The 71,609-nt window shown below is 39.8% G+C and overlaps 2 protein-coding genes across 2 annotated transcripts; both read right to left on the bottom strand.

Annotated features, from left to right (window-relative positions):
* Window positions 1-16,754: 16,754 nt before the first annotated feature.
* Window positions 16,755-26,346, bottom strand: LOC141368914 (trace amine-associated receptor 13c-like). The gene is made up of 4 exons (XM_073873740.1): window positions 26,139-26,346; window positions 25,059-25,407; window positions 24,652-24,839; window positions 16,755-16,846 (listed from the first exon to the last, which is right to left on the bottom strand). The coding sequence occupies exons 1-4, from the start codon at window positions 26,344-26,346 to the stop codon at window positions 16,755-16,757; spliced, it is 837 nt and encodes a 278-aa protein (XP_073729841.1).
* Window positions 26,347-40,549: 14,203 nt separating this feature from the next.
* Window positions 40,550-68,318, bottom strand: LOC141368913 (uncharacterized). The gene is made up of 11 exons (XM_073873739.1): window positions 68,083-68,318; window positions 67,254-67,416; window positions 66,869-67,058; window positions 50,817-50,907; window positions 49,553-49,614; window positions 44,522-44,630; window positions 44,372-44,433; window positions 43,987-44,101; window positions 43,697-43,758; window positions 41,551-41,656; window positions 40,550-41,462 (listed from the first exon to the last, which is right to left on the bottom strand). Exons 1-11 carry the CDS (start codon window positions 68,183-68,185, stop codon window positions 40,627-40,629), a joined length of 1,899 nt encoding a protein of 632 aa, XP_073729840.1. The 5' UTR covers window positions 68,186-68,318; the 3' UTR covers window positions 40,550-40,626.
* Between the last annotated feature and the right edge of the window lie 3,291 nt (window positions 68,319-71,609).

The raw sequence follows: 71,609 nt of genomic DNA, 5'->3' as shown, positions 1-71,609 counted from the left end.
AAATATTTAAACATTTAAAAAGTGCTTTAAAAACTGTAGCAGAGACTTTGCATGGGTAATTAAACCAACAAATATTCTGATATTTCAATATGGATAAAGCTTTGAGTTAAAAACTTTACTTTTCATAATAAGGTTGACATTGGCATGGAAGTGACCAAACATGACCTTATACATTAATGCAATGCTCTACCACTGAACTATACATTTAATAATAATATGGCAAACCACTCTTTTAAGCCGTACCAAATGTAAGCCTAATATTTTTTGTTGAACCCCATTGACCGATTTGAACAATGCTAGTAAATCCTGAAGCTTCATTATTATTATAATGAACAAGAATAATAGCAGTTATGCTGGCTTAAATATTTTGGATAGATTTAGGATGTGTTTAACTGACGTTCTAAACCAGGGGTAAAATATAGCATAGATGAGAGGATTCAGACCTGAATTAATATACACCATCCAATATATTAAATAGGCTATATAAGAAGCTATTCCTGGTATTGGTATTAGAGATGAGATAAAATAAGGAATCCAGCAAAACAGATAAACCGTCACAATGAGTCCTAATGTCAGAGCGGCTTTGCTCTCAGATTTCCTCCTCACTGAACCTTCTGTTAGATGTTTTCCACTCCTCATCAGAGAGTTTATAACTTTCACTTGATGATATGCGACATAGAAGATTCTCAAATATAAAGTTATAATGAAGGTACAAGGAAACATGAAAGACAGGAACACGTCAATGATTGTCAGGGCAAAAGTAGCCATAATTCCACATTCTCCATAGCATCTGTATGTTGTTTGTGAGGTAGTTACAACAATTAAAATGTTATAAGCTGAAAAGCAGAACCAGGAAACACAGATAATAATTATTGTTCTAGTCGTTGTTATTTTCTGTGGGTACAGCAGACGGTGACACACAGCCACATAACGGTCAACAGCTATTAAAACTAAGTTACACAGTGATGTAGAGGTGAGCAATCCCGTGATTATTATAAACAGTCTACAGAAAATGTCTCCAAAGTACCAACATGTTTCAATAAAGATAATTGCCTCCAAAGGCATGACAATAAGTCCTACGAACAGGTCGGTCACAGCTAGAGAGAGAATGAGCATGTTGGTTGGAGTGTGAAGCTTCTTGAAGTGATAGATGGAGATGATCACCAGCAGATTCAGAAACACAGTCCATACTGACAGCAATGAAAAAAAAACATACATGATATTGAATTCATGTGTGGAGCGTTTTGTCTTGATGCATGATGAGTTAATGGCAGGAAAGCAGTATTGAGTCTCATGATCTTCTGTATCATAGGCCATGAGTAAAGTCTCCTTACTGTTCTTTCATTTATACATTGTCAGGATCAGACTCACCAAGCAATTCACCACCCACTCTGATGCAACATTGTGGATAATTATTTTTTCATTTTTTTTTGGTCTACATTTTCCTATTTAGATGTAAATTTAGTAAATGATGACCTCAGATGCAAAACCCCCTAAGTGTGTTTTTCTGTAAATGAGCATTTTTTATTAGACTCTTAATTTATTCGGCCTACAAATGGGTATTTCTGAATGGTCTGAGGCCGGGATTAATTGAATTTGAAACAAAAGTATTTGATAAACATATTTTACGTGCCGAGAACATTTGATTAACTCTAATGCTGCGTTTACACCAGACGCGGTGGAGACGGCAAGTGTGAGTGATTTCAATGTTAAGTCAATGTGAAGACGCGTTGACACATGTCTGGAGGTCCCGCGATACGGATGAGGCGTTTAGCGCGGCACGGTAGACGCAGTACCGCCTCATTCGCACGTGTAGTTCACGTGAATGGCGGGAATTGTGCATATGGCGCGAATGGTGCTTTTTGTGCATTTTGCGTTTGATGCGAATTTGCGGCTGGTGCCCGAGTTCAAAAATTTTAACTTTGGCGGATTTTCGCGCCGTGTTAACCAATTAGGAGCCTGCTTGCTGCTGCTGTGGCCCCGATTGGAGTCACTCATTCAGCATGAAGGCTTGATATTGTTCGTGAGCAGTCATCCGGAGCTATACGACACAAGTTCTTATTTCTATAGAGACAGGAATAAAAAGGACCTCGCTTGAAAGATTGTCATTGAGGACATTGGGCAACCTGGTAAGTTGTAAATACACATTTCATTTTTGAGTCACGTGACGTTTATCGACCCGCGCCGTTTATTTTCCCCCTATAGTCAGGTGACTAAATACAAACCGATAACTCTCTCGATAAATGCACAATCAACATCAGCCATCCTGCAAACAGACAACCGCATAGCACTTGCCCCCTCCCACAAGATGCGGATTTTGCTTCTGATGCGCGTCAAATGCTTGCTTTTTCCGCGCGTCTACTTCGCTCTAGACGTGCAAATGCATTCAAACTGTTTAAGCGGCAAACTAGGCGCGGTACACGTGACTTTGACGCCTGAAACGTGGTTGGTGTAAACGCAGCATAAGGGGTTGACCGCAGCGCGGGCGCCACAAACTCTTTATTTTTCAATCACTCCGCAAAGAGACTTAGATTACTCTGCTGATTTTGGACATACAGATATTAGTTATACATCATTTAAAACGTTAAAGTGTGTCGTTTTTTGTGTCCACTCCCAATTAAAGTGTTGTATTTTTCGCAAAATTAAGAAAATAAACATGCTAAGCGTTTTGTTCTCTCTCCCTCAAAGTCCTTTCAGAAACCCGTCACAAAATTAACTGTAACCTAACGAATACTTGTCATACAAACAAAGATATAAATGTCTACATAATGCTTGGAATGTCTTTTAAATGATGTAAGTGAAATCGAAAACAAATGTTCTCATTTGGTGTAAACTGTATGAGAAGGAGGGGAGGTACCGTCTTTTTCCTGTTACCTCATTACCGTATTTTCCAGACTATAAGTCACTCCGGAGTATAAGTCGCATCATTCAAATAAGAGTAATTAAAACGAAATAACATATATAAGTCGCAGTGGACTAGACGTTGCATTTATTCAAAAAATTATTTCACAAAATCCAAGTCGAAGAATAGACATTTAATCTGAAAAGGCAATTTATTCAACTGAACAATAGCACACAGAACAGCAGGCTGAATAGGTGTCTGTACGTTGAAGTAATATTATCAGTTATTTACACGATAAACAATAGCATACAGAACATACCTGGAACCATGCGCGTAATTTGCACGAGGGTTACGGGGGTCATGAACCCCGCAAAAATCAAATCCAGATAATATAACCCCCCCAATATCATCACATCATTCAGATTAAAATAAATATGAAATTCTGAATGAACACTTGTTCGTTTTCTTCATTAATTTCATTTGGCAGCAATAAAGATAGAATTATATTTCAAATTATCTGTAATGTACCCCCCCGCCCATCGCACCGGCTACTTGGTATTACCCAATCCGCTTTCTCTACCAAGTTTATTCACTATTTTGCGTGTGCGCAGTGGCTGGGATGAATGGTTGGAGAAAGCTGACGGGGCATGATGAAAAGGACACTGAAAGGCAGCCAGTCGAACCAGACAATGAAAAATCCTGACCAAACGGAGGTACACACGCGCGAACACACGTTGAACAGTGCTATTTTTAGCATTTCATTGATAACACTAAAGCTGATCACCGTAGTTTCATCTTGAAAGCGTCTGAAAGTTGTGCAATCCTATTTCATCAATTGAGCTGAAAATTCAGAGAAAGCTCTAACATATACACATAAAAAACACTGTGCAGCATGTTTACTTGCTATACAAGCAGTGGACTCCGACATAATATTAGTTCGCGTCCATATAAACTCATAATTACTCCCGCTCGCATTTGAATGACAGCAGAGAGACTCGCCCACCATCTCGACAGACCACCCTCACAGTATTCAGGACAGAAGCGGTCAAAAGTGCAGAAAGGAGACGGATTTAAATACCAGGTGTAAATGTTATGTGTTTCTCTCGTCCACATGTGATCTGATCGATGAAAGCACATCTTAATACCAAGTGTAAACAGCCCTCAGGTTACGCACAACTATGACACAGCAGAGGCTGAACCATGTTGCAGTTTGTCACATCCATCAGGACAAATTGGACCTCTTAACTAAAGTCAGTGTGTGCCCAGTTCATTTCTTTTACACTGAGACGTAAACAGGTGTTTGGTGTTTTTATCTGAATGGTATGTGTGTTAAGTTGCAGCCTAATATGTTGTAACATACCTTAAATGTGATTTACAGATAGGCCTTTTACATGCTTTTGTTTAGATTTTGTAAGTGGATGGTGAGTTTTGGTGATGCCCAACAATATGTGAAATCTGTTCTGAATAAAGGTGCAAGCTGCACTTCAGTGTGCCACCCTGTATTGTGTAATGTATTGAGAGTTGAATTGTTCATAATACATTTGCTGCATGTAGGTATTAATACAGTGATTCAATTGATTAATCTTTAAGTTCTTGTTTCTTTTTTGATAAAATATTGAACAAACAAAAAATGTGGAAACTGCCACCGCTGGCTAGTGCTTAAACACCTAATTTAACTACTGTGTCATTATGGCATAAATAGTCAAGTGAACAGCTGCATTTACGTTAAGTAGTCTAAATCAGTAAAAGTATCACAATGTATTTCTACTACAGGAACAGCAAATTACCATGTTACCCACAAGAAAATGATTCAATGAATAAATAAATATGCCGCAAGTTTAACCCCCCCAATGGTAGACCCAAAGTCACGCCCTTGCCTGGAACACACTAAAAATCTGAGTACTTATGTTGTTTTTATTAGTATGCACATTAACTGATTAAATCTATAATATATTTGGACTGCAGTTTCCATAAACATGTACACAGTTAGCGGACGCTTGTATCCAAAGCGACTTACAGTGCAGTACAAGGTATATTATACACTGTTACCAGTATGTGTGTTCCACCAGTTCGAACCGAGCAATACCAGCATTATGGATGTGACATTTGTAGTCAAAACTTGAAATATAAATTAACAGAGAATGTCTTTATTACCAATATATTGAACCAACTTAATGTTTTCTTAAACCCCTGATGAGAGACCAGACAGCAGAAAATTATCAGTCTATATTTCTTTTTTAGATGAGGCAAATATGCATGCATTCTGAATGTGACAAAAAACAGACACAAGCTTTTGGAGACATAATTCATAATTATCTTTCGGTGAAATTATGTGTAAAAGGAACAAACCAGATCCAATTATACCCAGCAAATGAAGAAAGGATGGATCTTCAAAGAACATTTCATGTTTATTTTATTTAAATTTTTGTATGTGCATTAATGAGCATGAAGCAACATTATGGATGTGACAATTCTGAAATTTACACTTAATTAACAAGAAAATATATTTTTTAAAAAGCTTTAAAAAACTGTAGCAGGAACTTTGCATGAGTAATTAAATCAACAAATATTCTGAGATTTCAGTATGGTTAAAAGCTTTGAGTTAAAAACTTTACTTTTCATAATAAGGTTGACATTGGCATGGAAGTGCCCAAACATGACCTTATACATTAATGCAATGCTCTACCACTGAACTATACATTTAATAATAATATGGCAAACCACACTTTTAAGCCGTGCCAAATGTAAGCGTAATATTCTTTGTTAAACCACATTGACCGATTTGAACAATGCTAGTAAATCCAGAAGCTTCATTATTATTATAATGAACAAGAACAATAGCAGTTATGCTGGCTTTAATATTTTGGACAGATTTAGGATGTGTTTAACTGATGTTCTAAACCAGGGGTAAAATATAGCATAGATGACAGGATTCAGACCTGAATTAATATACACCATCCAATATATTAAATAGGCTATATAAGAAGCTATTCCTGGGATTGGTATTAGAGATAAAATAAAATAGGGAATCCAGCAAAACAGATAAACCGTCATAATGATTCCTAATGTCAGAGCAGCTTTACTCTCAGATTTCCTCCTCACTGAACCTTCTGTTAGATGTTTTCCACTCCTCATCAGAGAGTTTATAGCTTTCACTTGCTGATATGCGACATAGAAGATTCTCAAATATAAAGTTATAATGAAGGTACAAGGAAATAGGAAAGACAGGAACACGTCAATAATTGTCAGGACAAAAGAAACAAAAATTCCACATTCTCCATAGCATCTGTATGTTGTTTGTAAGCAAGTTAAAACACCTAAAATGGTATAAGCTGAAGAGCAGAACCAGGAAACACAGATAATAATTATTGTTCTGGTCATTGTGATTTTTTTTGGGTACAGCAGAGGGTGACACACAGCCACATAACGGTCAACAGCTATTAAAACTAAATTATTCAGAGATGTAGAGGTGAGCAATCCCGTGATTAATAAAAACAGTTTACAGATAGTGTCTCCAAAGTACCAACATGTTTCAATAAACATAATTGCCTCCAAGGGCATGGCAATAAGTCCTACGAGCAGGTCCGTCACAGCCAGAGAGAGAATGAGCATGTTGGTTGGAGTGTGAAGCTTCTTAAAGTAACAGATGGAGATGATCACCAGCAGATTCAGAAACACAGTCCATAATGACATCAATGAAAAAAACACATACATGATATTGAATTCATGTGTGGAGCGTTTTGTCTTGATGCACGATGTGTTTATAGCTGGAAAGCAGTATTGAGTCTCATGATCTTCTGTCTCATAGGCCATGAGTAAAGTCTCATCTTGTTAGGAGTTTGATCTCCTTACTGTTCTTTCATTTATACATTGTCAGGATCAGACTCACCAACCCATTCACCACCCACTCTGATGCAACATTGTGGATTATTATTGTTACTCTTTTTTTTCTCTTACATTTTCCTATTTAGATGTAAATTTAGTGAATGATGAACTCAGATGCAAAACCCTCTAAGTGTGTTTTCCTGTAAATGAACATTTTTATATTAGACTTTTAATTGATTCGGCCTACAAATGGGTATTTCTGAATGGTCTGAGGCCGGAATAAAGGGAATTTGAAACAAAACTATTTGATAATGCGTCTGGAGGTCCCGCGGCACGGATGAGGCGTTAAGCGTGGCGCGGTAGACGCATTTCCACATCATTCGCGTGTCTAGTTCATGCGAATGGTGCGAATTCCGCGTATGGCAGGGTACGCGCGAATGGTGCTTTTGTGCATTTTGCTTTGACGCGATTCATCTGACGGCAGAGTTAAAAATTTTTTACTTTGGCGGATTTTCGCGCCTCTACCTGTACCTTTCTTCCCGAGCTGACTCGGTCATGGGGAACCCCGTTCTCCTCCCGGAACCGGTCGTTTCAGCCCTCACCCCTCACCTCCCTTGATGGCAGGGCCGCTAAAAGGTACGTCGGTATCCCGACAGTGGAGCGTTCCATGGCGATGCAACTGTGTCCCACTAGTGCGCCATACTGAAAGGACCGGCCGACTCTTCCTTCACAGGCTTGCAGGCATTCGTCACTCTTGACGGGGTCTGCGTACCGGGCCTGTGGGGAGGTGACCTCTGCCAGGCATGCCATGGCTTTGCTGCAGCTCCATCAGGCTAAGGCACTGAAGGACTTGCACGAGGGAGGTCACGACCCGGCAGTCTTTAAAGAGCTCCTGATCTGGCGCTTCGTGCGATCACGACCACCGCACTGGACGTCGTGTGTGCTATGTCCACCTTCGTGGTCCAGGAGCGCCACCTCTGGCTGTGCCTGGCGGACATGCGGGATGCTGATAAAACCCGGCTCCTGAATGCTCCGGTGTCCCAGGCTGGCCTGTTCGGCGAGGCCATGGAGAACTTTGCACAGCAATTCTCAGCCACCCAGAAGCAGACTGAGGCACTTGCTAAGATCATGTCGCGTCGACGTCGGCACCTCAGCCTGCTCCTCGCCGAGGGCATCGTTCAAGCCTGGTGGAAAGAAGAAGTCCAAGCGGCCCTGAGAGGGGCGACCTGGAGGTGGAGAGGTTCGCTCTTCGGGAGATTGTGAAAGCACCACTCCACCCCCCGGAGGAGGGCCGGGTGGGGAATCTTTCGTTTCCTTTTATTTCCGTTCCGCCGACTATTCAGTCGGCACCCACAGAACCACAAAAGCGCGAATTCCTCTTCCTTCTCCAGGTCTCCAGAGGCATGTAGGAGTGTCGGATGAGCTCATAACCCTACGACCTCCTCTTCCTCCTTCGTTCAAAATGTTGACGCAGAGGAGCATATTTCCGTGCATCCGCCCACAGGATTGGTTCACAGCCATTGACCTGAAGGACACGTACTTTCATGTCTCCATTCTCCCCTGACACAGGCCGTTTCTCCCCTTTGCTTTCGAGAGGAGGGCATATCAGTACATAGTCTTACCGTTCTGGCTTTCTCTCTCTCACCGTGTCTTCACGAAAGTTGCGGAGGGCGCACTGAAGCCCCTATGAGAGAGCGGTGTTCGCATTCTAGCGTATCTCGACGATTGGCTCATAATAGCTCAGTCCCGACAGATGCTATGCACAAACATAGATTGTGTACTTAAACACCTCGCCCCTCTCGGTCTTCAGGTCAACTGGGAAAAGAGCAAACTTTGCCTCGTGCAGAGGATCTCTTTTCTCTGTATGGAACTGGATTCTGTTGATTTAACTAGAGCCCGACCAATTTATCGTTTTGCTGATTTTATCGGCCGATATGAGCCTGTCGCAGATATATCTGTATCGCTGTATAAGCCGCAGATATGGATGTGTTACAGAACACATTAAATGCTTTTGAAAGATGTAAGTACTTGTTTGTCCAGCAGAGTGCGCCCTATTGGTTGCTAATGGCGACCCAGGTCACTCACTGTAGTGACACCAACCAATCCCCCACCCCCTTCCTTCACATCAGTCAGTGATCTTTCAGTTTACGTGGCGGCAGTCACGCAGTGTCGTCTTCACAACATTTTTACACCTGGTATTAAGACGCGCTTTGGTCGATTGTATTATAAGTGGACAAGAGAGACGTCTTCCCGTATACATTTGGTGTTTTAAATCTGTCTCTTTTGCCGACTTGCGAGTTATTAAAATGCAAGCGGGAGAAATGACGCGAGACGGAGAAATGACACGTTTAAACTGGCGTGCAGTCATGCACTTATATAATATTATATGAGATTACAGCTGCTTGTGTTGTTAGTGAACATGCTCATTTCAGATCAATTGATTTAATATTGTCTCGCAACTTTACTCCCTCGCTAAATAAAAGAGGCGGAAAGAAGACGCTTTAGTTTTATAAAAGTCTATAGTTTGTGCCAAACACTGTGGGTTCGTGTTATAAAAACGTTGTGCACTACATTAAACATTAGCCTACACCAGTATGTTGACAGTCAAGCATTGTCTTCTTAACGGTGAGTTGAAAACTAATTTGTGAAGTACACAACTTACTGTAAAGCTAATAAACAATGACTTTATAAGTTTCCCTTTTCACTATAACGTTATTCTCGTCTAGACTGCAAATGATGCAAGTTTTATATAATTTGTTCTGTTTGTGTTTTAAAGTAATTTATAATAAGACAAGTTTACTGTTTAGTGCACTGATATCAGACTCATTTTGGATAATAACGTTTATTGTTAACTTCTTGCCTATAGTACATATCTTTGTTAAGTCAATTTAAGTGTTTGATTACCACATTTGTGATTGATCATTGCATTGCATTGTATTTTTTTATATACGGTATATTCTGTTATTGTATATAGTGTATTCTATGTACAGTACTGTAGTATAATATACTTTAGTATATGTGTACTGTACTATAACATACACCTAAAGAATATCGGCCGATATATCGTTATCGGCCTTTTTTACTCCCTAATATCTGTATCGGCATCGGCTCGAAAAAACGCACATCGGTCGGGCTCTAGATTTAACATCACATCTCACAGCAGCGTGTGTTCAGTCAATTCTGGCTTGCCTCAACACTTTCAAAGGCAGGGTTGCGGCCCCGCCGAAACAGTTTCAGAGACTTATGGTGCATATGGCAGCAGCTGAGGCTGTGACACCGCTCGGGCTGCTCCATATGAGACCGCTTCAGCATTAGCTTCGCGACTGAGTCCCGAGGAGGGCGTTGGCTCAGTGGTTTTCACCGTATTATACACAGAGATGCCGTCTCACTTTTACCCCATGGTCATACCCAGCGTTTCTCAGGGCAGGTGTACCACTGAGACAGGTCTCCAGGCATTCCATTGTATGCACAGATGCCTCCACCACAGGGTGGGGAGACACGTACGGCGGGCTCGTCGCTTCGGGGGTTTGGTCGACACTCCAGCGACACTGGCACATAAACTGCCTCAAGTTGTGGGCTGTATATCTTGCACTCGCCCGTTTTACCAACGAGATTCGAGGCAAAGATGTATTAGTTCGCACCGACAATATTGCGGCTGTAGCGTATATCAATGGCCAAGGCGTTCTGCGCTCTCATCACTTGTCGCATCTCGCCCGTCATCTCCTCCTTTGGCGTCAGAAGAATCTGAGGGGTCTTCGTGCCATTCACCTCTCGGGGTCTACTACAGAAAAAGTTTCCTCTCACATTCCTGCCTGCAAGCTCATTAAGGCTCATTATGCAAGTCTTTTGTTTCCTCAAGTCTCAATCACAGATTTTTCAGGAGCTTTCATGCCTCCTCGCATACGGCTTTTCCCAGGCAATATTGTTTGATGTGAATGAGTAGGCAGAATGATTTTCACATCATTTTAAAGAAAAAATTCTAGACTACTAGATCCTGTTTTGAAAAGTCTTGGGAAAACATGTTTAATGTAGGTTTTGTGGACTTATATCAGTGACCTAAAAATTTTGCTTTTTCAAAAACCACTCATAATAATTTTTCTCTTAAAGCTACGCTGTGTAGTTTTTTGAGTAAATTCTTATCAAAAACCCATGTGTTCTTTCAAAAATATGTGCTCATTCATGTGTAATTACTTCCACCTACTAATCAAAGTATTCTCGTAAGTGTAGAATCTGCTATTTAGAATACATACAGGCGAGTTGCTCGCATGGCTGAATGTTGTGTTGTGCCTCCATCTTTGAAAAACATTCGCTGACGAGGGACATTCCAGGAAATTCAAGCTCCGACCTTTCGCGCTTATAGACTACACTCACACTGGCCGCTTCTCAATCTGAACCCTCCCGAGGTTGCATGTGTAGGCGGCATAGGTCATCAAGTCTTATTTCAGAATATTAACAATTATAAAGCTGACAATTATTCTTAGTTAACCGTAAATTTATGTAATATGCTTATGACTTGCGAAAGTAATGCTCAGTTAATTTAAATAAACCAGGCTTGATGACGTATGCATATGTGACCTGCGTAGGCTGAAAGCCGCTTCGTATTGATAAACAGCTGCACACCGTGAGGAATTGGGCTCTAATGCTTTGGTTTGAGGCAGATTTGAAAGCCTGTTGAAGACCTATTCTCTGGGACATTAAAACAAGTCGGCAAGGAAGCAAAAAAGAGATTTAAAACATCAACGCGACAGGAAAAACAAGAAGACCAAAGTCAACATTGGAGTAGTTTTCCAAGATAGAACAAGCTCATGAGGCTCAAGAGACGCAGAAGTTGCCTGCTTTCTATCTTCTCTACAGGTAATTCAGCATATTCATTTAAATCTATACAGTTTATGGTGTAATCTTAAAGTTTTATAGTTGCTTAACTACATAGTGGCTAACTATAGTATGGTTGTGCATAGCACTACTGGATACTTTTCCTCGCGTCGATGAAAAAGGAGTATGTAAGCTATGTTTATGGTTGCTTTTTGTATGTGATTTAAAGCGGACATATGAAATGAAAATCTGACTTTTTCCATGTTTAACATGAATCTGTGTGCTATGACGGATCACAGGCAAAGGACACTGTAAATTGTAGGTATTTTTTATTGCTTTTGCTTTGTACTGGAAGCCATGTTAACCTTGGCACGAAACGGCCACCATAGGAGTTAAAACGCGCTCCGAATGGGGGGCTAGAAAGTAATATTTAGTTGGTTGTCTATAGAAATTCACCGCTAGATGGGAGTAGATCCTACACAGTATAGTTTTAAAAATACAAACATGTACATACATGTTGCTCACATAATATTGTAGCCCAGTTTGTGCTGAACACAGTGTTATGAGATTATTATTTTTAAAGCTCACGTAACACAAGCTGTTTCTGCATTTCTGATGTTAATCTGGAGTACCTATAGAGTAGTATGACATCCTTTATATCTCTGAAGAGTCTTTAGTTTAATCAGATTTATAAAAGAAAGATTAGCTTTACCGAATCTTTCCGATAATGTACGAAAAAATGAAGAAGGAGGAGTTATACCGCGGGAGTTTTCCGGGGGAAGCCCATATAAAGAAGTGATACGTATCGAAAACCCCTGAAACGTCAGTTAGAACTATAATCGAAAAAAAACTTGCCGAAACTTGTACGAACCCTGGCGAAGTGCATTCGGCACAGAAATACTCCATCACACGTCCAACTGCTGTTTTGACACTTTGCCTACGTTTAGCATGAGGAAACAACTCTATAACTGTGTTAATAAGTCAGAATGCTTGAAATACCATTAACCCCCCCCCCCCCCCCCCTCCCCCTTTAAACATTATTATGTTTTTAAACAACTGAAAAAGCACAAATGTTAGTGCTGGTCAAAACTGCTCAAGAATGCAAAATCAGCCAAGACCCCAGAGGGTATAAATCAGGTTTAGCAGGTTTTGCATCTGAGCTCCTCAAATCTACCTAGAGCCGATGCTCCCTATAGGCAAGGTACGCAAGCTGCGTCGGACCTCGAACCACTAGGGAGCCTTCTTGCTCTTAAATTCATGTGACGCTGCATAGACAGAGTGGTGTGTGACATCATTGTGGCACAATAGCCATTCGAAAACATAACAAGCAGTCTGTTTATTAATTCATTGTTTATTAATACATTAAATAACAACTAAAAAACATGTCATGTTGTACTTAATGATGAATGGTGACCCTTTATTAGTTTATGATTAGAACCTTAACTCAGCATTAGTTCAGGCTAAAGTAAAAATAAGTTCATTATGATTCATGGACCCTTATTAAAAAGTGTTACCATTATATTTTTACTGTTAATTTTATTACTATTATTAGTAGTACTGAATTATCATTTATCTAATAGAGATTTACCGCTAAGTAAGTTAGCTCCTGCGGGAGAACACTTAAATTACCTCTCACCGGCTCCTCTTGCACTGGAATATTTCATCTTTAAGTGCTCCAACATGCACGTTGTGCTTCCGTGAAAGGCAAAGTTCTATCTTTTATGTATTGCACACAAAAGCATTCTTGGTTTGAAGTTTAGTGAAACTTTTGTTCTGATTCGTTTGCCATAATTCACGCTGTGTTTTCATCGATCTTCTTCTATGGCAAATTTGTAAAGGCTGCATTACACTCTAGGGCTTCAGCGTCGTAGCGGTCAAATGGCGACATTGCAGGCCCTTACATTAGGTTAAGTGAATTCAAATGACTACTTGACAACAAAGATATTTGTTGACAATTTTTTGTTGTCGACAGTGTCGACTAATCATTTCAGCTCTAATGGGGTTCAGACGGAACTCTGTCTGTAAGCGGTGGTTGTTGAGGCTGCGGAGATTTATCCTTGTCACACCTAATTGTTCATCTCGATGATGATGTGTAATCCTTTGGTCATTTAGGCCAGGTGTATGTGTGCCATTCAGGAGTGGACTTGCACACTGTGCTGATGTATGATGAATATTCTGTCATCATTTACTCACTCTCATGTTGTTACAAACCTGCAGAAATTTATTTTGTTCTGATAGCCACAGTAGTGTAAAATATTTTGAGGAATGTTTTAAACCAAACAGATCATGAGCCCCATTGATTTCCATAATAGGATAAAAGAATGCTATGAAAGTGAATGAGTTTCAAACATTTCTCAAAATATTTTCCTTTGTGGTCATCAGAACAAAGAAATGTCTACAGCAGGGGTCGGCAACAGGCGGCCCGTGGGCCAAAAGTGGCCCGCCAGGAATATTTTCTGGCCCGCCGGATTAATTTGAAGTCCGTTTTTTTATTTTTTTTTAATCAGACATTTTTTATTGTACAATACCAGTTTACAAAAATGGCCCCGTGTATCATTCCTTCATTCGTTTTTTCAAATCAAAACCAAAAAGAAAATAAAGAAAAACGACTTGTTTTCTATTAGTTATTTCCTGAACTAAAATCAAACGACTCGTTTTCTGAATGTGCGCTCAGATCAAAAATAAAAAAAAGAATGAAAACGGGTTCGGACAAATTTTTATTGAACACCTTAGCAGACATATACCAATGAAATAAATTTAAACAGATCAGGTAGCCTACTAACAGATTACATTTTAATAAGGGTTTTAATAAGGGTTTGAATAGCAACCATGCTTTCCATATGTCTCATTCGCTTACAGTCCGACTTTTGAACTTTTTTCATTATTATTTATTCGCGTATAACACACTAATAAATAATATGTATTACTTGATAAAAAATATTTGCACTAAATGGTGCACAAAACTCTTCCTCTAGCCCAGAGGTCCCCATCACCGGGTCGTGGACAAGTTGCCACCGGCTTGCAAGAATTTCCTGAAAAAAAAATGCGTATACGGGCCGCTCTTTCTCGTTCTCTTTCTCTACCAGCGGCAGCGCATCCGCGATCATAGCTGTCATTAGAGTTTGAGCATATTTCTAAAACGCAATCGATCAAATAATTGCAGAGGTATAACTTCATGAATCATTTGCAAATTTACCTCGTAAATCATGTCAATGCATCACGCGTGAAGACGTTAAACTCCGTGACATTGCAAATTACTGAAAAGTAATTGCAGGCTTTTAGAAATAAACTCTTTTACTGCAGTAATATTTTAACTAATACACTTTTAACGTAAATGTCAAAGGAATCTACCATTCTGTTCTGTTACTTGAACTTGGGGCTCGAGCCCGACCTAAGGTTCGACCTGCCTTCGAGAACAGCAAGTCAAGTTCGTTTACCGTTAATTATTAAGACTAAATGGGCAGATAAATTCGTTAAAAAATGAAAGTAATCCGCCAAAATATGCTTTTACATGTCTATTAAAATAAAGCCATTATTAATTTTTTCTAACGCATATTTCTTTGATATTTGCCTCCGTTTAAAACGTTATAAATTTGGCAAAGGAGGATTTTCAGCAATTAGTTTGAATTAACAGCAATTCCGCAACCAACTATGGTTTCGGTTTATGTTGTTTAGAAATTTGAGTGAGAGGCTTTGTCCTATTTAATGTATAATTTATATTTCATTATTTTTTCTGACATTTTTTCTCTGCTGACAATACAATGTTAAAATAATATTTATATTGGCACGAACACAATTTTTGCATAACATTTATAATTGTTAGGCTACTTCATCTGTCTCTTTTCGTTAGAGACATTTGAATGTGAGATTCTGGAAACGAGATCTAACGTTAAGTTTTGCGGACCCGTCAGGTCGGGTAATAAAGCGGGTGAACACAGAGTGTATTTTAAGCGGTTTACTGAATAGAACTTTGTCGGAGCTGGACAAAAAAAAACAGTCCAGCGGAGACCTCCTTAAACCTTAGGTGTGCAATGTGTGTGTCCCGGATAAATATTAATAAAAAAAGGAATACAGTTCAAAAGTCGGACTGTCTTTCATGAGAGCATAAATGCCTGTAATATGTTACCACTATAGTACTATTTAAAATGATTTCATTGATATATTATGCCTATAAAGGTGTTAAATAAAAAATTGTCTAATCCAGTAATAATTAAATTAAATAAATTAAATAAATTAATTTTTTGATCTGAGCACACAATCAGAAAACCATGGTGGTTAATTTTTTCATTTTTTTTTTTTAATTTGAAAAAACGATTGAACAAATGATTCACAGACTCATAACCATGCTTTTAAAAAATTTTAATGCTGTCTTTTAAATAGGAAATAAAGACAATGTTTCTTGAAAAAAGATCAGATAGCCTATACTAGGCTAATTAAAAATAAGACGTAAGTGTGCCAACAGCAGTTGGCCCGCCATCTACTGGCTAAAAAAATATTGGCCCGCGGCCAAAGTTACTTGCCGTCCCCTGGTCTACAGGTTTGTAACAACATGAGTGAGTAAATGACAAAATTGTATTTTTAGGTTGACCTATTTGTTTTAAACAACCTAAAAAGTTCATTAAATATTTCTATTTCGGTAACGCTTTATTTTACGACCCGCAAAGTACCGCGTAATTAAACCGAATTTACAGCGTACCTATTTGTAACAACAGGGTACCTCTACAGTACGTACTTGTAGGTATAAGGGAATAATATTTTAAGTTTGGGGTAATAAGGGGTTAAGAATATGAAGAATTATAAATTATTTATACTCTAAGTATTTTATAACTATATGGTACCTATTGTAATACGTGGTATGTATGACTTAGTCAAGTCTATGGGAAAATTATGTTTTATTTTTTTATGATTTTATTGTGAATTTTTCATATTGACTACTGAATGTTGTATACAGTCGATGTCTATGAGCCACATCGGCAAATAAATATAACAGCACATTAAGGTAAGTACAATAAAAATAGCAACTTATTCCCTATTTACCAGGAAACTCTAACATTTGCGGACATATTTGAAGTGGTGCTTTGCAATTTTGACTCTAAAACTTTTATTTCAAATAACACAATAATGACAACAAAGCAGCACGCTATTTGTTTATTTTTAATAGGTGTTGTCATTGGTAGAATAAAACTTTGCAACATGTGTAAACACAAGTATTTTAGCCAAATATAATTTATGCAATGGCAAACCAGAATGAAACAACAGAAGATATCAGCTCTCGCTAAAGCAAAAGACGACTACCGGTACATGTGTAGGCTACTGCGCAGGTGTAGAGCGTGCGGCCGTCTGCAGGAGGTTTGCTGGAACGCGATCCTGAGGTGAAATTTAAGAGGTTTTAAAAACGTTCTACACTGTGGAGTGATGTGAGCAGGATCCGCATGCTGGATAATGTGACTGGTTTTGTTAATACATGACTAACGCATTTCAAACAATGTTTTTTCAAGACAGTTGCCAGCTAACTGTAGCAGCAGGTTAGCTAGCACATAAGTTAGCCTAAAGTTAATAACTGGCTCAGAAAACTCAGTTTTTTGTTAAGGCACAGTGAAGAAACATTTACTGAAGGGTTTCATTTATGTTTTTTTATATGTAATGCAGAACAGCATTTGTGAGACGACATCAACTCAACATCCGAGTGGACAAGAACACCAACAGAGGAAGCCAAGCCGCAAAAACAACGAAAATTTTTCTTGACTTTATTTGAAATAAACGTTTTGTGTTAGTAAAAATTAAGTGTTGGCTTAATTATAGTGTTTTAAAGATGTTTTGAAATAAGTTGTTTTAAAATAAAAATAACAATATTCTGTATGTTTATGGTATTTACCCTATAACATTTATAACAAGAGGTGAACAAAGCAGCACTTTAGATTACAGCCCGCAAATATGAGAGTTACCTAGTAAATACACAGAACAAGGGGGTAACAAGCACCACTTTAATTTACAGCCCGCAAAGGTAAGAGTTACCTGGTACATACACAGAACAAGTGGGGAATAAGCCCCACTTTAATTTACAGCCAGCAAATATAAGAGTAATATTACAATAGGTACCCTGTAGTTATGAAATACTTAGAGAATAATTTTCCATATATTCTTACCCCCTTATTACCCCAAACTTAAAATATTGTTCCCTTATACTTACAAGTACGTACTGTAGAGGTACTCTGTTGTTACAAATAGGTACCCTGTAAATTCGGTTTAATTACGCGGTTCTTTGCGGGTCGTAAAATAAAGTGTTACCCAATTTATAATATTTGGGGAATAAAGTAGTAACAACCAGGAAAAATACAAATAATATATGCAGTAAAGTACTGTGTAAGTACAGCGAATTTACAGCGTTTGTTTCTGTAATTATAGTATACTTATAAAGTACGTACGTGTAATTATAAGAGAAAAATTTGGGGAACAAAGGGGTAACAACCAGGAAAAATACAAATAATATATGCAGTAAGTATTTTATAACTAAGGGCTGACTATTTTAATAATTTATGGTATGTATGACTTATATGCTAAAAACGTGGGAAATTACAAATTATTAATACAGTAAGTAATTAATAACTTCGGACTAACGATTCAAATATAAGGCCTAGGTGATATGGCGTTCGCTACATTCAAAACAATTTTATGTTTGAGAGTAATTTAGCGAGAACACACACATTCACTGAATTGGCTCGATCACACTCCTCTCCACATATAGCTGGTGCGTGGTGATCGCACTGGAGTCAAACCATGGCTGCTTTCACATAGATTCTGCAAACTGTGGGTCTTCATTCGATCATAGTCATACACCACATATATTTTTGGAATAATATAGGTAGGCTATTAAAATATTTAGGCAAAATTAGAACTATTTTCTGTAGTTATGTGCAAATATACCATTGTTTTGTGTTGTTACAGTCTAAGTCAAATTTTTTTACCCCCTTGTTTCACGTAGTTACAGAGTAAGTATAGCATCTGCGGGCTGTAAATTAAAGTGGCACTTGATACCCCCTTGTTTCACATAGTTACAGAGTAAATACAACATCTGCGGGCTGTAAATTAAAGTGGCACTTGTTACCCCCTTGTTTCACATAGTTAAAGAGTAAATACAACATCTGTGGGCTGTAAATTAAAGTGGCACTTGTTACCCCTTTGTTCCGAAAATATTATAAATTGTTTCCTTAAAATTACACGTATGCACCCCGTAAGTACACCACAATCACAAAAATGCATGCTGCAAATTCGCTTTACTTACACCGTACTTTACTGCATATATTTTTTGTATTTTTCCTGGTTGTTACCCCTTTATTCCCCAAACACTACAAATTGTTCCCCCATAATTACACGTACGCACCTCACAAGTAAACCACAATCACAGAAACACACGCTGTAAATTTGCTGTACTTACACAGTACTTTCCGGGCTGTAATATTTTTCTAAAGTAGCTCAGACTGCTCTTTCAGATTATCATTTTTGCCCACATGTATGACAATCCGACTGATAGACTTATGTTTCATCAGAATTTTGCAAAGTTTCTTGTTAACTCTTTTCCCGACAGCGTTTTATTGTTTTTAAAGTTGCCAGCCATCGCCAGCATTTTTGATGATTTTCACCAAAATTTGATGGACTTTAGAATATTTTCTGTAATAAACATTGAAAATTAATATACGTGCACAAACCCTGCATACTCGTTGGGTGTTGCTTTTTGGTAGTGGACGCAATTGGAAGTGCACGAACTATTTCTAGGGTCACTGTTGTAGGGTGCTCTAGGAGTGTTTTCAGTCAGAGGGTCATCGCTTTTCACCCCACCTAACAAGTCTTTAGGTTCATCTGAATCAAGAACAGCAGCATCACTGAGAGGCCTCTCATTGAAGCATGGGCGTAGATTTAGGATGGGACGCTAGGGACATGTCCTTACCAATATTCAGGGAAGACTGAATTGTCCCTAGCAATAATTTCGACCAAAATTAATCTGTATTAATATATAACCACTGATGTCCGTCTTATTCTTGTGTTTTCTATTTTTTACTTATTATATTTTTTCAGGAATCATTTAAATGAGATAAAAAATCTTTTGCAATCCCGTTCTGTAAAAATAGCGCTCTATGTGGTACACAAACGGTTAACAGCTTTCGTTCTCTGCAATGCCCGCCTCCGTAACTCACATCGCTAATATGATTGGCTTTGCATTTCTTTAGTCCCGCCTCTCTAACTCACAATGCTAATATGATTGGATTACCATTTCTTGAGTCCCGCCTCTCTAACTCACATTGCTAATATGATTGGATTAGCATTTCTTGAGTCCCGCCTCTCTAACTCTTGTCTTATGACTCGCTACTTGTGATAGGATGGTTTCACTTTGTACAACGCGCCAAAGTTCACTCAACAAGACGCGCGTGATTATTCGGGCTACAGGTAAGTGAGGAAGAAAGTATTATAATACCCACTGTAACTGTTTCATGCACAAAATACGGAACAAGTTGTGTCACAAAATGATTCAAGGACAGTGTTCGTTTCACCAATACACGACAATCCCATGTTAACCTGAGGAGTTGCAAACGCGTGTCAACCTTTTATAAATGGGGCAGCAAGGTTATTTAGGGGGTCCCTAATCCATGAAAGAAAATAACCCCAACATGGTAAAAACATGAATTCATGTCATGATTGCTGAATACTTTACATTACTGCACTGTGGTGATTACTTGCACAGATGTAGACATAATGTAAGGTCGCATTTTAAACTTAAACTATTTTTTTCACACTGATTAACTGTCTGTTAATGAAAAGAAGATTTAATGTGAACTACAGAAACATTAATAAACGTTGTTCAGGAAACAGCATGATATACATACCTACTTTAACACTGGGATTTTTTGGCAAAATTAAATTAAGAATTAAATATTAATTGCATATTCTTCAATGTTATAAAGTAAATATGGATTCATATATGTTACAAAGTGATTTTCTTTTCTTTTTTGACAAAGACTTAAACAGTTACTGTTTATTAGGCTCTAGTACATAACAAATTGTTTATTATAGTACACTACATTACATTTGGGATGGCACCGGGGGTGGCGAGTCAGATGTCACTGAGTAAAGAGCATACTGAGTTGTCTTTGTCTTGTTTTTGCAATGCGACCATTTTATTTATGTCCCCACCAATGCCAGGAGCAAACCTACGCCCTTGCATTGAAGGGAAAGTTTTTTTTCACATCTGTCTTGTTGAGGTGTTCTACCTGTACACACACACACACACACACACACACACACACATGCACGCACGCACACACACACACACAAACATGCATGCACACACACACACACACACACACACACACACACACACACACACACACGCATGCATGCATGAATGCACACAAACATCAAAGGTCTGATAATGAATGCGAAATTGCCCAGCTTGTCAGTGAACTGCGGCTTTGTGCAGTAAATGCCACTTCATCTGAAACCAGGTGATGGCGATTTACCACAATACATGCGCATGCGGTTTAGCGTGCAGCCTTAGCGTACACGCACACAAACATGTTTACTTATAAACATTAAATGCGCACAAGAAAGAAACACGTTTTAAAATTTTTCTCTTTTTGTCTTACCTTTATTCACTCTGGCAAGTGGATACGGAGAATGAGACCATGGCATTGAATCTCTCCATGAAGTATCGCTGTCTGACTCTGAACTATAAGTATCCAACATAGACACACCGGGGCACTTCGTCTTCGTTCAGATCGACGGGTTATTGCGACACAACTAGAACTTTATACACAGACGGCAAACTTTGTGTGTCTGGAAATGCATCCCCCTCACTGACTTTTTCCTGCTCCCGATCAGATTCAAAACGGTCAAAACATGAGTGATCGGAGTCCGAGTCCGTCAACATCTCCAGTGCCTGTTTATATGATATTATGATCTACATTTTCTCTGTACTTCCCCGATCGTCTTTGTCATTTTGATGATGCACCTGCATGTACCGTAACCAATTTTGGAGATGCGCAAGGGCCTTCCTTACCATAATAAACCTAAAACACGGATTGCTGGAAAAACTCGTTATTGGCGGGGGAAGCGTTTTCTCTTAATTGACGAGATAACTCGTCAATGGCGGGGAAAGAGTTAACATCAGAAACCATTGCCTGAGGAAAACAGTATGTACAGGTAGTAATGTTTCTGATAATTGTCACCCTAATTTTCACCCACACTGATTATTGCTTCAGATCTATTTTCAAGCAGCGCAGGGGGTGGTAGAGTACCAATATTGGCTACTGGAGTTGTACTCATATCTGGGGTAGATGATGCTAATGCAGCAATTTGTGTGATACTTATGACAGTCTAATGTCTTGAGCACTTTTGGGTCCCGCACCCTGTATTTGCCATGGATTTGTGTTTTCCGTTACTATAGGTTTCTCCAAGCTCACTATGAACTGTTTAAAAGAATTAGGTTCACAGGAGTTACGTCCAATGAGCAGGTCAGCCACAGTCAGAGAGAGAATGAGCATGCTGGTTGAAGTGTATAGCTTCTTGAAGTGATAGATGGAGATGATCACCATAAACACAGTACATGCTGACTGCTATGAAAAAACACATACATGATATTGTATTCATGTGTGGAGCGTTTTGTTTTGATACATAATGAGTTAATGTAAGGAAAGCAGTATTGAGTCTCATGATCTTCTGTCTCATATGCCATGAGTTCTTCAGTTTGGAATTTGCTTCTGGTTTTAGTCCTTTATTTTTAGGGTCAGGCTTTCCAGCCCACACTACTACCCACTCTTCTGATACATAATGACGTGTATTTTATTTCATATGTGATTCATTTTATGCTGAATTTTTTTTTCTAAATACTGTAAATTCTCTGCCAATTTTTTATGTCTTTCATGTTTTTAAGAGGGGCAAGGTGCTGTAAAAGAGCAAATAATAGAAATTAACATGCATGCACACTATTAAGGTCAAAATATGCACCTCAGCTGTCACTGGATATGTTACAGTATGTACCAATATGTACCTATAAGGAACTAATACAGTATCTATCTTTGATGTACTAATATGAACCCTTTAGGTCCAAATCTGTACTTTTAAAAAGGGTACAGCCCCAGTTACAGCTGGACTACATATTTTGACCATTATTTCTGACAGTGTAGTGTCAGTTTTGGTTATACAGCATTGATCGATATATAAAGGTATTGTGAATTTTATTTACTTTAGGCCAATGCAAATACAGGTTCAGTGTATTTTCTGCACATGGATGCATGTGTCATAACTGTTCACACAAAGGTTGATAACTCGTTCTAAATTTAACATTTAGACAGAAACAATATATTTTTAATCTTTTTATGCCAGGGATAAATATCTGCGGACGTACAGACTAAGTGTTTTATTTGATGTGTTTTTTTCTGCATCTGCTTTAGGCTGGCAAACCTTTCTGAGTCTGGAACATAATGGCTCATTTTCTACTTCTAATCGTAATTTTAATGCTTATTGTCTTATACATGTCAATCTAATATAAATGAATTTATTCATTTCGTGAGAGCAATGAGAATTGATCTTTAAAATTAAAATTGGCCTCCTAGAGAAAAAGGTAACGTGGGCTGATTCGTCCTAGATGCAGTAACAATATCTTTACTCATTTGACCTCTTGGTTATTTACTCCTATACAGAAATTAACCATCTGAGAAATCAATTACAGTAAACTCTGAAGGCCAATTATATTTGTTATGGTTTGCTATTCAAAATGTTTGCAGGGTCTTAAGGGTCCTGTTAACACCTTTATGTTGCATCTAATCCACCAAAGATTCATTAAAAGTGTGAAACAAACTCACATGTAAGTAGATTGACAGACTGATGCAATAGTTGCTCTTCATGCAGGTCAGTGTCATGTCTTGCCAATCATGTGAGAAATGTTCATTTAGCCAATAGTCATTTATGCACATAAAATAATTCATTAAAAATAATTAATCCGCTTTGTTACTACTATCAAGCTTAATGAGACATTTTATAGAATGGTATCATTGTGCCTGAGTAGTGAGTGTGAATGTTTGCTTGTTTCATTTATACATTCAACTGCAATGTTGATTCTGATGGATTTAAGACTAAAAATCTGAGTACTTATGTTTATTTTATTAGTATACACATTTACTGATTAAACCTATAATATATTTGGTCTGCAGTTTCCATAAACATTTACACAGTTAGCAGATGCTTTTATCCAAAGCGACTTACAGTGCAGTACAAGGTATATTATACATTATTATCAGTATGTGTGTTCCCACAGTTCGAACCGAGCAATCCCAGCATTATGGATGTGACATTTGTAGTCAAAACTTGAAATATAAATTCACAGAGAATGCCTTTATTACCAATATATTGAACCAACTTTATGGTTTCTTAAACCCCTGATGAGAGACCAGACAGCAGAAAAATATCAGTCTATATTTATTTTTTAGATGAGGCAAACATGCATGCATTCTGAATGTGACAAAAAACAGACACAAGCTTTTGGGAGTCATAATTCATAATCATAATTCTGTGAAATTATGTGTAAAAGGAAAAAAAAACAGATGAAGTTATACCCAGCAAATGAAGAAAGGATGGATCTTCAAAGAACATTTCATGTTTATTTTATTTAAATTTTTGTATGTGCATTAATGAGCATGAAGCAACATTATGGATGTGACAATTCTGAAATTTACACTTAATTAACTAGAAAATATTTTTTTTAAAAGCTTTAAAAAACTGTAGCAGGAACTTTGCATGAGTAATTAAACCAACAAATATTCTGAGATTTCAGTATGGATAAAAGCTTTGAACTTTACTTTTCATAATAAGGTTGACATTGGCATGGAAGTGCCCAAACATGACCTTATACATTAATGCAATGCGCTACCACTGAACTATACATTTAATAATAATATGACAAACCACTATTTTAGTCCGTGCCAAATGTAAGCGTAATATTTTTTGTTGAACCCTATTGACTGATTTGAACAATGCTAGTAAACCCAGAAGCTTTATTATTATTAAAATGAATAAGACATATAAAAGTTATGCAGGCTTAAATCTTTTGGATATATTTAGGATGTGTTTAACTGATGTTCTAAACCAGGGGTAAAATATAGCATAGATAATAGGATTCAGACCTGAATTAATATACACCATCCAATAAATTAAATAGGCTATAGTAGAAGCTATTCCTGTGATTTGTATTAGAGATGAAATAAAATAGGGAATCCAGCAAAACAGAAAAACCGTCACAATGATTCCTAATGTCAGAGCGGCTTTACTCTCAGATTTCCTCCTCACTGAACCTTCTGTTAGATGTTTTCCACTCCTCATCAGAGAGTTTATAACTTTCACTTGCTGATGTGCGACATAGAAGATTCTCAAATATAAAGTTATAATAAAGGTACAAGGAAATATGAAAGACAGGAACACGTCAATGATTGTCAGGACAAAAGTAACAAAAATTCCACATTCTCCATAGCATCTGTATGTTGTTTGTAAGCAAGTTAAAACACCTAAAATGGTATAAGCTGAAGAGCAGAACCAGGAAACACAGATAATAATTATTGTTCTGGTCATTGTGATTTTTTTTGGGTACAGCAGAGGGTGACACACAGCCACATAACGGTCAACAGCTATTAAAACTAAATTACACAGTGATGTAGAGGTGAGCAATCCCATGATTATTAAAAACAGTCTACAGATAGTTTCTCCAAAGTACCAACATGTTTCAATAAACAGAATTGCCTCCAAGGGCATGGCAATAAGTCCTACGAGCAGGTCGGTCACAGCCAGAGAGAGAATGAGCATGTTGGTTGGAGTGTGAAGCTTCTTGAAGTGACAGATAGAGATGATCACCAGCAGATTCAGAAACACAGTCCATACTGACAGCACTGAAAAAAACACATACATGGTATTGTATTCATGTGTGGAGCGTTTTGTCTTGATGCATGATGTGTTTATAGCTGGAAAGCAGTATTGAGTCTCATGATCTTCTGTCTCATAGGCCATGAGTAAAGTCTCATCTTGTTAGGAGTTTGATCTCCTTACTGTACTTTCATTTATACATTGTCAGGATCAGACTCACCAACCCATTCACCACCTACTCTGATGCAACATTGTGGATTATTATTGTTACTCTTTTTTTCTCTTACATTTTCCTATTTAGATGTAAATTTAGTGAATGATGACCTCAGATGCAAAACCCTCTAAGTGTGTTTTCCTGTAAATGAGCATTTTTTATTAGACTCTTAATTGATTCGGCCTACAAATGGGTATTTCTGAATGGTCTGAGGCCGGAATAAAGGGAATTTGAAACAAAACTATCTGATAATGCGTCTGGAGGTCCCGCGGCGCGGATGAGGCGTTTAGCGTGGCACGGTAGACGCATTTCCACATCATTCGCGTGTCTAGTTCATGCGAATGGTGCGAATTCCGCGTATGGCGGGGTACGCGCGAATGGTGCTTTTTGTGCATTTTGCTTTGACGCGATTCATCTGACGGCAGAGTTAAAAAAAATTTACTTTGGCGGATTTTCGCGTCTCTACCTGTACCTTTCTTCCCGAGCTGACTAGGTCATGGGGAACCCCGTTCTCCTTCCGGAACCGGTCGTTTCAGCCCTCACCCCTCACCTCCCTTGATGGCAGGGCCGCTAAAAGGTACATCGGTATCCCGACAGTGGAGCGTTCCATGGCAATGCAACTGTGTCCCACTGGTGCGCCATACTGAAAGGACCAGCCGACTCTTCCTTCACAGGCTTGCAGGCATTCGTCACTCTTGACAGGGTCTGCGTACCGGGCCTGTGGGTAGGCGGCCTCTGCCAGGCATGCCATGGCTTTGCTGCAGCTCCATCAGGCTAAGGCACTGAAGGACTTGCACGAGGGAGGTCACGACCCGGCAGTCTTTATAGAGCTCCTGATCTGGCGCTTCGTGCGATCACGACCACCGCACTGGTCGTCGTGTGTGCTATGTCCACCTTCGTGGTCCAGGAGCGCCACCTCTGGCTGTGCCTGGCGGACATGCGGGATGCTGATAAAACCCGGCTCCTGAATGCTCCGGTGTCCCAGGCTGGCCTGTTCGGCGAGGCCATGGAGAACTTTGCACAGCAATTCTCAGCCACCCAGAAGCAGACTGAGGCACTTGCTAAGATCATGTCGCGTCGACGTCGGCCCCTCAGCCTGCTCCTCGCCGAGGGCATCGTTCAAGCCTGGTGGAAAGAAGAAGTCCAAGCGGCCCTGAGAGGGGCGACCTGGAGGTGGAGAGGATCGCTCTTCGGCAGATTGTGAAAGCACCACTCCACCCCCCGGAGGAGGGCCGGGTGGGGAATCTTTCGTTTCCTTTTATTTCCGTTCCGCCGACTTTTCAGTCGGCACCCACAGAACCACAAAAGCGCGAATTCCTCTTCCTTCTCCAGGTCTCTAGAGGCATGTAGGAGTGTCGGATGAGCTCATAACCCTACGACCTCCTCTTCCTCCTTCGTTCAAAATGTTGACGCAGAGGAGCATATTTCCGTGCATACGCCCACAGGATTGGTTCACAGCCATTGACCTGAAGGACGTGTACTTTCATGTCTCCATTCTCCCCTGAAACAGGCCGTTTCTCCCCTTTGCTTTCGAGAGGAGGGCATATCAGTACATAGTCTTACCGTTCTGGCTTTCTCTCTCTCACCGTGTCTTCACGAAAGTTGCGGAGGGCGCACTGAAGCCCCTATGAGAGAGCGGTGTTCGCATTCTAGCGTATCTCGACGATTGGCTCATAATAGCTCAGTCCCGACAGATGCTATGGACAAACATAGATTGTGTACTTAAACACCTCGCCCCTCTCGGTCTTCAGGTCAACTGGGAAAAGAGCAAACTTTGCCTCGTGCAGAGGATCTCTTTTCTCTGTATGGAACTGGATTCTGTTGATTTAACTAGAGCCCGACCAATTTATCGTTTTGCTGATTTTATCGGCCGATATGAGCCTGTCGCAGATATATCTGTATCGCCGTATAAGCCGCAGATATGGAGCCGATATGAAAGTTTGTTACAGAACACATTAAATGCTTTTGAAAGATGTAAGTACTTGTTTGTCCAGCAGAGTGCGCCCTATTGGTTGCTAATGGCGACCCAGGTCACTCACTGTAGTGACACCAACCAATCCCCCACCCCCTTCCTTCACATCAGTCAGTGATCTTTCAGTTTAGGTGGCGGCAGTCACGCAGTGTCGTCTTCACAACATTTTTACACCTGGTATTAAGACGCGCTTTGGTCGATTGTATTATAAGTGGACAAGAGAGACGTCTTCCCGTATACATTTGGTGTTTTAAATCCGTCTCTTTTGCCGACTTGCGAGTTAATAAAATGCAAGCGGGAGAAATGACGCGAGACGGAGAAATGACATGTTTAAACTGGCGTGCAGTCATGCACTTATATAATATTATATGAGATTACACCTGCTTGTGTTGTTAGTGAACATGGTCATTTCAGAGCAATTGATTTAATAAACTCACGCAACTTTACACCCTCGCTAAATAAAAGAGGCGGAGAGAAGACGCTTTAGTTTTATAAAAGTCTAAAGTTTGCGCCTAACACTGTGGGTTCGTGTTATAAAAACGTTGTGCACTACATTAAACATTAGCCTACACCAGTATGTTGACAGTCAAGCATTGTCTTCTTAACGGTGAGTTGAAAACTAATTTGTGAAGTACACAACTTACTGTAAAGGTAATAAACAATGATTTCATAAGTTTCCATTTTCATTATAACGTTATTCTCGTCAAGACTGCAAATGATGCAAGTTTTATATAATTTGTTCTGTTTGTGTTTTAAAGTAATTTATAATTAGACAAGTTTACTGTTTAGTGCACTGATATCAGACTCATTTTGGATAATAACGTTTATTGTTAACTTCTTGCCTATAGTACATATCTTTGTTAAGTCAATTTAAGTGTTTGATTACCACATTTGTGAGTGATCATTGCATTGCATTGTATTTTTTTATATACAGTATATTCTGTTATTGTATATAGTGTATTCTATGTACAGTACTGTAGTATAATATACTTTAGTATATGTGTACTGTACTATAATATACACCTAAAGAATATCGGCCGATATATCGTTATCTGTCTTTTTTTACTCCCTAATATCTGTATCGGCATCGGCTCGAAAAAACGCACATCGGTCGGGCTCTAGATTTAACATCACATCTCACAGCAGCGTGTGTTCAGTCAATTCTGGCTTGCCTCAACACTTTCAAAGGCAGGGTTGCGGCCCCGCCGAAAGAGTTTCAGAGACTTATGGTGCATATGGCAGCAGCTGAGGCTGTGACACCGCTCGGGCTGCTCCATATGAGACCGCTTCAGCATTGGCTTCGCGACTGAGTCCCGAGGAGGGCGTTGGCTCAGTGATTTCACCGTATTATACACAGAGATGCCGTCTCACTTTTACCCCATGGTCATACCCAGCGTTTCTCAGGGGAGGTGTACCACTAAGACAGGTCTCCAGGCATTCCATTGTATGCACAGATGCCTCCACCACAGGGTGGGGAGCCACGTACGGCGGGCTCGTCGCTTCGGGGGTTTGGTCGACACTCCAGCGACACTGGCACATAAACTGCCTCAAGTTGTGGGCTGTATATCTTGCGCCCACCCGTTTCACCAACGAGATTCGAGGCAAAGATGTATTAGTTCGCACCGACAATATTGCGGCTGTAGCATATATCAATGGCCAAGGCGTTCTGTGCTCTCATCACTTGTCGCATCTCGCCCGTCATCTCCTCCTTTGGCGTCAGAAGAATCTGAGGGGTCTTCGTGCCATTCACCTCTCGGGGTCCCTCAACACAGCGGCAGACCCGCGAGTGCCGACTCCACCCCTAGTCGGTTCAGCTGATTTGGAAACATTTCGGCAGAGTTCAGATAGATCTGTTTGCATCTCCAGAGACAACCCATTATCGTCTGTTTTAATCACTAACTGAGGGCATACTCGGTGTGGATGCACTGGCACACAGCTGGCCGCGGGGTCTGCGCAAATACGCATTTCCCCTAGTAAGCCTTATTGCACAGACACTGTGCAAAGTCAGGAAGGACGAGGAGCGCATTCTATAAGTTGTGCCATACTGGACAACCAGGAATTGGTATCCAGAGCTCACTCTCCTCGCGATAGCCCCTCCCTGGTGGATTCCCCTGAAGAAGGACCTTCTTTTTCAAGGAGGAGGCACATTATGGTACCCGCGGCCCCGATCGGTGGAACCTCCATGTGTGGTCGCTTGAATTAGTTTCTTAAGAGGTGCACGACATCGGTGAGAAGTAGTAGTGACCGACTGAAAGGAAACGTCTCAGTTACATATGTAACCCTCGTTCTCTGAAGGAAGTGAACGGAGACATCACGTACCTTTGCCACAGTTTCTGTTCCATTGCTGAATTAGGCCATGCACTGTGCTCAGCTTTCTCAGCGCAAATAGCTGATTTGATTTCTGCACCTGCCTCTCATTAAATACCCTTAAATAGCCAAATATGTGCATGCCAAGTTCATTGGCGTGTTAGTAGTTTCTTGAAGTAGATTGGTCCCGCGAGATGCGTTCCCAATTCGTCGGTCACAACGTGACGTCTCCATTCCATTCATTCAGGAAACGAGGGTTACATATGTAACCAAGACGTTTTACTACAGAAAAAGATTCCTCTCACATTCCTGCCTGCAAGCTCATTATGCGGCTCATTATGCAATTCTTTTGTTTCCTCAAGTCTCAATCACAGATTATTCAGGAGCTTTCATGCCTCCTTGCATACGGCTTTTCCCAGGCAATATTGTTTGATGTGAATGAGTAGGCAGAATGATTTTCACATAATTTTAAAGAAAAAATTCTTAACTACTAGATTCTGTTTTGAAAACTCTTGGGAAAACATGTTTAATATAGGTTTTGTGGACTTATATCAGTGACCTAAAAATTTAGCTTTTTCAAAAACCACTCATAATATTTTTTCTCTTAAAGCGCTACGCTGTGTAGTTTTTTGAGTAAATTCTTATCAAAAACCCATGTGTTCTTTCAAAAATATGTGCTCATTCATGTGTAATTACTTCCACCTACTAATCAGAGTATTCTCGTAAGTGTAGAATCTGCTATTTAGAATACATACAGGCGAGTCGCTTGCATGGCTGAATGTTGTGTTGTGCCTCCATCTTTGAAAAACATTCGCTGACGAGGGACATTCCAGGAAATTCAAGCTCCGACCTTTCGCGCTTATAGACTACACTCACACTGGCCGCTTCTCAATCTGAACCCTCCCGAGGTTGCATGTGTAGGCGGCATAGGTCATCAAGTCTTATTTCAGAATATTAACAATTATAAAGCTGACAATTATTCTTAGTTAACCGTAAATTTATGTAATATGCTTATGACTTGCGAAAGTAATGCTCAGTTAATTTAAATAAACCAGGCTTGATGACGTATGCATATGTGACCTGCGTAGGCTGAAAGCCGCTTCGTATTGATAAACAGCTGCACACTGTGAGGAATTGGGCTCTAATGCTTTGGTTTGAGGCAGATTTGAAAGCCTGTTGAAGACCTATTCTCTGGGACATTAAAACAAGTCGGCAAGGAAGCAAAAAAGAGATTTAAAACATCAACGCGACAGGAAAAACAAGAAGACCAAAGTCAACATTGGAGTAGTTTTCCAAGATAGAACAAGCTCATGAGGCTCAAGAGACGCAGAAGTTGCCTGCTTTCTATCTTCTCTACAGGTAATTCAGCATATTCATTTAAATCTATACAGTTTATGGTGTAATCTTAAAGTTTTATAGTTGCTTAACTACATAGTGGCTAACTATAGTATGGTTGTGCATAGCACTACTGGATACTTTTCCTCGTGTTGATGAAAAGGAGTATGTAAGGTACGTTTATGGTTGCTTTTTGTATGTGATTTAAAGTGGACATATGAAATGAAAATCTGACTTTTTTCATGTTTAACATAAATCTGTGTGCTATGACGGATCACAGGCAAAGGATACTGTAAATTGTAGGTATTTTTCATTGCTTTTGCTTTGTACCGGAAGCCACATTAACCTTGGCATGAAACGGCCACCGTAGGAGTTAAAACGCGCTCCGAATGGGGGGGGGGCTAAAAAAGTAATATTTAGTTGGTTGTCATATAGAATTTCACCGCTAGATGGGAGTAGATCCTTCACAGTGTAGCTTTAAAAATACAAACATGTACATTCATGTTGCTCACATAATATTGTAGCCCAGTTTGTGCTGAACACAGTGTTATGAGATTATTATTATTTTTTTTAAACATTATTATGTTTTTAAACAACTGAAAAAGCACAAATGTTAGTGCTGGTCAAAACTGCTCAAGAATGCAAAATCAGCCAAGACCCCAGAGGGTATAAATTGAGCGTCAGTGCAGTTCTGGCAGGCCAGGTAGTCAAGACGCCTTCTTGTCAGCTGATTTGCTCCAGCTGAGCTGCATTAGGAGGGTGACTCCCCTCGCTGCCAATGGCCAAGCTCAAACAAGGCGCCCTATTTAAATCTTATTCCGTTTGCTCCTACATGCTTGCTGCTCGTTTCAGATGCCCGCCACCTCCCCAGCTCCTCCTTTCATATAACGTGGCATTTGTTTGTCATGTTGCCTGCTCTGTTCACGGGGGAATATTTAGCTCTCACAGTCCTAAACTGCGTGAGCGTTCCTTAATGCTGCTGCTGCTGTCCTCTGACTCTCTGCTATTTCATGGTGCTCATGAAAGGTCAGAGGACTCCCTGAACAGAGCCATACCGCCAAATTGAATCTGTCTTCATCTACTGAATAAACATTTCTAAATCATTTTATTGTCTTGACTTAATGGACCTGACAGAAATCAGGTTTAGCAGGTTTTGGATCTGAGCTCTTTAAATCTACCTAGAGCCTATGCTCCCTATACACAAGGTACGCAAGCTGCGTCGGACCTCAAACCACTAGGGAGCTGCCTTGCTCTTAAATTCATGTGGTGCTGCATAGACAGAGTGGGGTGTGACATCATTGTGGCGCAATAGCCATTTGAAAACATAACAAGCAATCTTTATATTAATTCATTGTTTATTAATACATTAACTAACAACTAAAAAACATGTCTCGTTGTACTTGATGATGACTTTTCATTAGTTTATGATTAGAACTCAGCATTAGTTCAGGCTGAAGTAAAAATAAGTTCATTATGATTCATGGACCCTTATTAAAAAGTGTTACCATTATCTTTTCACTGTTAATTTTATTACTATTATTAGTAGTACTGAATTATCATTTATCTAATAGAGATTTACCGCTATGTAAGTTAACTTAGCTCCTGTGGGAGAACACTTAAATTACCTGTCACCGGCTCCTTTTGCGTCGGGATATTTCATCTTTAAGTGCTCCAACATGCAAGTTGTGCTCCAGTGAAAGGCAAGTTCTATCTTTTATGTATTGCACACAAAAGCATTCTTGGTTTGAAGTTTTGTGAAACTTTTGTTCTGATTCGTTTGCCATAATTCACGCTGTGTTTTCATCGATCTTCTTCTATGGCAAATTTGTAAAGGCTGCATTACACTCTAGGGCTTCAGCGTCGTAGCGGTCAAATGATGACATTGCAGGCCCTTACATTAGGTTAAGTGAATTCAAACGACTACTCCACAACAAAGATATTTGTTGACAATTTTTTTGTTGTCGACAATGTTCGGCCCTAATGGGGTTCAGACGGAACTCTATCTGTAAACGGTGTTTGTTGTGGCTGCTGAGATTTATCCTTGTCACACCTAATTGTTCATCCCAGTGATGATGTGTAATCCTGTGGTCATTTAGGCCAGATGTATGTGTGTCATTCAGGAGTGGACTTGCACACTGTGCTGATGTATGATTAAAATTTCTGGCATCATTTACTCACTCTCATGTTGTTACAAACCTGTATAAATTTATTTTGTTCTTATGGCCACAGTAGTGTAAAATATTTTGAGGAATGTTTTAAACCAAACAGATCATGATCATCACCATTGATTTCCATAATAGGATAAAAGAATGCTATGAAAGTGAACGAGTTTCAAACATTTCTCAAAATATCTTCCCTTGTGGTCATCAGAACAAAGACATTTCTACAGGTTTGTAACAACATGAGTGAGTAAATGACAAAATTTTCTTTTTAGGGTGACCTATTTGTTTTAAGCCACCTAAAAAGTTCATTAAATATTTCTTCTGTAGTTCAGACTGCTAATTCAGATTATCATTTTTGCCCAGATGTATGACAATCCAACTGATAGACTTATGTTTCATCAGAATTTTGCAAAGTTTCTTATTAATTCTTTCCCCGACAGCGTTTTATTATTTTAAAGTTGCCAGCCATCGGCAGCATTTTTGATGATTTTCACCCAAATTTGATGGCCTTTAGAATATTTTCTGTAATAAACATTGAAAATTAATATACGTGCACAAACCCTGCATACTCGTCGGGTGTTGCTTTTTGGTAGTGGACGCAATTGGAAGTGCACAGACTATTTCTAGGGTTGCTGTTGTAGGGTGCTCTAAGAGTGTTTTCAGTTAGAGGGTCATCGCTTTTCACCCCACCTAACAAGTCTTTAGGTTCATCTGAATCAAGAGCAGCAGCATCACTGAGAGGCCTCTCATTGAAGGGAAAGGTTTTTTTCACATCTGTCTTGTTGAGGTGTTCTACCTGTACACACACACACACACACACACACACACACATACCCGTTTATCGGGCTAGAGGGACATTTTTTTTAATTTTTCATAAATCAGACTGGGCACAGGGCTGTGGGGACACCGGGATCCAGTGGTGCTAGAGCTACAAAAAACATATCAAAAATCATGAAAAAAATCTGCGAACCTATACACAACTTAAAATTAAAAGATTTTCTTTGCACAACTGAGATATAAAAAAAGTATATTTTTCAGACTTTCTGGTGGTTTGTAAAGACTTTTCTGTAACAATGTCTATAAGGACAGTGTGGTGTACAAGGTCAGTGATGACATCATACACACACACACAGAGTATAACCTGCTTTGAAAGGACACAGGGTCTGTAAGGCCGGTTCACCATACACACACACAGAGTATAACCTGCTTTGAAAGGACACAGGGTCTGTAAGGCCGGTTCACCATACACACACACACGGAGTATAACCTGCTTTGAAAGGACACAGGGTCTGTAAGGCCGGTTCACCATACACACACACACGGAGTATAACCTGCTTTGAAAGGACACAGGGTCTCTAAGGCCAGTTCACCATACACACACACGGATTATAACCTGCTTTGAAAGGACACATGGATAATAAGACCAAAGTGAGGCGCACCATTATAATAACATGGAATCGGGACATACTTTTCAGATAAGCATATCCATTAAGCATGGGCAAGAGCAGGGAGAGCAGCAATACTCCCTCCAAGGGTAAACAGAACAGGACCAACATAATGTATTGCAGATATCGTCCCTTAAACAGGCAATGTGCACCACGGGATATGCTCTTTTCAGTGTCTTGTTTGGGGCATAAAAAAGACTTTTCAATCAAATCCTTGTATCACTTATCAAACCTTGGATGAATATGTGGGTAACATTATTTGCTTCAAGTTTTTTTTATTGATTGGTCAGCCTGACCTAAATCCAACATGGCCACCGGTGGTGCAGGACAGTCAGATTTTGTGGTAAGTAAATGAATATTAATCTTACTTTTCTTCTTTAAAAAATATTAAAACTGCTAATATTAATTGTGAACATTGTCTTAAGGTGCTGAAGAAGAAATTTCGGTTATATGTTGTTTATATTGTTATTTAGCACATTTTGAAATATATGTATCCCCTTAGATACATTGCCTGATTAGGATATAAAAATGGGATTAACCACAATATTGACTTTCTTTGTATTTTGAGTTGAAAAATGTAATAAATGATCAAATTTGCAGGTTAAACTGATATTCGTATATTAAGGTGACAATCTTAGCATTTTAACTGGATATTTTATTTCGCGGCCTGAAACACACAGTTTATATTGAGGGGTAGTTCAGGTAGTATGCAAAATTAATCAATTGCTAAATAATTTACCAAACTATTATCTAATTTTTTTTATTTTTTTTTGCAGATGGGGGAGAAAAAGCACCAATGAAGACATTCAAAAACTGCTCATTCTTAGTTAGGCCTACTTACATTTAGTTGGTCATTTACATGTATTGTTACTAGTAAACCTGTTGTTTACACTGTTTAAAATGAATGAAAAAATATGTATGACATGTTTTAGAGCAAGAGAAGAAGTCAGAATCACATAATTTTTGCTGCAAATAAAAAATAAATATTGATGACTTAGTCCTTTTTTATACTTTAAAGGGAAATGTAGCCTTTTTGCTCATCGTTTTCTACTCTTGACTGTTTAAGGGTTAAATGTACAAAATAATTGAAGAATTTAGTCCGATTCAAGGGGAATAAATGAGCTCTGGAGAACTTGATAGCATGTGATAATACTAAAGAGCTACAGGTATATTATATATGTATGCTGTGATAAACATCATATTCCAAATAGGTAGATGTGATCAGCTGACATTCAGCTGATGCAAACTTGACTAACATTACCTGCCAGAACTGACACAATACACTCGATTTATATGAAATATGCTCTTTGTTTTGTGGAGATAACGAATAGGATTGCAACTTGCTGAGGTCTCAAAGTATATTTAGCGCATTAGTTGATTTCATTATGTTTGACTACTAAACTTAACTCATCTGCAATTAAGCTAAAAACGTTGGGGGGAAAAATCTAGGTTTGTCATTATTAACACACACACAACACAACATTTGTTGAATCACTGAAGTATATTTGATTTTGTCATCTCAAGAATAAATTCTTTAAAAGGAAACATTGTAAAATCACTTCTGAACACAGGACACCACATTTAAAACATGCCAGAAATGTAAAGGCTCAAGCTGTCCAAAAGTGCATTTACTTTTTAGCAGTGCCTCTTAAAGGCCAAGCCTCTGTTGCGTATAAAATTTAATAAAGGAAAATAAAAGTAAATCTTGACATTAAAGGAAGACACCACCGTTTTTCAACATTTTACCATGTTCTTCCCTCAACTAGATGAATTAATATGCATTGAAAAAAATAGGTATGCATCAATTCATCGAAGTTGAGAAAAGAACATAATAAAATACCGAAAACCGGCTGCGCTTTCCCTCAAAAGGCCAAGTCTAACCACATGGCAAAACAAAACACTGCCTGTTAGTGAAATAATTGAAGAAGTTACCTGAACTATTTCTGACAAAACATGCCTGGGAAGGGAAAGGCTCAATCTGTCCATTTAATGTTTAGCATTTGAATGCCTCTTAAAGGCCAAACCTCTGTTGCGCACAAAATCCCTAATGTTTTGAATGGATCTTGTCTCCAAGATGGGTTGTTCTTTTTCCTTGCACTTCAGGCACTGCTCATTGTTGACAGTCATGCCGTTTTCAATAAAAGGTCTCATGTGTTTCATCACAGCATGTATCTCCTCCTCAGACCATGGTCTCTTCACACACCGCCTTGAAACACGGGAACCTGAACAATTAAAAAAAAGATTAAAAAGAAAAGATCATGTGAGATGTACTTGCAGGTAGGGATGTTGCTGTTGAAAAATGCCAAACAACCTGGAACAATTTTGTGTAGAAAAAAATGTGTGTTATAATACATTGACTTTAGATCTGCTAAAAATCAAGTTTGATTGTTTTCATTAACATGAAATTTCATCACACTGCCTGTTAAAAACAAAATACATCCAGCTTCTTTATATGCTTTATATGTCTAACCAAACATAATTTTAGTGTTGACTGCACATTAGCAAGTAACACATTATGTGATTCCATGTTGATTTTGAGTTCAAATAAATTAAAGTGACAACACAAGATGTGTTTAAACAACACAAAGTGTGGTGTTCCAAAAATAACACAGAGATGTGTTAAGTTAAAGACAACACATTAGATGTGTTGTCCTTAACTAGACACAAAATGTGTTATTTTAACACATTCATTTTAAGAGTGATGGACATGGCACCGCATTTAAATAATACCTTGAGTAACTGAGTCAGGGAGATGAGGTGAACCAGAAGCTACACAGGCAGCACTCCCCTGGTCATCTAAAAAAAAAAAAAAGTATACACAGTATAAATGTATGGGCTTAAAGTGGCATTTCACCCATAGAAACATTTATCTTTATTGAAAGTGTCATATTTGTAGTCAAAATGTAACATACATTTAGAATTTGGTGCCAATTTGACTGAGAAAATTAGTGTTTGTAGTCTCACCCCCTTAACAAAGATATTGGACTTTCTTCTTTCAATGATGCAAAATGAGTATTTTTACATCATTGAAAGAAGGAATTGCAACACTGAAATCTGTATTTCTCCTGTCTCAGCTGAGACTGAGGAAATGATGCATGACCATTCAAAAACATGACTGGGGTTCTAACTATACAAAGCTTAATGCAAATGGGTGAAGTGTCCCTTTAAAGACCCTGTCTGCCTACCAGTCAAACACCATGCGCATGGAGGGGATGCATGTTAAACTGCAGAGAGCCAATTCTATTATAATAACTATACTCATGGCAAAGTTGTGAATATGAGCAACAATACCTTGAGTGATAATTGTACTAGGAAATGATGTAGATTTAACACAGGCCAAGTCTTCCCTGTTGTTTTAAAATGATCATGCAAACTACTGAACACATCAAAATACTAGCCACAAAGCATATGCATCACAATTAGAGATGGAACGATTACCGGGTTCACCATAACCATAGTAAAAGGTACTGAAGGTTAGCATCGTTTAAAATTGATCATAAAAACGGTGTATGATTATCATGGTTTTGAAAACTTGCAGTAAATCCTATCCAGCCACCATCGGTCTAATGCAGATGCATTGCGCAACATTGTTTTTTGAATGTGAAGAAATGGCAGAAGGAAGTCACAGCGCCAGGAGATTTCAGCCTTCTAAAAGGACCAAATCTGAGGTGTGGTCATATTTTGGCTGTTTGTAGGGAAAGTTGGAGTATGATCACCCTGTTTGTAAAACATGCAAGAAGAAAGTCGCTGCTATAGGGGCAAACACTTCAAATCTGCAAATGCAAGGCAAGTGGACTTTGACCTCAATACTAAAACTACATCTGGGAAATAATAACATGAATCTTCCACAAAGAAAAGTTTGCAGAAACTGGCTTTGAGCAAAAGACAAACTAACAAGTTCAGACAAGACTAGGGTGACAGTTAAAGGATAATAATGTATAGTCATTGTGCACTTATTACACAGATTTTCTTTACCACATAAATAATTACAGGGACATATTGAATTGAGATAATCTAACCTGCGTATTAATGCATTTTCTACAGTGTACAAAACAAAGGCCCAGACAAGATCATACCAAGTTATAGTAATAATTATAGTACTAATTAGTGTTGGGCGATATGCCCCATTTTGAGATTGCCTCAGCCTGTGAGATCGGCGATACACGATAGTATTGGTGGGGGGGGGGGCATTAGTTTACTCATTTTTTTATTTGTTAATTTTTTACTCATTATAACAAGTCCCTTGACTGGTGGACAAAAAAAAAACAAGAGCAACACCGTCATGACCGCAACCTTCTTAAAACTAATGTCATTAATGCAAGCGCGTCATTAAAACCCTAACAATGATTACTTAATAACTGTAAAAACATGCATCTGCGTGAGCGCACATACAAACAATTCAATGCATTTGTTTAGTGCGGTTGCAGAAGGCTACACATGTCAAGCAGTGGTGCTCTCAGATGTGCCTTTTTAAACACATTGGTCCAGCGGAACGCAATCATATTTTAAACACAATCATATTTTAAACACGAGGGACGTATTGCTACAACTTCTTGAAATGTATATCATAGTGATCTGACTTCTTACCGGACGCAGCTCTCTGCACGTACGCGAGAGTGAGAGAGGCGTCAATATGCAGCGGGTCATATTTTAAACAAAAAGTAAAGTTTGCCTCAGCTCACATGAAACGCATTAAACTGAACAAATACATAAGGATTATTAGTTTATGTTTAGACTTCGGACAGATGCGAGAGCGCGTGCACGTGAGACAGAGAGAAGCGCAGCTGCTCATGACGCTGCGCGCTGGATTTAGTGCTAGGAGGAGTCCAAGACGCGCGCATTAAGTGGAGGTACGTGCAAGAAAGAATTCTCTATTTATAAGCTCTCCGCGTAAAGTGAAGGCCACAAACCCTCATGCGAGGAAAAGCATGCAATGTGGATGTTAATATAAAACTATGATGATAATAATAACGATTCGCCAACAATCGTCATGACTATCGCCATGAAAGCCTGCCATTGGCGATATGTCCGAAGATCGTCGATACACGATACTATCGTCTATCGGCACAACCCTAGTACTAATAGTAAAGTCTGATTTCATTTTCAACACAAATCAAAAACAGAGACGCAAGTGGCATTAATGAAACGAGAGAGCGTGTCCGTTGTTATAATGGGTTATTGGGGTATTGACATTTAAAACTTGTTAAAATGTTTTTAGTGTGTGCATCTGTTCTATTGGAACATTTTCATCTCATTTTACCAACGCCGTGGTAATACTGATAACTGTGGTATTTTTGGGCACTATAACCGTGATATGAAATTTTAATACCATTCAATACCGTTACATCCCTAGTCACAATAAAGAGAGATGACAAAAAGTTAAGCCTCTAACAAAGTTTCTAACCATTGTACTACTGGACTAACTTCTGACTAAAACATTTTTTATATACTCTAAGGAACCCATAGATCCCAGCTCATTACATGTGATATGTTGGAAATTGTGATTATACCTTGAGCTGCAGTCTCAGAGAGGTGAGGCGATCCAAGAGTCACAGAAGCAAACATTTCTTCATGGTCTAAAAACAAAGAGACATGTAGCTGTTATCTAAATGTATAAAAAAGGCATATTCCACCAATACAACTGCAAAATTCACAACACAGAATACCACAATTTCAGTAGCCTTGGGAGCCTATTTTAAGAGTACCTTGCGATGTGGAAACATTAGGGAGTTGCTGTGATCCGGTATCCATATTGTCTACGTCATCTATTAATTGACATTGTAAAATGTTATCAAATGTTATTACACCAACTATATACACATACACCAAGCAGATTTAACAACATGTAAATGATGCATACCACCAATTTCATCCAGAGATTTTCCCTGAATATCCTTCACACTTCCCTTTTCCATAGCCATAAGCAGCTTTGAGATCTTAGCCAGCTGAATTGTTGATTGGGGCAGTCGATAGTACTCCCTATGCACCCTAATGTCATGGCCGAGAAAATCGGCCAGTTGGTCCAGTTCATTATCTTTCAAGTTCATGACTTGGCTTATTGTGGCGATCTGTTTGCGAAGGTTAGTTGATCTGAGGTTTTGAGGATCTTCGGCTCCACAAGCATCTGCAAATTGACCAAACTGCCCTCTGTAGTGACCATCACTACAAGGAATCGCGAAGAGGTAATTGTTGTTTTCAGTTACTCCACACTCTTTCCTCTTACTAATGAGAAGTGACAGGTTAGCAGTCATATCAGGAGTCAGAATTACAGCAACCTTTCGTCCTTTTTTCCCTTTCAGTTCCACTCTGGCGAATTGTTTGCAAAGTCTCTTTTCAACTTCTGTAAGCCCAGTGCTTATGTCATCGTTTAGCTGGGACATGTCACGATCTTGAAAATTTTTTACAGTCATCCGTGCCACTTCACCTTCCCTCCTCCTATTAAACAAAATTACTTGACAGAGTGTCACCTTTGCTAGTGCTGCATAAGTGCCTGCTGTTGGGTTATTGGCTAGTTTCTCCCTAGTCAATTCCACTTGCTGACCAAGATATAACTGTAGCTTCTGAACGTCTTTGGCCAGTGGAAGCCTGAAGCTCTTGTTGTATTTTATGTGTCTGGATGACTGACACACTGCTCTCAATTTGGTGTCTGTTGAAGAGAACACAGGACATAAAGGCACAGTGCTTTGCAAGACACCAGTATTTACAAGGAATTGCTTATTCAAGCAAGAACTCACTTCTGAATAAGTCTGTAGAGGACACATTGGTTTCCAAGTCATGGGCATGGTCACCAAGCTCTGCAATGGAGTACTGGCCAGAAGGAATGCTTGCATTTGGATTTTGCTGTGTATAAAAAGTTAAACAGATACAGTAAACAGGGTTCCTACACAATTTTCATTTCGAAATTCCATACTTTTCCAGACTCAAACTTCCAGACTTTCCTACAGAGTTTTCTGACCATTATTTAACTTAATTTTAACATTATATAAATTGTTTTAAAATTCAACTGCTAACAAGTATGTTACATTCTAAACATTTAGTATTGGCGTTTTTGGCTTTTATTAGGATAGGAAAGCTAGACAGGAAGTGAGGTGGGAGGGGGGGTGAGTCCATGAGCCAACTTGGGTCTCTAGCTAAAACAGTGCAATGTCATTTAAATAACTGTAAATACCTACAGAAACAAAAGAGATGTTCTTGTACAATTAACCAGAAAATTTGAAAATAGAGCTTAAGTCAAATGACAATGCTTAATTGGCTGTTAGGCACAGCAAATTTGTAAAGACTCTTTAAACAATAGGCCAATTATAAATAAAATATTTAGAAATTCTATATTAAAATATTGCCTCTTGTGACCTCAACAAAATGCTAAATCAGTCACAATTTTTAAAGGGTTATTAATTTACCCAAAAATGGCATTTCTATCATCATTTACTTACCCTCATGTCAATCTAAACTAAGACGACTTATGTTAACCTTGGAAACACACATGAAGATATTTAAAGGATTAGTTCACCTCAAAATGAAGATGTCCTAATCATTTACTCACCCCAATGCCATCCAAGATGGCAACTAACTCAGTTGGTTGCTCAAAAACTTAAATTTATCTTTCACTAAAGAAAGACATGGATATCTTGGATGGCATTGAGGTGAGTAATTGATTAGGACATTTTCATTTTGGGGTGAACTAGTCCTTTAATAAAGGGAATTAAATCTATTAGATTTTAAAAATATATATTAATTTGTGTTAAGGTCTTGTCTTATAGTTTTGAAAGACATGGGGGTAAATAAATGACAAATTTTCATTTTGTGTGTTCTATTCCTTTAAGAACTCCACCATTGACTTATTTTTCCCTTTAAAATTTTAAGTCTTTGGCTAACCAGGCCTTATATTTAGGATAGGTAAGCCAGCTCTCGAAAAACTTGCATTTTCACATTTTGTTTGCTGTGAAGTCCACATTCAAATGTAAAAATCAAGGAGAATGCTCCAAGAAATGTTAAGCAAGCAGTTTGAGGTAGGGGTGCTGCGATGGCAACTGCTGCCTAACAACCAATCACTGCAGACCTCCAGTAGACCAAGTGTAAAAACAATCTTTTGGCAGTGCTGGCACACTGATCCAAAACCACGAAAAAACGATTGAATATATAATAAATATTTATTATAAACATTTAGAAATTCATAATTTTATATTTAAAAAAAGGAAAAGGTGACAACAATAGTCTGGAAACGTAAATATTTTTCCATACTCAGATTTATTTTTTCCATACTTTTCCAGACTTGGAAATGACTCAAATCAAATTCCATACATTTCCATACCCCATAGGAACCCTGAGTAAAGTCTTGCAGTTGTGGTGGAAATGTCCTCTATTCAGTATGGATGGTCTTTTCTAACCATGGTGTCCTCCCAACACGCATGTTTTTCTGAGTGTGCGACACACTGGGAGTTCAACAGTGGAAGAGTCAGGGTTTGAGCATGGATGTCATTATAAGGCCGAAGGACAGTGTCCTTGCATACCTTGAGTTTGTCTGTGTCACACACACACGTACACAGTTCAATTTGTACTTGTTAACGAAATTACTTTCTTACAATTGTTTTTACATTTCTTGCTTTACTTAAATAGATATTAACCTTGGACTAAACCCTTCCCTTGCTTTTAGGAGTGGCAGTGTTGTGGCAAGGAAAAAGATGGAGAATAATCGGTATAACATTGACCAAAGTTGTAGGCTAAAGCTAACTTTACTGGGCAGGGAAATGACACTGAAATGGAGTTTCCTTCCCCTATCAGTTTGCAGATGTTTACTAAAACTGAAAACTGTGCTCCATGGAACACCACAGTACTTCTAACCATTGGTCAATTTCAAAACACAGGTCAATTCAGACTCACCTCAGAAGCAGAGTTGTTTGGTGCGGCTCTAGATCTTTGACATGCTGATCTCCATTCGGTCCCTGTACAGGAGAATACAGGGAGAATCAGTGCTTGGCTTTCCTCGAGTCATAAAACCAATATAGGCATAACATACTCAACTCACATCCCTAACAGACAAAATTCTGTCAAGACACAAAAAAATCATCTAAAAATGGCCTGATATTGCCACATGCTTTTCATGCTGCAAACCTTCAGGCATGCCATGCATTGCCAGAAGTTAACAACATTTACTCAAAACTTTTACTGACCACTGTTAAGATCTGTTGAGAACGTAGGGGGTGAGATCTCCTGGTGCTGGACAGCAATTTCTCCAAACCCCTCTTTCGCAGAAGAAGTGTTACATTGACCTCTGACACAATGCACCTAAAAATAAAAGAACAGCAAAATGCAAAGATGAACAGGCATTAACTGGTACAGTATCCATTTCACCCAAGAGGGACAACATCACTAAAACCTTTTATGACACTCAAAATGATGTAGACAAGGGAACACAATGTTAAATGATGACTACTTGTACCGAACAAAGATTTCCAGACTAAACCTGCATTAATAATTGCAATTAATTGATAAATATAACCCTTACGAAACTAAACATTCATACATTCCAAAATAAACAGCTGAATTCAAACTAACCTCATGCTCAGGGCTGTTTGGTGTGGGACTGGATGACTGACACACTGCTTTCAATTCGGTGTCTGTTGAAGAGAACACAGGACATGAAGGCACAGTGCTTTGCAAGACACCAGTATTTACAAGGAATTGCTTATTCAAGCAAGAACTCACTTCTGAATAAGTCTGTAGAGGACACATTGGGTTCCAAGTCATGGGCGTGGTCACCAAGCTCTGCAATGGAGTATTGGCCAGAAGGAATGCTTGCACCACTGAGCTGTGTCTAAACAAGTTAAACAGATATAGTAAATGTCTTGCAGTTGTGGTGGAAATGTCCTCTATGCAGTATGGATGGTCTTTTCTAACCATGGTGTCCTCCCAACACACATGTTTTTCTGAGTGTGCCACACACTGGGAGTTCAACAGTGGAAGAGTCAGGGTTTGAGCATGGATGTCATTATAAGTCCGAAGGACAGTGTCCTTGCATACCTTGAGTTTGTCTGTGTCACACACACACACGTACACAGTTCAATTTGTACTTTTTTACTAAATTACTTTCTTTTCTTACAATTGTTTTTACATTTCTTGCTTTACTTAAATAGATATTAACCCTGGACTAAACCCTTCCCTTGCTGTTAGGAGTGGCAGTGTTGTGGCAAGGAAGAAGATAGAGAACAGTGTTTCTCCTAGGTTTACAGCTTGGGGGGGTTTGGTTGGGTATGTATGTATGCATGTATGCATGTATGTATGTATGTATGTATGTATGTATGTATGTATAGTCTTGTTCAAAATAATAGCAGTACAATGTGACTAACCAGAATAATCAAGGTTTTTAGTATATTTTTTTATTGCTACGTGGCAAACAAGTTACCAGTAGGTTCAGTAGATTCTCAGAAAACAAATGAGACCCAGCATTCATGATATGCACGCTCTTAAGGCTGTGCAATTGGGCAATTAGTTGAATTAGTTGAAAGGGGTGTGTTCAAAAAAATAGCAGTGTGGCATTCAATCACTGAGGTCATCAATTTTGTGAAGAAACAGGTGTGAATCAGGTGGCCCCTATTTAAGGATGAAGCCAACACTTGTTGAACATGCATTTGAAAGCTGAGGAAAATGGGTCGTTCAAGACATTGTTCAGAAGAACAGCATACTTTGATTAAAAAGTTGATTGGAGAGGGGAAAACCTATATAGAGGTGCAAAAAATGATAGGCTGTTCAGCTAAAATGATCTCCAATGCCTTAAAATGGAGAGCAAAACCAGAGAGACGTGGAAGAAAACGGAACACAACCATCAAAATGGATAGAAGAATAACCAGAATGGCAAAGGCTCAGCCAATGATCACCTCCAGGATGATCAAAGACAGTCTGGAGTTACCTGTAAGTACTGTGACAGTTAGAAGACGTCTGTGTGAAGCTAATCTATTTTCAAGAATCCCCCGCAAAGTCCCTCTGTTAAAAAAAAGGCATGTGCAGAAGAGGTTACAATTTGCCAAAGAACACATCAACTGGCCTAAAGAGAAATGGAGGAACATTTTGTGGACTGATGAGAGTAAAATTGTTCTTTTTGGGTCCAAGGGCCACAGGCAGTTTGTGAGACGACCCCCAAACTCTGAATTCAAGCCACAGTACACAGTGAAGACAGTGAAGCATGGAGCATGATATGGGCATGTTTCTCCTACTATGGTGTTGGGCCTATTTATCGCATACCAGGGATCATGGATCAGTTTGCATATGTTAAAATACTTGAAGAGGTCATGTTGCCCTATGCTGAAAAGGACATGCCCTTGAAATGGTTGTTTCAACAAGACAATGACCCAAAACACACTAGTAAATGGGCAAAGTCTTGGTTCCAAACCAACAAAATTAATGTTATGGAGTGGCCAGCCCAATCTACAGACCTTAATACAATTGAGAACTTGTGGGGTGATATCAAAAATGCTGTTTCTGAAGCAAAACCAAGAAATGTGAATGAATTGTGGAATATCGTTAAAGAATCATGGAGTGGAATAACAGCTGAGAGGTGCCACAAGTTGGTTGACTCCATGCCACACAGATGTCAAGCAGTTTTAAAAAACTGTGGTCATACAACTAAATATTAGTTTAGTGATTCACAGGATTGCTAAATCCCAGAAAAAAAAAAAATGTTTGTACAAAATAGTTTTGAGTTTGTACAGTCAAAGGTAGACACTGCTGTTTTTTTGAACACTCCCCTTTCAACTAATTGCCCAATTGCACAGCCTTAAAGGAATAGTCTACTCATTTTCAATATTAAAATATGTTATTACCTTAACTAAGAACTGTTGAATCATCCCTCTATCATCTGTGTGTGTGCACGTAAGCGCTGGAGCGCGCTGCGACGCTTCGATAGCATTTGGCTTGGCCCCATTCATTCAATGCTACCATTTAGAGATAAAGTTAGAAGTGACCAAACACATCAACGTTTTTCCTATTTAAGACGAGTAGTTATAAGAGCAAGTTTGGTGGTACAAAATAAAACGTAGCTCTTTTCTAAGCGGATTTAAAAGAGGAACTATATTTTATGGCGTAATAGCACTTTTGTGAGTACTTCGACTCGCCTGAAAAGTCCGCTCCCCTTCTCACTCTCATAATGGGAGAGGGAGGGTGTTACTGCGCCGAGTCAAAGTACTCACAAAAGTGCTATTACGCCATAAAATATAGTTACTCTTTTAAATCCGCTTAGAAAAGCGCTATGTTTTATTTTGTACCACCAAACTTGCTCGTATAACTACTCGTCTTAAATAGGAAAAACGTTGATGTGTTTGGTCACTTCTAACTTTATCTCTAAATGGCAGCATTGAATGAATGGGGCTAAGCTAAATGCTATCGTAGCGTCGCAGCGCGCTCCAGCGCTTACGTGCACACACACAGATGATAGAGGGATGATTCAACAGTTCTTAGTTAAGGTAATAACATATTTTAATATTGAAAATGAGTAGACTATCCCTTTAAGAGCGTGCATATCATGAATGCTGGGTCTTGTTTGTTTTCTGAGAATCTACTGAACCTACTGGTAACTTGTTTGCCACGTAGCAATAAAAAAATATACTAAAAACCTTGATTATTCTGGTTAGTCACATTGTACTGCTATTATTTTGAACAAGACTGTATGTATGTATGTATACACACAAACATATTGCTCATTCATTGTTTGTCAATGTTAGTTGTCAGACATAAAACGACTAGACTATAAAGTAGTGAGTAAACGCGACCCAGTCACACCTCGACTTTAATCCAACCAACTGTTCCTTTAACTCTACTGAAATCCTGATATATAAACACGATTTATAATCATCTGACAAATCACCATACAATTACATTGAAGGCCTACTTCTGTTGCTTTTCTCATCATGTCTTGTTGTTTATGAGCTTTTTTATTTCAAATGTGAGTTTTATTGTATATCGCGTAGCCTAAGAGTGCAGACAAATTCAAAATATGACAGCATACACTGTTACTGTTACACAGAGTTACTACAAAACACGTGCGCATACACATTATAGAGAGGGAGAGAATGCACACATGTGTGTGGGAAACACTAATGCTAACCTTTCGTCATGATAAACTCAATCAGCCATCTTCTCTGTTAGTAACATCCATGACTGTTGATGTTTATGCAAAAAAGAAAGTATACGGAGCAACGGACTTTGAAAACACTGTCACCTTTTCAGTAATGTGAGAGAGAGGCGCGCTCTGGACGCAACACATGACAGAGAGCACGCACAGTGAATTAAGCCAAACCGTAAAATATATAAATGTCTGCACTCAATTGGATAATTGTAAATGCGCAAACACAGACAGAAAAGACACACCATCGTGGAAATAAGATAACATATTACATGAAGGCTGTTTAGTTTTTTTTTTATAAAATAACAAATTGTTCTCTGGTGATACAAAGAAAATCTAATCAAATTTACTTGAACTTCAAAGGGGGGCGGGTCGAGCCGTTAGGAGGGCGGGGTGCCCCCCTTATATAATGGTAGGGAAAACACTGGAGAATAATCGGTATAGCATTGACCAAAGTTGTAGGCTAAAGCTAACTTAACTGGGCAGGGAAATGACACTGAAATGGAGTTTCCTTCCCCTATCAGTTTGCAGATGTTTACTAAAACTGAAAACTGTGCTCCATGGAACACCACAGTACTTCTAACCATTGGTCAATTTCAAAACAAAGGTCAATTCAGACTCACCTCAGAAGCAGAGTTGTTTGGTGCGGCTCTAGATCTTTGACATGCTGATCTCGATTCGGTCTCTGTACAGGAGAATACAGGGAGAATCAGTGCTTGGCTTTCCTCGAGTCATAAAACCAATATAGGCATAACATACTCAACTCACATCCCTAACAGACAAAATTCTGTCAAGACACAAAAAAATCATCTAAAAATGGCCTGATATTGCCACATGCTTTTCATGCTGCAAACCTTCAGGCATGCCATGCATTGCCAGAAGTTAACAACATTTACTCAAAACGTTTACTGACCACTGTTAAGATCTGTTGAGAACGTAGGGGGTGAAATCTCCTGGTGCTGGACAGCAATTTCTCCAAACCCCTCTTTCGCAGAAGAAGTGTTACATTGACCTCTGACACAATGCACCTAAAAATAAAAGAACAGCAAAATGCAAAGATGAACAGGCATTAACTGGTACAGTATCCATTTCACCCAAGAGGGACAACATCACTAAAACCTTTTATGACACTCAAAATGATGTAGACAAGGGAACACAATATTAAATGATGACTACTAACAAAGATTTCCAGACTAAACCTGCATTAATAATTGCAATTAATTGATAAATATAACCCTTACGAAACTAAACATTCATACATTCCAAAATAAACAGCTGAATTCAAACTAACCTCATGCTCAGGGCTGTTTGGTGTGGGACTGGATGACTGACACACTGCTTTGCAAGACACCAGTATTTACAAGGAATTGCTTATTCAAGCAAGAACTCACTTCTGAATAAGTCTGTAGAGGACACATTGGGTTCCAAGTCATGGGCGTGGTCACCAAGCTCTGCAATGGAGTACTGGCCAGAAGGAATGCTTGCACCACTGAGCTGTGTCTAAACAAGTTAAACAGAAAAATGCACATGTGAACTTGGACATCACCTACACAATTGTTATTGTACAGTTAAACTGACTAAAGTATCATTATTGTAAAACAGACAGCAATATTCAACCTCACCTCACAAGCAGAAATGCCTGATGTTATATTGCAGAACTGGACTTCTGGTCTCTCTCTGGTCTCTGTAGAATACAGGAAAGAAAATGAGAAAGGCCAGGGAGGGTTGGGTTGTGCATTAGGCCTGGGGCGGTAACCGGATTACCGCCATACCGCGGTCACGTGAACCATGCCGCGGGTCTAAGCTCCTCACCGTCATAACCGCAAAAAAAAAAAACATTGGCCTGCACTTGTGTGTATATGTGGAGATGTTATACACGCAGCTTGTTAACAACCGCAACTTGTTAACTGAATATTAAATGATATGATTTTAATATTAAATTGTCATTGAGTAGAAATACAGGTGACGTTGTCTGTCACTCGTTTAAAGTAATACAAACATTTTATCTAATTTGAACGTGCAAACAGCTGCAACAGATCAACAACAGAATCAGGTTTCATACATTATCAAATTTTCACGCAACATAAGAGCACGCGATCAGTCCGAGGATTAATATCCAAAGAGGTTAGATCGTCTCTTTTTCATCTAGCCTACAACAGTGGCCATTTCTAAAGCAGGACACATTTCAAAAAGTTTTGCTTTTGCGTCTTCTTTCTCTGTTTGTGGAAGACAGATGTTTATGGTAAGGGTCGAAGAAAGAAGCGATCTGTCCGAGCACGTGAGACAGAGGCGGACTGCCCGGGTGCGCGCGAGACAGACGGACCGCGTCATCTTGCACACACACACGCGTCTCCATGCAGCTTCCCAGCTATACTCAAGCACAGACACATATGCAGTACAAGTGATTTCTCATACAAATGGTTATTTTACCAGACTGTCAGGGCAGCAATAATTTGCGTCATTTACAGGCTATTCACAAATTAAGGATAGAAAAGTGGCGAAATGTCTGTCGGCATGTATGGACACGCACAATGCGTTAACATTTTTTTAACTCATAATATTAATTGTTCAAGTTGTTGAATGTTGAAATTAAAGAAATGTGGAAGGAAATAATATTCACTTTACATGTTCCTTAAGTAATTTGCACGTGTTTTGTATTGAAGATAAATAAATCATGCATGTTATTTAACTCATTGTCTTGCCAATAAACCGCAAAACCGCGGGAATTTGTTGATTACCAACCGCGGTAAAAAAAAAATACAAACCGGCCCAGTCCTATTGTGCATCACACTAGAAGCCACCGCACCATCACTGGTTCACATCCTTTATAGTCACAATATGGTTATTTTGCCAACCATAACTACATTAAGTCAAACAGTCACTGACCTTCAATAGAGACTGTGGATGACATGCTTTGGTCTTGAAAATGATCTTTAATAGACTCTTGGGCAGCAGTGCTTGTAACAGTAGGGGGAATCTAAAAACACACAGGACAAAAAAATGCAGATAAGCTTGCTGGCATCACTTGGAAGAGTCATGCAAGTTCAAGATTAACCTGACAAGATTGACTGAAAACCGGGTTGAATACCACCAAGAAGTGACTTTTGTTTTTGGTAAAAATGATTGGCACTAACAAGCGATAGGTGTTGTGTAATCTCTGTGGCATCACGAAACTGACACATCTTAACACACACACTGCAAAAAATGACTTTCTTACTTAGTATTTTTGTCTTGTTTTCAGCAGAAATATCTAAAAATTCTTAAATCAAGATGTATTTTCTTGATGAGCAAAATGACCTTAGAAAATAATACTAGTTTTTAGACAAAAAATGTACAATTTAAGTGAATTTGTGTTTAAAACAAGCAAAAATATCTGCCAATGGGGTGAGAAAATTTTACTTGAATTACGTGTTTAAGAAAAAATTAAATTTTTTCTCACCCCATTGGCAGATAATTTTGCTTGTTTTAAGGACAATTTCACTTAAATTGTATATTATTTGTCTTAAGACTAGACTTATTTGCTTGGGCCATTTTGCTCATCAAGAAGGAGCATCTTGGTTTGGGAGTTTTGGGATGTTTCTGCTGAAAACAAGACAAAAATACTAAGTAAAGTTATTTTTGGCAGTGCAGTAGCTTTTAAGACACATGATTTCATTGTTATAAAGATAGATGTATATTATGAGGGGCCGTGCGGCTAAAAAAAAACATACTTCATTTATGAATACATATGTAAAAGCATGCATACACATATATAAACACTCGTATGCATACTGTTAGATGTTTAAGCAAATACCTATGAAATACATGTGCATACTAATGTGAAATTCATACCAATACATCTTAAGTTAGTAATGCATACATATACACTTGTGAATAACTTGCATATACATGTAAACTTAATGCACGCATACACCTATAAAAACTGAAATATACATATAAACTTAATACACGCATACACATATAAACACTCGCATTTAAATATAAACTTGATGCACGCAAACATATATAAACATTCGCACATACATATAAACTCTGTCCATGCATATATACCCATTAAAAACTTGCATATATATGTAAACTTGATGCAAGCATACACATAAAAATACTCGCACATACATATAAAAAAAACTTGCACATACATATAAACTTGATGCACGCATACACATAAAAACACTCGCACATACATATAAACTTGATGCACGCATATATATAAAAACACTCGCACATACATATAAGCTTGATGCACGCATACACCTATTAAACACTCGCATATACATACAAACTTTCAGTATAAAAGGAAGTCATTTCAGTATAAAAGGAAGTCATTTCAGTATAAAAGGAAGTCATTTCAGTATAAAAGGAAGTCATTTCAGTATAAAAGGAAGTCATTTCAGAATAAAAGTCTCGATGGAGGGGAGGAGCCAAGGTGACCGCAGCTACCATGAAGCAAGCGGGTGCACCGCTATATTTGATGTAACTTGCAGTAATTAACAAAAAACCCGAGCCTTAATTGACACCAGCACTAATTGAACTATTTGATCGGATGCATTTGATTTACAGACCGTGACCCAGTGTTAATTTCGTTGACGAAGACGAGGACGAAAAATATTCGCCAACGAACCTTTTTTCACGGACGAAAACTAAATAAAAACTAAATAAAAGTCAGATATGATGACGAGACTGTAACGAAATATAACGTCTCGGTTACGGATGTAACCCTCGTTCCCTGAAGGAGGGAACGGAGACGTCACGTCGTGACCGACGAATTGGGAACTCGCTTAGAGAGACCAATCTGCTTCGAATACTACTAAAACGCCAATGAACTTGGCATTGAGATATTTGCATAATGCTGGCGCCGCCCCGCCAGGTGCGTATATAAGGAGCACGTGCAAATAGGGAAATCAGCTTCTGTTCGCTGAGAAAGCCGGAAAGGTGACCGGCCTAAACAGCAGGTGGCAGCACCTGTGGCGACGGGACGTGACGTCTCCGTTCCCTCCTTCAGGGAACGAGGGTTACATCCGTAACCGAGACGTTCCCTTTCAGTCGGTCACTACGACGTCACGTCGTGACCGACGAATTGGGAATCCCTACCAAAACGCCACTAGGGGCTGACCTCTTCCAGTGTCTGCAAAAAACCCTCCAAGTCCCCGTCAGGGAATGGAGAAATAGGATAAGGCAGAAAGGCCGGGCACTAGATGTTCCTTTAACCCCACAGAAGTGCCAGCGACTGGGAAGCGCCCTACCAGAGCGGGATAGGAACGCTGCGGAAGCCACCGCCCCTCTTAAGGGCTAATGGTGGACTAATAAACAGTAATAAGGACAGCCGTGGCTGTGTAAGCAAAGCAGTGCTCTGCTAAGGGAAACGTGGGCTGGTAGGATTAACCCCACGGAATAATACTCACAAAGGAACCCGATGGGACCCAATGTGGAGCCCAAGCCAAACACGTAGGTTCGTAAGAATACAGCTAGTGAAAGGCTGACAGCCAATGCTCCGCAACAAAGGCTGCCAAGGCAGCGGAGGAAGAGCAATTCAAACCATTACGCATTTTTGCTCTGATGGCCTTCCATACTGAAACTCAATTTGGAGCCTCAGTCGGAGGCTGCAAGCCGACATGCGAGTCTGCTCTCCGTGCCCTCCCCGGTGAGGAAAGAACACGAGAGGATACAGGCTCGATACGAACACTGTAGAATCTAATGAACGTATTAGGTGTCGCCCAACCAGCAGCTCTACAGATGTCTGTTAGAGAGGACCAACGAGAGAGAGCCCAAGATGAGGCAACACACCGTGTGAAGTGCTCTCTCAAATTAAAGGGGCAAGGAATACCCTGAAGATTATAATCCAGGGCGATAGTATCAACTATCCAATGAGACATCCTCTGCTTAGTGACAGCTTTCCCTTTCTGCTGGCCACCATAACAAACAAAGAGCTGGTCCGAGGTCCTGAGGCTCTGCGTGCGGTCCACGTAGAATCGCAGTTCGCGTTGTGGGCTCAACAAAGCCTCGTTTGGGTTTGCCTGCTACTAAGGCAACTCTTGCAAGCTCACCACCTGATCTCTGAAAGGAGTGGTGGGAACTTTGGGCACGTAGCCTGGTCTGGGTCTCAATGTTACACTCGAGACAGCAGGACCAAACTGAAGGCACGAATCGTCAACAGAGAATGCATGTAAATCCCCTACTCTCTTCACGGAGGCCAATGCCAGCAGGGTCAGAGCTTTCATTGATAAAAGCTTCAGACTCGCAGACTGCAAAGGCTCGAATGGTGGTCCCTGAAGTGCTTTCAGCACCATGGACAAGTCCCAGGGAGGAATAGAAGGAGGGCGCGAGAGGGTTTAGCCTGCGAGCGCCTCTTAGAAATTTAATAACCAAATCATGCTGGCCAACTGATCTTCCGTTGATAAGTGAGTGATGAGCAGAGATAGCGGCGATATCAACTTTAATAGTGGAGGGTGACAGCCTACCCTCTAACCTATGTTGAAGATATAAAAGCACGATATTAATAGGGCATTCTCTGGGGTCCTCGCGTTGCGAAGAGCACCAAGTGACGAAAAGGTTCCATTTAAACGCGTAAGCCCGTCTCGTAGACGGAGCTCGTGCCGCGTCGATAGTGTTAGATACCGCCTGTGGTAAATCACTCAAACCTTGTGCGCGCTCAACGACCAAACGTGGAGATTCCACAGGTCGGGGCGCGGGTGCCATAATGTGCCCCCTCCTTGAGAAAGAAGGTCCTTCCTCAGGGGAATCCGCCAGGGAGGGGCTGTCGCGAGGAGCATTAGTTCCGGAAACCAATTCCTGGTCGTCCAATATGGGGCGATCATTAAAAGGCTCTCCTCGTCCTGCCTGACTTTGCACAGCGTCTGTGCTATTAGACTCACTGGGGGGAACGCATACTTGCGCATGCCCCGCGGCCAACTGTGTGCCAGCGCATCCACGCCGAGGTTGCCCTCGGTTAGTGAATAAAACAGGCGACAATGGGTATCGTCCGGCGACGCAAATAGGTCTATCTGCGCACGACCGAACTTCCTCCAAATCAGCTGGACCGTCTGGGGGTGGAGTCGCCATTCGCCGGGGCGCGCAGCTCGGGAAAGCGCGTCTGCCGCTGTGTTGAGCGAGCCCGGGATGTAAATGGCACGAAGGGACCTCAGATGCTTCTGACTCCAAAGGAGGAGATGACGAGCGAGATGCGACAGGTGACGGGAGCGCAAACCGCCTTGACGGTTGATATACGCAACTGTCGCAGTGTTGTCTGAGCGTACTAGTACATCCTTCCCTCGCAGCTCCGTAGCGAAGCGTACGAGTCCCAGATATACTGCCCATAACTCGCGGCAATTGATATGCCAATGCAACTGGGGTGCTGTCCACACCCCCGAAGCCGTGAGCTCGTCGTACGTGGCTCCCCAGCCCGTGTCGGAGGCATCCGTATGGACAACAGCATGCCGGGAGACCTGTCTCATGGACACGCCGGTCCTGAGAAACTCGGGGTCTGACCACGGGGGGAATGTTAGGCGGCACGCAGGTGTAATGGTTACACGATGGATGCCAGCGCGCCACGCTCTCCTCGGGACTCGATCGTGAAGCCAACGCTGAAGCGGTCTCATATGGAGCAGTCCGAGCGGTGTCACGGCCGCTGCTGCTGCCATACACCCCAGGAGTCTCTGAAATTGTTTCAGAGGGACCGCATTCTTCCCTCGGAATGAACCGAGGCAAGTCAGAATTGATTGGATGCGCTCTTCTGTCAAACGCGCCGATAAATCGATCGAGTCCAGTTCCATCCCGAGAAAAGAGATCCTCTGCGTGGGGCAGAGTTTGCTCTTCTCCCAGTTGACCCGAAGACCCAAACGGGCGAGATGTTGAAGCGTTAGATCTCTGTGCTCGCACAGCGTCCGCCGAGAATCCGCTATTATAAGCCAATCGTCGAGGTAAGCCAATATGCGAACACCGCTCTCTCTGAGGGGCTTTAACGCCGCCTCCACTACTTTCGTGAATACACGGGGAGAGAGAGACAGCCCGAACGGTAAAACTTTGTATTGATATGCCCGTCCCTCGAACGCAAACCGGAGAAACGGTCTGTGACGAGGGAGAATGGACACATGAAAATACGCGTCTTTCAGGTCTATTGCTGCAAACCAATCTTGGGGGCGTATTGAATTGAAAATTTGCTTCGGTGTAATCATCCTGAAAGACCTCTTCTGAAGAGATCTGTTCAGGACCCGCAAATCCAAAATTGGTCGTAACCCGCCGCTCTTCTTGGGTACTATGAAATACGGGCTGTAAAAACCCGATCTCATCTCGGTAAGAGGGACCGGCTCTATCGCATCCTTCGCCAACAGGATATCGACTTCTGCACGCAGTACATGTGCATCGGACGCTTTCACCGTGGTGAAACGAACGCCCGAGAATTTGGGTGTGTGCCGGTTGAATTGAATTTCGTAACCGAGGCGGATCGTGCGTAAAACCCAACGAGACGGACTGGGAAGCTGAAGCCAAGCCCCCAGGGACCGTGCGAGAGGAATTAACGGCACTACCGGAGTACCCGCGGTGGGGCAGCGAAGCGGGACAGGCGGGACTGCCGGTGCCTCTGCCGTGACAGCATAAGCATCTACAGTATGTGTGTGTGTGACACTGACCTGAGCCCGCTGAGGGTGACGGTCGTCTGGTCTCCTCAGCGGAGAGCGCAGACTCCGAAGGGTTTGCTGGTGGTCCGGTCTCCGTAGCGGAGAACTCGAACTCCTCAGAATACCCACTGGCGATAGAGGAGAGGGAGGAAGAGCATCTGACTGCCCGCTCACATCTCTCTCGATCCTCTGGAGACCTGGAGAAGGAATAGGAATGCACTCTTTTTGTGGTTTTGTGGGTGCCGGCTGAGAAGCCGGCGGAACAGAAACAAAACGAAACCAAAGATTTTCCACCCGGCCCTCTACCGGTGGAAGGAGCGGTGCCATCACCGTCTCCCGCTGAGTGATCCCATCCAAATCCAGGTCGCCCGTCTCAGGGCCGCTTCGATTTCCGTTTGCCACGGGAAGCGGGTGGGGCGGGCGGGGCGGGCTGCCGACGGCTGTTCCCCCTCCGTGGCCTGGAAGATGTTCTCGTGGGGGGGGTGGAGGCAGCCGCCGGAGGGCGCCCACGGCGAGAAGCAGGCGGGGCAGCCGGCGCTGGAGGGCGAGATGCAGGTCGCTTGCGCCGGGGCATGATCTGAGCGATCGCCTCCGTCTGCTTCTGGGCGGCGGAGAACTGCTGGGCGAAAGACTCCACCGACTCGCCGAAGAGACCAGCCTGGGACACGGGAGCGTCCAAGAACTTGTTCTTCTCCGCGTCCGACATGTCCGCCAGACATAGCCATAGATGGCGTTCCTGGACCACCATCGTGGACATCGCACGACCAATCGCCTGCGCTGTCACCTTGGTAGCGCGGAGAGCCAGATCCGTAGCGGCCCGGAGCTCCGAAAGGACAGGCGAGTCGTGTCCTCCCTCGTGCAGATCTCTCAGAGCCTTGGCCTGATGAACCTGCAACAACGCCATAGCGTGCAGGGCTGAAGCCGCCTCTCCGCATGCCTGGTGGGCAGCCCCCGTTAAACCGGAAGACTGTCTGCAAGCACGGGAGGGGAGGGTTGGGCGATCCTTCCAGGAGGGAGCGGTGGCCGGACACAGCTGCATCGCGACCGCCCGCTCCACGGGGGGGATCCCCGTATAACCCTTAGCGGCTCCATTGGTGAGGGAGGTGAGGGGGGAGGGCTGAAACGGCCGTAATCTGGTTGAAAACGGCGACTTCCAGGTTCTAGTCAGCTCCTCGTGCACCTCGGGGAAGAAAGGCACCGGTGGAGAGGGTTGTGAAACCCGGGCAGCTCCAAAGAACCAATCATCCAGGCGGGACGGTTCGGGCTGAGGGGGGTGAACCCACTCTAACCCTACGGTCTCCGCCGCTCGAGCGAGCACGGCCACCATCTCTGGGTCAAACTCCGGCGTCACGACCCGTCCGGAGGGGGGAAGGACGTCAGGGTCCTCAGAGGGAGGGGGCCCACCCTCGGATGCTGCGGTTTCCGTGGACCCGGAGGGAGGCACAACAGATTCTACAGACATCGTAGAACACGACGCTGAAGTCTCCATCGGCACATCAACCGGCTGTGAATGAGGAGGCTGAGAGCCGGAGGACGAATCCCCCGACCGGCTCAGCACAGTGATGCGAAGATCGTCCTTCGAGAGCTTCACGGCCGCTCCGTGGCGGCGTTCAGAACTCGCCGGACGCGGGTTGCGTTTTTCCCGGAGGAAAGACAACCGTCTTCGCAAATCCACAAGGGACATGTTCTCGCAGTGAGAACACTTACCCCCAGCAAACGCTGCCTCCGCGTGCTCGATGCCCAAGCACGAGAGACAACGCTCGTGACCGTCCTTCGGACCCATATATTTGCCGCACCCAAGATCGCACGGACGAAAAGCCATCCTGAAAAGGACGCTGATCTCCGGATATACGAGAGAGTGGCTGCCTTTAACAAGGCACAAAGCTCTCTCGTATCACTCTTTTAGGGAAATTCACTCAGATGCTCAGTTGATGATGCGCACAGGGAAAGGCAACGCACACACTAAACTCAAAACAAAAAGATGCAGAGTCGTGGAATACTGCGAGGCGTCCGCTGTGGTACTGCTAGTCCAACCAACTTCAGCAATCGATCCCAACAGAGTAGAGGTAGCTTCTCAGTAGCAGATACTGCCGGCTTTCGAAGCGATAAAAAGCTGATTTCCCTATTTGCACGTGCTCCTTATATACGCACCTGGCGGGGCGGCGCCAGCATTATGCAAATATCTCAATGCCAAGTTCATTGGCGTTTTAGTAGTATTCGAAGCAGATTGGTCTCTCTAAGCGAGTTCCCAATTCGTCGGTCACGACGTGACGTCGTAGTGACCGACTGAAAGGGAACTGACACTTTAGTCAACGAATAAAAATAAGACGAAAATGTTAGGGAGGGACGAATGGAGAAGAGATCCAATCAGAGCTCCTCATTTTGTAGGACAAGCTAGGAATAAATCCAATCAGAGCGAATCTTTGAGGGTAGGTTGATCTACACAGAAGCAGGCAGCAGTCAGCAGAGGCATTTTAAAAACCCGCGGCAAAGTTCGTTTTCACAACAGGTTGTTTACATTATATTTAGTTGTACAGTCTTTGTTACCCAGCTTTGGCTGATTTCAGTTGACTTCGCTCGTTAGCAACACGCTAACGTTTTGTGGTGCACCCGGTCTGAAGACATGTCTCATTAACAACACAAATGCCAGAGCTAGCGTCTAATCTGGTCACACTTCAAATATGACAAGACGACAGCCTGTAAAGACGACTCATCCAGAAATACATGCAAAGGTAAACATGCACGCTAAGGTTATTTTATCAGATAAACCACCATGTGTTTTCGCTAAACTTGGTATAACATAGAAACGAAAGGAATACACATCTGAACTGTATTGATGGGTTGTCTGAATTAATACTGAGTATAAATATTCAGTGTCCTCAAATTGAATGAAATGTGTAACGTTACTATTATAGTATATGTTGTGGTTTTACTTGACTGGACAAAGTGCGTGCGTAAATGCGTGTGTGTCTCTCTGTCTGTGTGTCTGCGCGTGTGTGTAGATGTGTGTGCATGTCATTTAGGGAGAATGCATATCTTTTTCAGGGACCATGTATATTTTTAGGTAGAGCGGGCCTTATGCTTATTTTATGTGATATTATCTTTTGTAGAAAAGCCACGGTCAGTTTTTTTTTTGACATTACGAATAAAATAAAATGCGTGTTTTCTATAACAACCATTAAATCTGTCTCTGTACTGCATATTCAAACCTTAATACCATTCCATAACAGACTAAAAAAATGTAAGACTAGACTAAGACTAAAACTCTTATGATATTTCGTCGACTAAAACTAGACTAAGACTAAAAGATTTCAAATGACTAAAATAAGACTAAAACTAAATGGTGTGTTATTCATAAGACTAAGACTAAGACTAAATCAAAATTTGCTGCCAAAATTAACACTGCCGTGACCGGAATGCACTCACAAATCGCGCTGTTATTAGAAATCTTTAACTGTTTCCAGACTGAGCATGGCACAGACAAGCAGAAGACGTTTATAAAAGCAGCTGCCTATCAGCGTGTACGGAATCGAATCAAAACTTGACTTTTAGACCCGCTGCCGCAGTCTGCCTGTGCCATTCCACCCTAACCCGGACTGCAAATTAAATGTTAATATTATTCTACCCGTTACAATAAATATTAACAGCTCACTCGCTGGATACCCGTATCCACCCGCCCGCCCGCGTGTAGGACTCTGACATGGAGTATGCCTAAATGAAAAAATCCCTGCCACCCATCTAGCCGACTCTTGTAACTCTTGTAATAGATTTTTTTGAATTTAGAAGGACCTCGATCATAGTCTTTCACATTACTTCCTGTAGGTTTGTTTGGAATGTGTCTGCCGCACAGCTCCAGTCAGGACAGATCAGCCACCAGCGAGATTAAAAGGTGGGCTTTGTTTAATAAAAATTTTTTTTATGCATTTCTTTATATTACAATAAATATGATGAACAAGTCACCCATTTATCAAGTATCGATTAATTATTTTACTTAATCCTTTTTTGCCTTTTACAAAAAGTAGAATAGGCACGCATATTCTAACTTTAACCAAAATAATGGCTGTGGCGTTGAAGGAACTTTCCTGTTTTAGTGAAAAAGAAATAAGTTCTATTGGTGTTATTATGTAGCATATATTGGTGATTTTTTGATAACAAATATGACGGTTTTAAACAAACTAAGTAGCCTATTTATTTATTTATTTATTGGCAAATACAGAACAACAAGGAACAAGTAGAAAAAAGGTAGGCGACACGCCTTTCTACCTTGCGACAAAAATATTAGTCATAGCCAACTTAGGCTAAATGTAATTTTAAAATTTCGTTAATTAAAAAAAAAGTAAACCGAAAGCCCATTGTTTATGCTTGTCAAATTTATGCTGACTCGGTCACAAAATTTCATCACGCAGTATTTGATATACAGTATTTATTTGTGTTAATGGAAAACAATATAGGCTATAGAAATTCATGCTGAGTGACACGAAAAGACAATCGTGATAATTTACACGAAAGAATAAAAAAGGAAAATATTGTCAATAAATACGAATAAATAAATCTAATATTTCATGACAAAATGCCTTAAGATATTGTTGGTTCTGCATTCATCCAGCCAGCATAAATTTGACAAGCATAAACAATGCGCTCTGGTTTTAAAAATGACATTTAATCCTTAAATCATATAAGGTAGAAAGGCGTGTAGCCTACCTTTACTTTCTCCTCACTGTTCTGCATTTGCTAATGAATAAATCAATACTTAGTTTGTTTAAAACTGTTACATTTGTTATAAAAAACAATGTATGCTTCTTAAAAATTGCAATAGAACTTATTTTTTTTTACAGTGTAGTAAAAAATAAACAATACGCTGGATTTACTTAAAAATATAGTTCATCATTTTTGCATTCACTATTTTTTTTTTTTTTACTTGAAATTTTAACCAATTTCATACTTAAAATTCCATGTAATATTTACTTTAAAAAAATGGATGCAAAAATTATGCACTATATTTTTAAGTAAATCCAACCTTTATTTTTTCAGTGTACTTTGAAAAAATATTATACAATGGGTTTACTAAAGAAATTTTTAATATAGGCCTAGTGCATTATTTTTGCTTTTACTTTCCATGTAAGTAAGTTTTACATGAATTTTAAGCAATTTAAGCTTACATTTTTTTAAAGCAATTGTTTAAAGTTACATGTAAAACTTACTTTAAATGATGCACTCTAAGTAAATCTTATCCAGCTAATTATTTTTAACAGTATACAAGTCCACTGCCAGTTATATTTACAAAAATTATTCAAATAAATTAATTTAATTTCCTTTTTAAAAATATTACATGATAAATATTTAGTTGAATTTACTAAATAATGTGTTCATTTAGAATTATTCACCATTTCTGTGTTATTTTTACTCAAATTTGGTTAAAAAACAAGAATGTTTTTATAGAATTTACTTTTTTTTTTAGTTAAATTTACTAAGCCACAAAATAATTTTTCCAGTGTAAAATAAGAAAAATGAAGTCGGTAAAACCGCACACCCAGCTACACTCAAATCGAGTCAAAACGGTCTTGACTTTTAGACCCGCAGTCTGCAATCCACCCTAACCTGGACTGCAGATGACATGTTAACTGCGCCCCTTCAGTGCCCACCAACCCCACCACCAGTAAATAAATAAATACATAAAATAAAAACAAGCACTTTAAACAAAAAGCACACAGAATTCTAATTTTTTATTGTTTTTTCACTTAGTGTTTCACAAAACACTAAAGTCTAAACCACCCTAAACCCTGAATTTGCAGCATTAATTTCTAGTCCTCCCCTCGCGAGTTGTTCTTGTCCAGGGCCTGTAAATGTCCATTGAAATATAGTTTAATGTATTTCATAAAATTAATGAAAGATATAAAATTATTTTTTTTTTTGTTAAATTATCCCTTTTTCCAAATACATATGTCATTATGCACTAGGGATGGGACGGTTAGAAATTTTCATATCATGATTATAGTGACCAAAGTTATCACGGTTATCAATATTATCATGGTTTTCTTAAATTGAGATGGAAATGTTCAAAAAGAACTGATACACACACTGAAAACATTTAACAAGTTTTATTTTTGAAAATCAGCAAACAACAAATACAATTAGCAGCTATATGCACTTTTTTTAAAGCATAAACATTAAATCAGGGGTGTTCAGCCTTTTTTGTGTGGCAATCTACTTTAAAAATGATAAAGCCTACAAGACCTACCTGCTAAAAACATTTTTAAACAAAATTTTATAATAACACTTTAAATGTGTGTAAGGAGGAGTATCTCTACGTTGAATTAGGGCTGTCACCATTACTCCATTCTTTTTGAGGAGTTAAAAAAACTCAGAAATTTCGCCATCAACAAACCAACAGAAGCATTTTTTTCCATAACACCGCGCGCAGCCTGAGGAAATCTTGAGTTTCGTTTGAGCGGAACCAAAAAGTCAGCCGCGACAGCGGAGTTAGCAACATACCTACTTATAGCGGAATAGCGGAGATGCAGTTTTGATTAAATTCACTAGAAAATGACAACATTATCAGACGCATCTCTCTCTCTCTCTCTCGTTCGTTCGGTCGGTCGCGTGGATCAACTCCTGCAAGAATGTGTATCCAAATTTCGGAAGTCAGACGACTCAGCTGCAGCGGGCAGGCATAAGATTCATAAAAACACACTTGAGAAGAAATGCGCAGCAACTCAAAAACACTTGTTTCTAAGACCATAATGCCAATTTGGCGCTTTGTTTTCCGAAGCTCGCGGAGGCGTGGAGCAGCATACACAGTTATTAACTTACGTGCGATCTACCGGCATTGCATTTGCGATCGACTGGTCGTATTGGACACCCCTGCATTAAATGAACATTAACATGGAGCCCTGAGATGTATGAATCTGTTTTAATGAACAGTACCTTAAATAAGAACATCAAATGCACACATAAGCAACGCATTAAAACACACTGCACATGTTACTGCCTTCCGCCACGCCTTCTCGTGCAAAAAACAATGTTGCATGCGCGCGCCTGCGTCAAGCTGATTCTGGATGGACAGGATTTACCGCGAGTTTTCAAAATCACGGTAATCAAACACGGTTGTAATGATAATTACATTTTAAACGATAACACTAACCGTCAGGACATTTTATCATGGTTAATCGTGAAACCGGTAATCGTCCCATCCCTATTATGCACAATGTATCAAACTTTGAAAGTGAACAAAATCAATAACTTAAAAGTTTTTCTAAAAGTTTCCAGTAGTTATGAATGACATAACTGCATATGTTGCATATGTATACTGTACATTGTATCCTTGGCACGTTTTTAATCCCCTTTTTATCCTGCTCAACTAAAGGCTTCCGCTAGACCATTTCACGTGACTCGTCTATAAGGTTTTTGTACAATAAAGCTATAGGGTTTCTCCTGCTGACTTTTCCCCCTCGCGCGCTAGGCTACTGCGTTGGGCGCGTTGTCCGCATATCCCATAGAAAAGAAGCATTCTTCTCGATTTGCTCTCGTTGTAGCAGGCCCGGAGTGGCCATAGGGAGGACCGGGAGAATTCCTTGCCTCGAGGGCTGGTGTTGTCATGTCACCGGGTTGAAGGTTGCTGTCCCTAGGCTGCCAGCACTCACAGCAGCCCCCCAATTTGCGGGTGATGTCCTCACCGCTTTATGCCCAAGTTGATTGTGTCCCGAGTCCCGATCACTTATTGGAAGAATTCTTGCATTGGGGTCCATTAACATCTAAAACAAATGGAAAACGCAGGACGCGCCGCTTTCTTCTGGTTTACAGTGCTCAGACGTCTATATTTGAGTGCGCTGGCTGCGCGTCTAGATTTAAAATGAACTTAAGCGCGACTTGATACGAGCGGCCTCTAAAAGGAAAATGATCTACAAACCGTATTTTATCGTCTATGAATAGTCATTATTCATATTTTATTGCAAGATGAACAAAAATCTATTTGATCCAAAACACATCAGTTTATTGGAAAAAAGTAAGTTTTATATGAATGAAGGTGATGTTTTCTCAAGTAAAACAAAATTTTGAAAGTCCATTATATATTTGTTCTTTTTTTAACACAATGCATATAACGTTATTTGGCAATATATATAAGTAAAACAAATAAGATAAGGATCTTTATTTTTCCACCTGTTTCTCCAGTGTACTTGATAAATCTTACTTGTGTTTTGTATATCAGGGGGTTCCAAACTATTGCAAATATGTTTTTACAAGACCTACCATTTTTTATAGAAATATAGGGGAAAACATTTGTTCCCTTTTAGTGTTTTTGAATAAGTTTACTTAAATAATATTAAAATACCTAGGGCTGCACGATTATGGCAAAAATCATAATTGTTTAGGCTAGTATACTGTATATAAAATAATAATATATAACAAATACAGTATATCAAATACTGCGTGACGAAATTTTGTGACCGAGTCAGCATAAATTTGACAAGCATAAACAATGGGCTTTCGGTTTGAAAAAATTTTCAATTAACGAAATTTAAAAATTACATTTAGCCTAAGTTGGCTATGATTAATCTTTTTGTCGCAAGGTAGAAAGGCGTGTCGCCTACCTTTTTTTCTACTTGTTCCTCGTTGTTCTGTATTTGCCAATAAATAAATAAATAAATAGGCTACTTAGTTTGTTTAAAACCTTCATATTTGTTATCAAAAATCACCAATATATGCTACATAATAACACCAATAGAACTTATTTCTTTTTCACTAAAACAGGAAAGTTCCTTCAACGCCACAGCCATTATTTTGGTTAAAGTTAGAATATGCGTGCCTATTCTACTTTTTGTAAAAGGCAAAAAGGATTAAGTAAAAAATTAATCGATACTTGATAAATGGGTGACTTGTTCATCATATTTATTGTAATATAAAGAAATGCATTACATTTTTTTTTATTAAACAAAGCCCACCTTTTAATCTCGCTGGTGGCTGATCTGTCCTGACTGGAGCTGTGCGGCAGACACATTCCAAACAAACCTACAGGACGTAATGTGAAAGACTATGATCGAGGTCCTTCTAGATTCACAAAAATCTATTACAGGAGTTACAAGAGTCGGCTAGATGGGTGGCAGGGATTTTTTCATTTAGGCATACTCCATGTCAGAGTCCTACACGCGGGCGGGTGGATACGGGTATCCAGCGAGTGAGCTGTTAATATTTATTGTAACGGGTAGAATAATATTAACATTTAATTTGCAGTCCGGGTTAGGGTGGAATGGCACAGGCAGACTGCGGGTCTAAAAGTCAAGTTTTGATTCGATTCCGTACACGCTGATAGGCAGCTGCTTTTATAAATGTCTTCTGCTTATCTGTGTCCATGCTCAGTCTGGAAACAGTTAAAGATTTCTAATAACAGCGCGATTTGTGAGTGCATTCCGGTCACGGTCTGTATATCAAATGCATCCGATCAAATAGTTCAATTAGTGCTGATGTCAATTAAGGCTCGGGTTTTTTGTTAATTACTGCAATTTACATCAAATATAGCGGTGCACCCGCTTGCTTCATGGTAGCTGCGGTCACCTTGGCTCCTCCCCTCCATCGAGACTTTTATTCTGAAATGACTTCCTTTTATATTGAAATGACTTCCTTTTATACTGAAATGACTTCCTTTTATACTGAAATGACTTCCTTTTATACTGAAATGACTTCCTTTTATACTGAAAGTTTGTATGTATATGCGAGTGTTTAATAGGTGTATGCGTGCATCAAGTTTATATGTATGTGCAAGTGTTTTTATATGTATGCGTGCATCAAGTTTATATGTATGTGCGAGTGTTTTTATGTGTATGCATGCATCAAGTTTATATGTATGTGCGAGTATTTTTATGTGTATGCGTGCATCAAGTTTACATATATATGCAAGTGTTTAATGGGTGTATATGCATGGACAGAGTTTATATGTATGTGCGAATGTTTATATATGTTTGCGTGCATCAAGTTATATTTATATGCGAGTGTTTATATGTGTGTATTAAGTTTATATGTATATTTCAGTTTTTATAGGTGTAAGCGTGCATTAAGTTTACATGTATATGCAAGTTATTCACAAGTGTATATGTATGCATTACTAACTTAAGATGTACTGGTATGAATTTCACATTAGTATGCACATGTATTTCATAGGTATTTGCTTAAACATCTAACAGTATGCATGTAAATGCAAGTGTTTATATATGTGTATGCATGCTTTTACATATGTATTCATAAGTGAAGTATGTTTTTCTAGCCGCACGGCCCCTCATAGTATAGGCTTTAAACCTTGCCACTTAATCATAGGAAATAATCAAAATGACCCACCTGACGCCAGGGCCATTCTTTCCCACCATAGTCATAAGTTATTTCAGTTCCTATAGTAATTTCCTTCAGTGCAAAAAGGCAGAGATGTGGCTTCCCTTCTGCTTCGATCAACTTCATTCTGCAATTTGGTGCCCTGTGCTCATCGTTTACCAGTCGCCCAAATGACCCATCTTCAAGTGCTCCATGAACACTGCAAATTAACAAACATCATGCACGTTTTGAGTTGCATTTTACTTGTTTTGGATGTTGGCATTAGTGTAGTTGCTTACAAATTATAGTTGTTCGAGGCATTGTTCATAAGTTAAAGAGCAACATGAGATCTTTACTTCAGAAATCTTGACATCTCTCTATAGAAATCTAAAGATATAAGTCACTCTGAACTTACCACCATGTCTTCCGCTTCCATATGAAGTCAAACATGAAGATCGAACATGCATTGTGGTACAGTTTACGTCTATGTTCAGCTTCAGCTTCATCAATGAGTTCCCCTCTATACTCCACCACAAAGTCTCCTTGATTGAAAGCAGCTAAAGTGAAGATACCACGACCTGCAAAGTGCAAACACAACCTTATCAGAGACACAGAGTTAGCAGACTATCCACTGGATACAACTCATGGATAGTCTGCTACCTCTACAATGTAATTATTCCTATAAATTGCTACTATGCAACGTTTTATTTTTTTCAATTCTACATGTAGAATCATGAATACATGTCCAAGAGTAAAATATAGCAACAGACAGGCCCAGTATTAACTAAAATATTATTAAAATACTATTAACAACTTTAATTTATATTGATGTTTGTACAATCAATAGTCAAAGGCTGTTTCTCAATTCCAAGAACGCAAAGAACGGACTTGCGTCCTCGTGGAGATCGGTCTTGCCAGGCGACCTTGGAAGAACGAACTCGGAAGTTTTGCCGCAATGACTTCTGGGGCGTAAAGCGATTTCAGCAAGTCTGCACTCGATCCATCCTCGATATCAAGAACACATCCGAGTATTTTCATACGTCCTCTGTCCTTGCATTCTTGAGAATTGGAATGAACTTCGACCATTAATGATGACGTAGAGCGAGGACACGAGGACGCAAGATCGCTGAATAACGCATATTGAGAAACAGCCATAGACTGAAAACCAATGGACATAACATAAAATTAAGAAACAGTGATGTGTAACCATTCAGTCTAGCATGCAGTATGTCAAAGTCACTCACCTTTAACTGGATTAATATATTTGATTTCTAACATTGAATTCTTGTCTCTTCCTGCAAGGATGTGATTAATGGCATCCTGAAGGGGAGTAGTTCTTCGTGGCATGACAGAATTTGCTAAGAAAATTAAGAACAAAAATGTAACATGGATATTCAAACTGTTTCAATTGAGCTATATGCTTTCCTTACATTCACATAACATTTTCCTGCTGTCATTATATCAATATATTTTAAGTGATGTGAGGGGACATACACAGACAAACAGATGGACACAAGGGTCTAATTTCGAAACCCTATAACAATAGCTTCCGGTTTCACATACAACGCTTAAGCTAGTCCAACTAAAACTCATGTTTAAGCTGTTTTTACTGAAAGCAACTCGCACTGACAGATCTTAAAATGTGTAATTGTTTGTCTCAAAACCCACACCAGTATGTTCCTGGCTTAGTCTAAATCCTGTCTGTGAAACCGGGCTTTAGATCTCTTAGAAATGTAATGTGCTTCACGAATACAACTATAATAGTTCAAAACAATCTAATGCAATTTAAAAAGGTAAAACTTTACAATATTATATAAACAAATATGTCCAGAGTATACTAAAGAATGTGTCTTGTCATAACTGTTACTCTTGTCAGTCCTTTTACTATGCTCATATGTTTGAAAACTATAATATAGTTCTAATTAAAACTATTGTATAACAATAACGCATGTGTCTGTAACACCCAGGTGAAAAAAATACTATAGTAATCTATATTTAATTCTATAGTGTTTTTGAACTATACTATAGTAAAGTACTTAATTTAATTTGTTGTGGTAATCAGATTACTTCTGTCAAATACTTTACCCAATACATTTTCTACAACTATATTATACTACAATACACTACAGTTTACTGTAGTAAAAACTAAAGTATACTATTATTTATTGCAGTTTATCAGTTCACTATAGTTAATACTACAATATCCTGTAGCATTCATTGGCAAAGTATAGTAAATACTACAATATATACACAATACACTACATTGTTTACTGTAGTAAAAACTAAAGTATACTACACTATTTAATACAGTTTATCAGTTCAAGTAAGTATGCTCTACCATTCATTAACAATGTATTGGAAATACTACAATGTACAATACACTGCAATTTACTATAGTATGGTTCAAAAACAGTATTTACTATAAAAGTACGGTACTATAGTATTTTTTCTCCTAGGCAGGCATGACAAAAATACCAAAACAAAACATGAGTTTTTCCTTTTAAGCTGCCTTCATTTCATGAATATTTAAAACAAATCGATTAAACGTTTTATTTAATTTGCCAGGGTGAAATGACCCGTTTTACTGTTAAGTTGAACTTCGTATTGTTGCTATTTGTACGTCGCTTTGGATAAAAGCGTCTTCTAAATACCATATCCATATTTATCATTCGAACCTATTAAAGCGTTTTGTAATTGATTACCTTTTCTCCACAGCGTGCTCTAAAATATCAAAACATTAGGTTTTCCTTTTAAGCTGTCTTCATTTTATGGATATTTAAAACAAATCGATTAAACTTATTTTTTAATTTGCCAGAGTGGAATGACCCGTTTTACTGTGAAGTTGAACTTCGTATTGTTGCTGTTTGTACATCGCTTTGGATAAACGCGTCTTCTAAATACCATATCCATAACCACACTTATCATTTAAACCTATTAAAAAGTTTTGTAATCGATTTCTTACCTTTTCTCCACAACGTGCACGTCCAGAACTCCCGGGAAATGGAATCACCTGTTGATAGTCGAAGCTCTCTCCCATCCAGCCAATCAGAATGAGTAATGCTTGTGTGCGCATGCGCGGTGTATAATTTCGCGCGTTGTGTATAATTTCCCGCGCTTGTGTGTCACTGCATGCAGGGACCATGGCAACAGATAGGGGGCAGTGGCGGACACACAAATATACAACATATGTCAGGTTTTTGGTATATAAAGACTTTTGAGAAAACCACTTTTTGGGTATTAAAACATGCTGAGAAAAGGTTTTATAAGGTTTATTTTTATGAGGACAGCCAACTGTCCTCCTATACCAGAGGGTCCTCATTGCTCTTTGAAATGTCTTGAAAACTGTCCTTATATGCCCCAAAACAAACACACACACACACACACACACACACACACACACACACACACACACACACACACACACACACACACACACACACACACAAACATGCACGCACGCACGCACACACACACACAAACATGCATGCACACACGCACACAAACACGCATGCATGCATGAACGCACACAAACATCAAAGGTCTGATAATGAATGCGAAATTGCCCAGCTTGTCAGTGAACTGCGGCTTTGTGTAGTAAATGCCACTTCATCTGAAACCAGGTGATGGCGATTTACCAAAATACATGCACATGCGATTTAGTGTGCAGCTGTAGGGTACACGCACACAAACATGTTAATTTATAAACATTAAATGCGCAAAAGAAAGAAACACGTTTTAATTTGTTTCTTTTTTTGTCTCACCTTTATTCACTCTGGCAAGTGGATACGGATAATAAGACCATGGCATTGAATCTCTCCATGAAGTATCGCTGTCTGACTCTGAACTATTAGTATCCAATGTAGACACACCGGGGCACTTCGTCTTCGTTCAGATCGGCAGGTTATTGCGACACGACTAGAACTTTGTGACACAGACAGCAAACTTTGTGTGTCTGGAAATGCATCCCCCTCACTGACTTTTTCCTGCTCCCGATGAGATTCAAAACGGTGAGTGATTGGAGTCGGAGTCCATCAACATCTCCAGTACCTGTTCAACTGTATAACTCTTTTTTTTCTGATACTTCCCCAATCGTTTTTGTCGTATTGATTACGCACTTGCAAGTAACGTAACTCATTCAGGAGATGCGCAAGGGCGTTCCTTACCGTAATATACCTAAAACACGGATTGCCGGGAAAAACTTGTTATTGGCCGCCAAGCGTTTTCTCTTAATTGACGAGATAACTCATCAATGGCGGAGAAAGAGTTAACATCAGAAACCATTGCCTGAGGAAAACAGTAGGAATGGGTAGCCTTGCTTCCAATGTTTCTGATAATTGTCACCCTAATTTTCACCCACACTGATTATTGCTTCAGATCTATTTTCAAGCAGCAAAGGGGGTGGTGGAGTACCAATATTGGCTACTCGAGTTGTACCCATATCTGGGGTAGATGATGCTAATGCAGCAATTTGTGTGATACTCATGACATGAGCACATGTCTAGAGCACTTTTGGGTCCTGCACCCTGTTTTTGCCATAGATTTGTGTTCTCAGTTACTATAGGTTTCTCTAAGCTCATTATGACCTGTTTAAAAGAATTAGGTTCACATGACGTAAGTCCAATGAGCAGGTCAGACACAGCCAGAGAGAGAATGAGCATGTTGGTTGGATTGTGAGGCTTCTTGTAGTGAGAGATGGAGATGATCACCAGCAGATTCAGAAACACAGTCCATACTGACAGCAATGAAAAAACACATACATGATATTGTATTC

Source organism: Misgurnus anguillicaudatus, chromosome 12 (assembly GCF_027580225.2).
Source record: "Misgurnus anguillicaudatus chromosome 12, ASM2758022v2, whole genome shotgun sequence".
Taxonomy (NCBI): Eukaryota; Metazoa; Chordata; class Actinopteri; order Cypriniformes; family Cobitidae; genus Misgurnus; species Misgurnus anguillicaudatus.
This window is presented reverse-complemented; position numbering and strand designations above follow the sequence as displayed.

Excerpts from the sequence above, each read along its gene's own strand:
- LOC141368914 (XM_073873740.1), bottom strand. The coding sequence starts at position 26,346 with ATGGCATGCCTGGCAGAGGCCGCCTACCCACAGGCCCGGTACGCAGAC. Across the intron at positions 24,840-25,058 it reads ATTATTATCTGTGTTTCCTG|TGGAAAACATCTAACAGAAG; the intron begins GTTCTGCTCTTC and ends TCTGATGAGGAG. Across the intron at positions 16,847-24,651 it reads GATGGTGTATATTAATTCAG|GATCGCGTTCCAGCAAACCT; the intron begins GTCTGAATCCTA and ends ATTTCACCTCAG.
- LOC141368913 (XM_073873739.1), bottom strand. The coding sequence starts at position 68,185 with ATGCCACGAAGAACTACTCCCCTTCAGGATGCCATTAATCACATCCTT. Across the intron at positions 44,631-49,552 it reads CAGGCATTTCTGCTTGTGAG|ACACAGCTCAGTGGTGCAAG; the intron begins GTGAGGTTGAAT and ends TAACTTGTTTAG. Across the intron at positions 41,657-43,696 it reads CAAACAACTCTGCTTCTGAG|CAAAATCCAAATGCAAGCAT; the intron begins GTGAGTCTGAAT and ends TTTTATACACAG.